The sequence below is a fragment of the Melanerpes formicivorus genome, unplaced genomic scaffold (assembly GCF_026170545.1).
Source record: "Melanerpes formicivorus ecotype bairdi unplaced genomic scaffold, bMelFor1.0.p_v2 SCAF_58, whole genome shotgun sequence".
NCBI classification, from domain to species: domain Eukaryota; kingdom Metazoa; phylum Chordata; class Aves; order Piciformes; family Picidae; genus Melanerpes; species Melanerpes formicivorus.
In genome coordinates this window covers 2,851,680-2,921,662 of record NW_027142410.1, presented here as the reverse complement: position 1 = coordinate 2,921,662, position 69,983 = coordinate 2,851,680, and the positions used below count along the sequence as shown (strand labels likewise).

General features: G+C 52.6%; 1 protein-coding gene across 2 annotated transcripts; it reads right to left on the bottom strand.

Moving 5' to 3' along the window:
* Positions 1-10,982: 10,982 nt before the first annotated feature.
* Positions 10,983-65,750, bottom strand: CREB3L1 (cAMP responsive element binding protein 3 like 1). 2 transcript variants are annotated; one of them, XM_068161489.1, is made up of 12 exons: positions 65,482-65,750; positions 36,274-36,502; positions 31,466-31,626; positions 29,756-29,834; positions 28,684-28,844; positions 27,916-28,065; positions 27,066-27,124; positions 23,204-23,272; positions 20,722-20,821; positions 14,691-14,811; positions 13,790-14,036; positions 10,983-13,442 (listed from the first exon to the last, which is right to left on the bottom strand). In XM_068161489.1, exons 1-12 carry the CDS (start codon positions 65,587-65,589, stop codon positions 13,406-13,408), a joined length of 1,521 nt encoding a protein of 506 aa, XP_068017590.1. In that variant the 5' UTR covers positions 65,590-65,750; the 3' UTR covers positions 10,983-13,405. The 2 variants fall into 2 exon arrangements, with proteins under 2 accessions (XP_068017590.1, XP_068017592.1); XM_068161491.1 differs by having other exon boundaries at positions 28,684-28,841.
* Between the last annotated feature and the right edge of the window lie 4,233 nt (positions 65,751-69,983).

Sequence of the window (69,983 nt, the reverse complement as noted above, 5' to 3'; positions counted from 1 at the left end):
CTAGCGGGCAGGACTTGCAGGAAGGAGGCCCCTTCCCTGCCCTTCTCTCCTTGCAGCTGCTGGAGGCTCTCTTTCCCTTCATCCCCAGCTTCTGCCCTGCCAGGATGGAGGGACTACCCACCCTCTGTCTTGGGGCTTCACAAAACCCCAGAGCCCAGCCAGATCTGAAGGATGAGAACATCAGAGAACCCCAGCCAGCTCCCCCAGGTCTCACAGGACTCCCACCTTCCTCTCCCCAGCAGGCCCTGACAGCTCTCCCCTCTGCCCTGCCTGTGCCTTCACCCAAGCTCCTTTGCTATTTACATTACAAAGCAGCCCACTCTGCTCTGCTCCACTCTCTGTGCAATATTTAGCTCCCTGGCACAGAACACCCTGAGAGATGCATTAGCTGTGTCCTATCTGCCAGCCGGGACCATGCTGTGCAGCTGAGGCACCCTGTATCGTGCTAGCAGGGGTAGGAGATGCCAAGCAGATGCCCTGCTTTGCTCTGGAGGGGCTAATGCCAGCTGGGGGGCACAGGGGGTCACAAGGACCCCTCTTCCTGCTGCTGCAATATGCCTGTGAGGAGCCCTGTAGTGTGTGGGCTGTACTGGGAGCTGCTTCCAGAGGTGGCAGGAGGGGACTGCTCCAACAGCTGTGTGTCCCTCACCCCAGGCTATGGGGAACCACTGCAGCGAGCTTTTGTGCTCTTGTGGTTTCCTTTCTGGGTAAACAACCCCTCAGGCTGTGTTGCTGGGAACAGTAAGAGTGACAAAGGCCACCACTACAAGTGTCATCCTGAAAGCGAGTGCAAAATTGTCAAAGACAAGAGCCTGGAACCGTACAGGTCCCCCAGTGGGGCTGCAGGGTGCTGCTGTGGCCAGCCAGCACCTGTCCCAGGCCTCTCCAGCTCCAGGTCTCAGGGTTTTTCCTAAACCAAAATTCCCCCAGACTCTAACTCCCCTTGTTGCTACGGGAGTTGCCCCACTTGGGGAGCTAGAGGTGCTCCTGCCCTGCCACAAAACCTTGGTGGAGACACCTGAAGCTGGTAGGAGCTGTCTTTGGACTCCCCTTGTCTGAAGCGACTCTCCAGGAGCAAGGCACAAAGCCCTGACACTTGCTCAGGGTTTGCTGTGGTGGCAGAGAGCACGGGGGCCTTCTGGCATTACAGATGCACCTCCCTACTGGGAAAATTGTCCCAGAATGTGCAAATCTGGTGCACAAGCCAGTGTCATTAATAAGCTTGGCACGAAACTGCTACTCAAAGCCCTAAATATAACCTGAGCACTGAGCTCTCTTCCACTCGCCCAAGGCGCCTCTGTACACTGTGGCAGCTATTTATGGAAGGAACTTTATTTTCATCAGCTTAATATCATTTCTGCTCATTTCAGAACCTTTATATGGCAGCTCATGCTGCCTGCCCTTGTGATGACTAATGGGTCCCAGCAGGAACAGGCAGGTTGGCAGCAGGGCAGCTGGGGCCTCCAACCTTCGCTTGACATTGAGGACACCTGCGATCATGACAGCCGATGGAGGAGGTCCTCCAAACTCCACCCCAGGGTTCAGTAAGTGCCTCTAGAGCCAGGCAAGGGGATTTCTGTCAGCCACCCCAGGGTTTCTCATGCTGCAGAAGTTAGGTTAGCCCAGCTCTGTGCAAAGACTCCATCACCACCTGCCCTGCCCAAGGGAGCCGCCAGACCCGACCCTACACGGGCGTCACAGGATGGCACAAGCAGATTTCCTCCCCCCAGGAACTTCCTCTCCCGTTTCCCCTTTCCCTTTGTTCTGCTGCCCGAAACGGCGGGTGGAGGAAGTAGCTCATCCCAAACACCAGCTCCTCCCTCGCTGCTGGCCTGCAGGTAGCTGTGGCACCCACTCTGGCCCTGCCAGACTGCTGTCTTCTGCAAAACCCATGCTGGATGGAGTGAAGCCTCTCGCAAGGAGACCTTTAGTCGGAGTGGAGGAGGACAGCAGCACTTTGCAGCAGGGCTGCACGGGCTGGAGCGTGTCGACAGAGCTGCCTGCGCGGGGTGGCCCGGCAGGACGAGCAGGATGTAAACAATCCCCAGCAACCTCGGACAATTTTGGAGCAAATTCAGCAGCCTGATTAAATTAGGTTACAATATGGTCCCTTCCTCCCCACGGGAGGCTGGATAATTGCAGCTGGCTGATCTGCTCGCAAAAGGCGCCGTGCACATCTGGAGGTAGACAGCTCAAAGGAGAAAATCCTGCTCTACCCCTCTGCAACCCCTCCTCCTTTCAGTTCTGCCCAGCATCTCACGCAGCAGCCCAGGGTACCCACCAAAGGCAGGCAGGCTGCACGCTGCCCTGGCGAGGCTCAGGGGAGGATTCTGCCACCCCAGCTCCTGCTCGCCACCCACTGCAGGAATATCAAGTGCCGGGGATGAGTCAGCCCCAGGGCCCCTCCTGCTCTGCAGGCACTAATAGACTTTCCCATTAGTTCCCATTACTGCAGTATTGGAGAGCAATTTGCTCACAGTTTGCCCTTGCAAGTGGGGAGAAGGGCTGCTGTGCATGTGGGAGCACAGCTTGGGGTGTGACTGATAGCTCCTGCCTGAAAACCACCCCCACAGCAGACCCCTCTGCATCCCATCTTCCAGGCTGGCAGCAGGAGAGCCCATCCAGTCTCTGCTGTGGCAGCAGGCATGGCACCAAGATCCTCCATACTGGTTTTCCACCTGTCTGTAAACTACCTGGTGCTTGCTGAGCATGGCATGACATGGTGACACTGAGCCCAGGAGGGTACAGATACATCTCTGGGCCAAGCCAGCTCAGGAGAAGGGTAAGGAGGAGCTCCTGCCTTCTCCTCTCTGGCTGCAGGCCATTGCCACAGCCCAGGCTCAGTCGTATGAGCACTCACTTCTACTCCTGGCAGGTGCAGGGCTGGAGGATTTGTCCTCACTTACACCTGAGAGCCATGCTCCAAAGTTTGGGGTTTATAAATGGTAGAAGGGCTGAAATGGTGAAAGAAAGGGGAGGGTGAGACATCAGCCCTTACTTGCTGTTAGAGAAAGAACAGAGCTGAGTTCCTGGAGGTGATGATCAAAGCAGGATTTCAGACAGCTTAGTCAGGAACAGAAGCTCACCTGAGCATCACCTGGCAGTGGCTCACTGGGAGCTATGAAAACCAGTTTTTGCCTCCACTGGCTTTTCTTGGCTGGCTCCACTCAGTTTTCTTACTCTCTGAGGTGAGTAAGCAGAGCAGCCCTGGCAGAAGAGTTGCAACAAAAGCCAGGACAGATACTCCTCTTTCTGCAAGGTGACTCAAAGGGCACTTTCCCAGCCTAAGTCCTAGTCTCAGCCCCTTCCTTTCTTCATCACTGCTCAGTCTCCCCAGGTGGGATAAAGGTTTCTGGACCTGGGAATCAAGCAAAGGGTCATTTGCCCTGGGACAGAGGGGGAAGAGGAGGATGTTACCAGAAGTCCCTTGTGTCCAGCAAACAGCAATGAGACAGCACTGCAGAGAAAGAGGGAAACAGCCACCTTATGGCCTGTGCCAGAGCTGGGGGGAGGCTCTGTGGCATAGACTCCCTGGAGAGGGGCCTGGGAAGCATGACAGTCCAGGACTGGAAAAGGGAGTTGGGTAGAAGGAAAAGCAATGGGGGCTACAAGGGTGACAATGGAACTGCCACTGCGGAGGGTATTGCTGCTTGGGTGGGAAGGGAAGGGGCTAACTGGTTGCCTTGTCCCCATGCTGAGATGGTTTCTGCTAGGAAGGCACTGGTGGGTGGTAGGAAGAGCCAGCCCTGACTCCATAGGAGGGATATGCCTTCAGGACAGGGCTCTCCTCTGCCCCAGCCCAGCCCCAGCACTTGGGGACCCAGGGGCTCCTACCTGTAGGAGACTTGCTTTCTGATGGCCAAATGCAGGAACTGTTCCTCCACTTCCACCACTGCTCCTCGCATCTCCTCCCAGGCTGGATCCGTGCTGCGGAGGCCAGAGCACTGGGCTCGCCTGGTGCTCTCTGCATCTGCTGCTCCCCAGAGGCTCGCCGTGGCCCCCCTGGCCGCTTCGCTGTCACCCCTGCCTCCTGAGAAGTCTTTCCAGCTCCTGAGACCTTCAGCCATGCTGGAATGAGGTGTCTCTCCAGGCCCTTTAAACCTGTTGGGCAGCTCAGTCCCACAGTGCTGCTCCACTTCACCTCCCCAGGGCTGCGGGACAGTCCCGGTGAGGCTCAGCTCCCCGGAGGAGCACAAGCACGGCTACAAAGCAGGGTCCAACTTTCTGCGGTGGTATTTATTGGCCTCTGGATAGTGGTTTGAGCAGCTGAGCTGCAGCTCAGCCTCTGTCTGTCTCTGTCTCTGCGAAGCGCTGGCAGAGATGACGGAAACCCGGAGACGCTGGTGCTGCTCCTCGGAGATTCCAGCGCTGCGAGGGCAGGGGGGAGGGAGCAGGAGACACAGCGCTTGCCAGTGAAGGGGTTTCAGGAGAGAGCACGTCCAGGGATGGTGAATGCTGCCAGCGAGCAAAGGAGAGCTCAGGTGCCTTCTGTGAAGTCCCCTGAGGGCTAAGCACGACCCTCAGTCCTTGACAGCAGCAGCTGAGCAGGAGAGGCAGGCAGAGGTAGACAGCGAGGAAAGTGCCTGTGTGCTGATCCTGCTGCAGCTCTCAAAAGACAAAGCAGAAAGAGAGTGAGTGAGTGAGTGAGTGAGTGAGTGAGTGAGTGAGTGAGTGAGTGAGTGAGTGAGTGAGTGAGTGGGGAGGGAATGCTGCATGGATCCAGACAGCCTGGTGTCACCTTAGAGATTCTCAGAAACTGGCACTTAACCCTTCATAGGCTGGGGAAGCAGAAGTGGGTGACAGCTCAGCCACTGCTCACAGCCCAGCTGGTGTCTGCCTGCCTGCAAGATCTGCCCAGGCAGCTGGGGCTCAGACTCTCACCTTAACCAGATGTGCAGCCTGGTGAAGTCAGGCAGCCTGGAGACTGTGTGACAGCAGCCCCAGCAGAGCCCAGTACCTGCTGTTCCTGCTGTGCACCCAACACAGATGAGGTCTGTGTAGGGACAGGGGCCCCAGCTTTGGGCAGTGGTACCCAAGGACAGGTATGGCTGTAGAGTGGCTTCCCTCCTTCCAGCAGGCTCACTCAGCTCCTTGCCATTTGGGAGGCCACATTATCCCTGCTTTTAACTAATTCATGGCATTTTTTTCCCCTCCAGATCTGGCATCCAGAGGGTAGAAAGGTTCTCCTGTCCTCTGCCCACATATGTCAGGAGTGTTGCATCACCTGTCTGTCCTGGGCTGGATCTGGACTTTGTGACCCCAGTGCTGCTTTGGCCTGCCTCAGCCTTGCCAGGTGCTGTGGATGCCAGCTGGGATGAGAGAGCCCCACAAAGCTTTCATATGAGGCTGGCTGCTTGTTTTGGATTTGTTCTGCCCCTATATTCATACACTGAGGCTTTCCATGCTGGGCATTAGCAAATTTGAGCTTCAGATCTCTAAGAGCCAGCCCCTGAAGCAGTTGCCCATGGTAAAGCCCTACAGTCACGAACACTGAGAAGGTGTTGCCACCACCCCTACTTCTAGTGTCTTCCCATGAAGGGCTGGTACAACAGAAGCTGGAACATGTCCTCCACCTGCTCTGGCTGTTGTGTCACCTCGGGTATCATCACTGCCCATCAGCTCCATGCAACCTTGTGGCACCCCTGCTGCAGGGTCCCAGAGCAGGGACCGTTCCCCTGCCACTCCTGACCCCAACCCGGGGAGCAGCAGGGGCTGGTGAATGGCTGTGCCTCTGCCTGGGAACCACAGCCCACCAGCGCTTCCAGCTCGTTACCGAGCCTTTGTCTGGCCCCAGGTGTCACAGTGACATCTCTGCCTGCGACTGCAGGAGGATTTGTGCCTCCCGGGGCAGGCAGCCCCTGAGCCTGCTCCTCCACACAGTCGTGACTTGCAGGGAGCCCCGCACCCTCCTCCCGTGTGACTCAGCCCCTCCAGCCCCCACAGGGGCTTTGTTCCCCTTGAAAGGCAGAGTCCTCCTGGATGTGCAGAGCTGGCTCTGGAGAGGCAACTTCACTCTCTCTTGCTGGGATGGAGACCTGTCCAGGAGCTTGCCAGCACTGCTTGCACCTATGCACAGCTCTGCTCTCTGTCCTCCTGATGCCCATGGGCACCAGGGACACTAGGTGTGGGCTGTGGGAAGGAGAAGCAGTAGGTCCCTGGCTGGTCCAGAGGGACCTGTGGCACCTTGCTGCTCCTCAAGACCCACTGGGTGATGCCTTTCTGCCTGCCCTGGGGCTGACCTGGGCCTGGGGGTGCCCCCATTGGCCATGTGCTATGAGAGCCACCTTCATCCACACTGTCAGGGATGCCAGGGCAGGGCAGAGCTGAGCTGTGCAGAGGAGCTATGGGGGATTCAGAATGCAAGTCCGCTCACACTCCTGGGATATTTTGGCAAACATCTGTCTTGTCTCTCACAGTTGAAGGAGTCGGTGGCTGCCACGCTGAGGAAGGCGATGGCTAGGCTGGGGCGGATGTGAGTTGGAGGCTGGAGAAGCAGCAAGGTCTGGGTGCAGGCAAGAGGGAAGAGCCTCCTGGGGGCTGTTTCTCACTGATGTCTGCATCCCTGCCCCGGGAACAGAGGATCATGGAAGAAAACAGAGACCCATATTGCAAGGAACCTCCCAAAACCCAGGCACAGCAGAGCTCTGGGGTCTCAGTAACTGTGGAGAGAGGGGCAGAACGCTGTCTGCTTCCCACCTTCCCAAAGGGGCTGATCTTGTGCTACAGAAAGCCTCTCTGAGGGTGCAACAGCTATCAGAAGACTGCCCCTTTCTACCTGTGTGCCCCACTGTACAGCTGTCACACAATGTGTCCAGTTTTTCTGTGTCTAGAGAAGAGGAGGCATCATGGGATGGGCCTGCATGAGGACAAGTAAAGGATGTCTTGTGCTTCTGCATCTCTGTGCCCACCTGTCTCTACAGGACACTCCATGTGTTCATCACTAATGGAGTCACCCTTCCCTTGGAGGATGCCAACAGAGCTCCCTGAGGACCTGGGAAGAGCAGGCAGGCATTGGCTGGGGACAGTGGGATTTGGGTCAGTCCTGTCCTCCTGGCACTTAAGGCACTCTTCAGCTGAGCCAGGTCACCCACTTACCTGGGGCTCATTTGCTTACTTGGGGCACAGGCAGGAGAGGGATTTCCCTCTGCATGGGCACAGGGAGCAGTGCAAGGTCAGCTCAGTGTTACCACACAGACTCTGTCCCTGCTTTTGCAGGCACAGGCAGGGCACAAGCTGCCTAGGAAGCAGCATTTCCAGTGTGTAAAGCTGTTGGAGGGTACAGTCTCCTGCCTGGGCACCCTGCTCCCCCCCATTTCAGACAGCACATTACAAAGCCAATGTGGTGTTTGTTGAGGCTGAGGTGGGCTGGGTCAACATCCAGCCAGGTGCCATCACTGTTAATGAGCCCTCAGGAGTGTCAGGAGGTGTCCCTAGAAGGTGTCCAAAAGCCAGGCAGAACCAAAGGGATCAGTGCTGGGTCCAGTCCTGTTCAACATCTTCATCAATGACATTGATGAGGGCACAGAGTGTCTGCTCAGCAAGTTTGCTGATGATACCAAGCTGGGAGGCTTGGCTGGGACACCTGAAGGCTGTGCAAGACCTGGACAGACTGAGAGCTGGGCAGAGAGGAACCTAATGAGGTTCAGCAAGGATAAGTGCAGAGTCCTGCAGCTGGGAAGGAAGAATAAACTGCACCAGTACAGGTTAGGAGGGCATCTGCTGGACAGCAGCCCTGTGGAGAAGGACCTGGGAGTCCTGGTGGATAAGAAGTTATCCATGGGTCTGCAATGTGCCCTTGTGGCCAAGAAGGCCAATGGGGTCCTGGGGTGCATTCAGAGGAGTGTGTCCAGCAGATTGAGGAAGGTTCTCTTGCCCCTCTACTCTGCTCTGGTGAGGCCACACCTGGCATAGTGCATCCACTTCTGGGCTCCCCAGTTCAGGAGGGACAGGGATCTGCTAGAGAGAGTCCAATGGAGAGCTACCAGGATGACTGAGGGACTGGAGCACTGCCATGTCAGGAGAGGCTGAGAGCCCTGGGGCTCTCTGGAGAAGACTGAGAGGGGATTTAATCAATGTTTGTAAATATTTGAGGGCTGGGTGTCAAGAGGGAGGGTCAGGCTCTGCTCACTTGCTCCCTGTGATAGGACAAGGGGTAATGGATATAAACTACAGCACAGGAGGTTCCACCTCAACATGAGGAGGAAATTCTTCACTGTGAGGGTCACAGAGCACTGGAACAGGCTGCCCAGAGAGGTTATGGAGTCTCCTTCTCTGGAGACTTTCAAGCCCCATCTGGATGTGCTCCTGTGTGATCTGTGCTAGATCCTATGGTCCTGCTCTGGCAGGGGGGTTGGACTCGATGCTCTTGGGAGGTCCCTTCCAACCCCTAACATCCTGTGATAGAAGCCTGCCAACCCCTTGCTAGGTCTGCGTGAGAACTGCTCGCACGGTTCCAAACAGCGACAGCAGGAGGGGCCAGGCTGTGCTCAGGGGGTGGGAATGCTCTCCTGAGAGCACCATGCCCTTCTGTAACAGACCCAGCCTACCTGGCAGGCTGCTGCCGCGCCCCACCAGCGGACCACTCGGCAGCGGCCAGCCGCGAAGGCCAATTCTGCTCTCCTTTTTGTTATCTCATTTATTTATTCCACCACCCCCCCCAGCCCCCCCCAAGTTGGCCTGGTAACAGAGAACAGTGAGGAATAATTTGTCTCTGACAAATGAAGCCCGTGTTCTGTTTGTGCTTTTTTTGTTCGGGGCTTGTAGCTCTTGACAGGGCAGTGGCTTGTTAGAAATGTGACCCTGCCTGGGCAAGAGCCCAGCTTGGCCTGGTGGAGCTTGGCTGGGGGCATTTGGAGCAGCCCCAGCGTAACCCAGTGAGGCTGAAGGTGACTTGTGGAGAAGGTGTCCTCTGGCTTTGCTAATTCTCTCGTTCTGCTCTAATTAATCACCGTAGCCGCACTGGCAGGTGTGATTGGCTGGCCGGGCTGCGGAAGGCATAGCGGGGAGCAGGAGATCCTGATGTGCCTGTTCTGAGCAGCTCAGAATTATCCAGCAGACTGCAGAATTAGAAGGGATTTGTCAAGATGAAGGGAAATTTGCTCCTCATGGACAAGCATTCTGCTTGCTCCAGCTGCATCGGTGTTAAAGGAGCCAAAGCCTGAGAGCTTGTTCTTTTAAGAGCTTCCCCCTTGCCTCCTCCCCATTTCCCTTGACATTATGGGGCTTACATCAAGGGTGTAGGCCTGACTGTCCCTGGAAGGTGGTGCCCAGAGAGCTGGGTGATGTTTCAAAGAGCTAAGCAAAGCAGGAGCCCCTCCCTTGGATGCAAACTGGTGGGTGTGGGGAGAAGCTTAGTCACATGGTGGGGGAAGGTACATCACACTGGTTCAGGGGTAGGAGGCTGCTTTTGGAGAAGGTGCCACAGGGAAAACATCAGACCCTCAACTTAAAACTAGTTCTGGCCCAGGACATAAACTATTGGGGAAGGCCAAGCATCTTCCTGCATCCGTGGGTGTGCACAGGGAAGGGAGCTCTGCAGGGGTCTGTAAAACCCACGTCAGACTGAGCCACACAGATCCCACGCCAAACCCCCTCTTAGCAGCACAGACCCAGACAAGAAAAGAGAGCTCCTCTCTCTCCCAGCCACTGTTCCATAGCCAGTCCTGTCACAACAAGGTGGCAACAACTCCTCTCCACAAAGAATTTGTAATCCCCAGAGAGATCTTTGCATGCCCCGAGCCTCATCTCCTCCTCCTGTAGCAAAGACAGAGCCCTGCTGTACCAGCCCACCCTGTAGCAGGGCTGGGAGACAGAGCCACCTGAGAGCTGCTCCTGCTCGGGCTGCCTTCCAGACATGGAGGAGGGCCTGACTGCAAGGAATGGCTTCAATGGCCAAATGCTAACGAAGGCATTTGGAGCTTTCTAGAAAATGCAGGTTTGTTGTGCAGCCCCCCTGTGGCCTCGTCTTTCACACAAACCCCATCAGTTTTCGCAGACGTAAATGGACTGCTGGAGGTGCAGGCTGCCTGACAGCCAGCTCCCAGGTCCTTACCCATCTGAGGGCAGCTGCTCTGCTTTTACAGTCAATGGAAGCATTTTTTCCAGGTGGGATGGTTCCAGAGTCATGGTGCTACTGGCAGTGCCTTTGTGGTGCAGACCTCTGCACAGCCCCCTCAGCAGAGGAGCCCACTGCACCTCAGAAGCTTTCTTCCACGACCTTCCTCCTTCTGAGGGGATGATGTTATTGGCATTTCATAGTATCAGTCAGGGTTGGAAGGGAGCACAAGGATCATCTAATTCCAACCTTCCTGCCATGGGCAGGGACACCCCTCACTAGAACAGGCTGGCCAGAGCCTCATCCAGCCTGGGCTTAAACACCTCCAGGGACAGGGCCCCAGCCACCTCCCTGGACAACCCATTCCAGGGCTTCACCACTCTCATGGGGAAGAACTTCCTCCTCACATCCTGCCTGAATCTCCCCACCTCCAGCTTCATTCCATTCCCCCTAGTCCTATCACTACCTGAGATTCTGAGAAGTCCCTCCCCAGCCTTCTTGTAGCCCCCTTCAGATACTGGAAGGCCACAATGAGGTCACCTCGGAGCCTTCTCTTCTCCAGACTGAACAGCCCCAACTCCTTCAGTCTGTCCTCATAGGAGAGGTGCTCCAGCCCTCTGAGCATCCTCGTGGCCCTTCTCTGGACACCTTCCAGCATGTCCATATCCCTCTTGTAATAGGGGCTCCAGAGGTGGGGAGAAGAAACTGAAGCAGTTTTGATTTGTTCAGAACTGCAGAACACCTTACTGTGCTGCTGGAAACGAAAGCAGGCAAGTCTGCTTCGAGCCCTGACACCAAGCACGAGGCCCCAGCACCGAGCCTGTTTTGCACTCAACCAGGGAACGGGGACAGCCCAGGAGAGGAGGAGCTGTGCACGGGGACTGGTGTGACAGCCCTGCCAGAATGAAAGGACCCATCAAGCCAAGGCTGATGCTGCATCTTTTTATTTCATTTTTTTGTTTTGCTTCACTAAGCAAATGCACAGCAAGTGATAGGAGGAAAGAAAAAGGCTGCTTGGGGCTGGGGTGGGGTGGGGGGGGAAACCACAACAAAACCCACCTAAACCAAAAAACCCAAACCAAACAACACCCCCCCCCCCCAAAAAACAAACAAACAACCCACCCCAAAACCAAAACACAACCAAAACAAACAAACAAAAAATAATCAAACAACAAAAAAAAAAATCAAATCAAACAAAAAACCAAAGAGGAGGAAAGAGGCAGCTGCTGGAGTATAAGGGGAAAGTGAGCTGCTAACAAGAAGGAGGTTCATAGAGGCCAAGCCCGCACTAACTCTTCATAAAATACAATACTGAAAATAGGATCTGAGAGTCTCCAAAATACAATATCTTAAGGGGTCAGCAATAATACAAAACAAGGTTCATTATGTACAAACGAGTTCTGCTCTCGGTCTCTGTACAGTGCTGGCAGTGGGAGGCACGGGGACATGCTCAGGGGAAGGGTTGGGGCGGTGGAGGGTGTGCTTGGACCCAACAGTGGTTCTTTGTGCCGGGGTGGAGGCGGAGGATGGGCAAGGCAGTGGTATCTGGTGACCAGCAGGTCCTGTCTGAACCTTGAGAAGAGTGGAGCTATGTGGAAGGCCTTCTTCTTCCTCACCCCACTGGCCACGCATGCATGGTTGCCGCTAGCCGTGTCCAAATCTGTCATGAATGGCTTTGGGGGGGCAAAGGCAGTTTTCAAGAGGGAGAAAAGAGGGATGTGAGGGCCCTTCCCTCACTTCTCCCAGTCCTTGAGCAAGAGCCATCCTTCCTCTCCAGGGAGCCCTCTCCACTCCCAGCTTAGGAGGAGAGGAGAGGAGAGGCTGGGGCAGTGCAGAGTGAGTCCAGGGTGCTTGAAGAGAAACAAGCCAAGGGGGAGCCTGCTGTGTGACCTGGGGGGAGTGCACAGGGACTCCCATGTACGAACACAGGGCAGCCTGCCACAGCCCAGATCTTCAGCACTCTTGTCCCACATTGTTCCATCAGATGGCAGCTGAGGGAATGGAGGGAGGAGACACTTTAGCCTTTCAGCAGGGCTTTTGCTGGAGAGGAAGAAGGGTTGGAAATGGGTGTCTGGGTGCTAAAGAGGATGGTAGAGGCTTGAGATGAGGTCATTTCTGCTTCAGACTTGGCAAGTCTGGCCTGAAGGGTGGTATGGCAAGAGTTTAGTACCTTTGGTGCCAGCAGCTGGAAGAAAGAGGTCTAAAGCTCTTTGGTGACCTTGGCCAATTCCAGCCTGCCTTCTCTTTCCTGACAGATGTGTCTGTCACAAGAGATGTCAGTGTGTCCTCAGTGGCTTTGACAACACTGCTGTGCACACAGAGGATCTGAGGGGAACAATGGCTGTCCAAGAGCCCTCCAGTGGGCTGCAGAACTCTCCTTGGCGATTCCTAGAAAGACCTCATTTGGCAAGAAGCAGCATTGGGGATGGAAAGCTAGGATGGGGATTGGGTTAGAAGAATGGGTTTCTCTCACCCACTCTCAGAGGGGGAGGCCTGCAGAATGGAAAGTGAGAAGGCCTCTGACCTGGTTAGCACTGCACTGTGGGGCCCAAGCTGGGAGCAGAAAGGGAAATACCACCCCTGCCAAAGCAAGGGGGCCAAGGGTGGAGAGAAGTGGGTTGTGGGTGAAAATTCTTTTCTGTTTCAGAGCTCTGGTTGCCCAGATGCTGCTGGCTAATTTTTATGGTGGCTTATCTGTCTGGGATCTGCCTCCCCCACTCCGTTTGTGTGCAGATCTTTGCAGATAGTTGGTGTGGAAGTTAGGTAGGCATGTCCCTCAAGAGAAAACTAGAGCAAGGAAGAACTAGGTTTTCTCTCAACGGAAGCAGAAGTGTGCTAACAGATGGAGGGGAAGGAATGAGCTCAAACTCTCCAGAGCCATCTCTCCAGCAGCACCAGCATCACCCACTCTTAAGCCAGTAAATCCAGCACTCTCTCTTCTCTCCTTCAGGTGCATCTGATGTAGCCAAGGGGTACATGGCTGGGGACAGCCCCCTTGGTCTGGAGGCTTTGGGGAGCGAGCTGAATAGTTTGGAGGCTTCTCCTGATCTCCCTCCGCTCCAAAGTGAGCCCACATCCATAGGGTAGTGCTCATTTAAGCAGGGAGGTGAGGCCAGGAGAAAAGGACAGCTCAGGGCTTTGCCAGACATTTATTGCTGGTTCTGGCAGTCCTGTGACTCCCTTCAGAGAGATCAGTACTAATGGGAGGAGGTGGGGAAGGGGAGGAACTGAACCCAAAGCCAGCTTAAGGAGTGTCTGAATGCAGCGTCCTCTCCTGACAAGTCCCCTCAGTTGCTTGGTGAGGAAGGAATCCTGCAATCAGACAGATGAGGCCTTGAGGTCCAGCAGCTGCTACAAGTATTCAGCTGTCTCACTGGAGCTTGTCTTGCTGAGGAAAAGAAAAGACAAGGCATCAGACAAGGTTCATTGCAGCCTCCTATGCAAATTCTCCTTTCTGTGTACCCAGCTGGTTTGCTCTGAGCAGGATGGAGCCCTTCCCCAGGGCTGGAACCACCTCAACCACTCAGTTCCACTCAGCTCTGTGCCAGCAGGTCACTGCTTTATAGGCTCCCAAACTTCTGCTCCAGAAAAACAAACCTTGGTCTTATGCTGCCTGCCAGCATTTGCCTCCTCCAGCCACTGATCTTTAGCTTGCAGCAGAAGGGATGTGTCTTTACTCCCTCCCAAACACCATGCTGTATTTCTGGGCTCTCCAGGTGGCCCCCACCTGCTTACCTCTCATGGAGTTGCTCTTTGAGGTGGGTGAGAGTTGGGTCAGTTCGGTTCCGGTCAGAACCCTCCAGCTGGGATTTGCTCAGATATTTTGCTGTCTCGTGTGTCCTGGGCAGATGAGGCCTTCCCTCCTCAGCCTGCCCTTTCTCAGCCTCCCAGCCCTCAGGATGGTCCATGGTTAAGAAGGAGCTATAGCTCTCTTCTAAGGAGCCAGCACCCTCATCATAGAAAAGGAGACTCCGTGACTGAACTGGAAAACAGGAGAGCACGATGGGTTAACAGTGAGGACAGGGAGTCTTCCAGGGGCCACAGGCTATGACCCTGCCCACTTGCAACTCTGCAGGAGGCCTGCGCTGCAGGACACCCGCCTCCCCCCAGCTTCAGGGGGCAGATGTGGACACACAGCCTCTTCAGAAGACAATCAATGTGCCCAGGGACTTTTCCCTCATGGTCCTTCCTTTGCAACTTATAGAATCATAGAATCAATAAGGTTGGAAAAGACCTCAGAGATCATCAAGTCCAACCTGCCACCCAACACCTCATGACTAACTAAACCATGGCACCAAGTGCCACGTCCAATCCCCTCTTGAACACCTCCAGGGATGGTGACTCCACCACCTCCCTGGGCAGCACATCCCAATGGCCAATTACTCATTCTGGGAAGAGCTTTCTCCTCACCTCGAGCCTAAACCTGTTGTGCTTTGGACAGTGGTTACCAGAGAAGGACAAAAGGCCCAGACAAGGTGCTGTTATCAGTGTTTGTGCCCCTGCCACGCCAGGAATCTCCCCTTGCCATAGCCCCAGCACACAGGGTAGGCACTGAGGGGAGGACACCACCCCTGAAGCAGAAGTGTTGAGAGAGGAGCTACAAGGGGCTTGAGAGGAGGAACCACGTGAGACTCACTCTTACTAGCTGTGTAAATGTCTGGCGCCGGTGATGCTTTCACTGTCTGTGATGCTGAAGAGAACTCGGGGAGGCAGGGCATCAGGGATCCCAGGATCAGCACGAAGCAGAGTGCCAGTACCTAGAGAGGAGAGCGGCAGAGAGTTAGTGAGGAAACACTCCCCCTGCTGCCGCGCACTACCACCAGGCTGTGTGAGAACCTATGGTCAGGCTGGCAACTGGGTCACTGTGGTCCCCGGGGAGGGAAAGGGCTCACTCTGCTAATCTCTGCTGCAAATCTAAGAAGGGAAGTCAGAAGCTTTCTTGTACTACTTTATTCGAAATATTTCAGCTTCAGTGGTGAGAACTTGCCTGTCTAGTTGATAAGAAATGGTGAAAGGATAGGTTGGGGAACAATTGGAGGGAGAGAGACCGAACAGAAGGGATCAACTCTGCCTTGACCAAAGGGAACCCAACCATTGGCTCAATAGGAGCCAGAGTGGGCTGCAAGAAAACAAGCTCACTGAGAGAAACCTGCCAGGTACCACAGCACATAGCACAGTGCAGCTACTGTCCAGGCAAGGGCAGAAATGACAGCAGATCTGTCCTGAGCTGCACCAAGAGGGGCATAGCCAGCAGGTCAAGGGAGGTGATTCTCCCCCTCTGCTCCACTCCGGTGAGACCTGACCTAGAGTACTGCATTCAGTTCTGGAGCCCCTATTACAAGGAAGATTTGGACATGATCAGAGGGCTGGAGCTCCTCTCTATGAAGACAGATTGAGAGAGTTGGGGCTGCTCAGTCTGGAGAAGAGAAAGCTCCCAGGAGACCTTATTGTGGCCTTCCAGTATCTGAAGGGACCTACAAGAAAGCTGGGAAGGGACTTTCTAGGGTGTCAGCTAATGATAGGACTAGGGGGAATGGAGCAAAACTAGAAGTGGGTAGATTCAGATTGGATGTGAGGAGGAAGCTCTTCCCCATGAGGGTGGTGAGACACAGGAACAGGTTGCCCAGGGAGGTGGTGGAAGCCTCATCCCTGGAGGTTTTGAAGGCCAGGCTGGATGTGGCTGTGAGCAACCTGATCTAGTGTGAGGTGTCCCTGCCCAAGGCAGGGAGGTTGGAACTGGATGATCCTTGAGGTCCCTTCCAACCCTCTGATGCGATTCTGTAAAGAACTGCAGCTGCCTCTGTTAGCAAGGAAGGAGAGTCCAAGGAAAGGGTTAAATTCATGCTTGACAGGCAAGTATGCAGGACCATGTGCTTGTGCTTTCTGCTGTCAGGCAGACTAGTCAGAGCTACTGGACAGGGACAAAAGGAGAGGGGCAGAGGAAATCTCCCTCTGGTAGTTTTGCACCTGCCTGCAAATCCTGCCGTAACAGTAACGCCTCAGGGCGAGGCGTCAGGGGCGCTCGTAAGGGACTCTGCAGAGCTTAGAGAGCGAGCAGTGCAGAGCAAGAGGGAACACCTGCGAAATGAGACGGAGGCAAATGTTTGTTACCTCAGTCCCCACGGATGCCGTGGGCGGTGCACAGCTAGCAGCCGCCAGCTCCGTGCTCAGAGTGAGCATGTCGAAGAGCGATGCCCCTGCTGGTGATTTCTGCAGCCGAAGTTATCAGCTGGCTAAGCTTGACCTATGGGGACACCTGTTGGGACAGCCAGCAATTGCTCGACTGCTTTTCAGAGGAACCCCTGGTTCGGAATAGCCATGGCCAAGTGCCACACAGAAGCTGGGACATCAAGGTAGTTTTGAGCACCAGTGGAATCTAGGAGATGTGGAAGACCAAAACAAACCAGCACAGGGATATCACACCATGGAAAGAGAGATTCTAAGTGTCCAGACTCTTTATGCCTGGTTTAATGGTAAGGAAATTGAATGTGGACAGGGTAGATGCTGTCAGAGCAGATCATATCAGGCCCATCACAGACTCACCAAGATTGGAAGAGACCTCAAAGATCACCGAGTCCAACCTGTCACCACAGACCTCATGACTAAACCATGGCACCAAGTGCCACATCCAATCCCCTCTTGAACACCTCCAGGGATGGTGACTCCACCACCTCCCTGGGCAGCACATTCCAATGGCCAACAACTCTCTCTGTGAAGAACTTCCTCCTGACCTCCAGCCTAAACTTCCCCTGGTGCAGCTTGAGACTGTGTCCTCTTGTTCTGGTGCTGGTTGCCTGGGAGAAGAGACCAACCCCCTCCTGGCTACAACCTCCCTTCAGGTAGTTGTAGACAGCAATGAGGTCTCCTCTGAGCCTCCCCTTCTCCAGGCCAAACAACCCCAGCTCCCTCAGCCTCTCCTCACAGGGCTGTGCTCAAGGCCTCTCCCCAGCCTTGTTGCCCTTCTCTGGACATGTTCAAGTGTCTCAATGTCCTTCTTAAACTGAGGGGCCCAGAACTGGACACAGAACTCAAGGTGTGGCCTAACCAGTGCTGAGTACAGGGGCACAATTTAGAACCCCTACTCCACAAAAACAGGGAGGGGGGGAATAAATTCTGGATAGCTGATGCTTGGAATTATCACAGCCAAACAGACAACTTCCAGAAAGGGGAGCAAGCCCTGTGAAGCCTGCTCTTCTCTTCTGAACCAAAACAAGCTTTCTGGGCTAGGGAAGAGCAGCATGGGTAACATCTTGCTTTAACATGGCTTTCAACCAGGCTCGTTGTTTTTACTCTCTTTTGTTTCAAGTTAAGTGCAACGTTCTGCATCTGGGTCAGGGCAATCCCAAGCACTGATGTAGGCTGGGCAGGGACTGGCTTGAGAGCAGCCCTGAAAAAAAGGTCTTGGGGGTGCTGGGGGATGAGAAGCTCAACATGAGCCAGCAGTGAGCACTTGCAGCCCAGAAAGCCAAGCACATCCTGGGCTGCATCAAGAGAAGCACGGCCAGGAGGTCAAGGGAGGTGATTCTCCCACTCTGCTCCGCTCTGGTGAGATCCCACCTGAAGTACTGCCTCCAGTTCTGGAGCCCCTATTACAGGAAGGATCTGGACATGCTGGAAGGTGTCCAGAGAAGGGCCACGAGGATGCTCAGAGGGCTGGAGCTCCTCTCCTATGAGGACAGACTGAGGGAGTTGGGGCTGTTCAGTCTGGAGAAGAGAAGGCTCTGAGGTGACCTCTTTGTGGCCTTCCAGTATCTGAAGGGGGCCTACAGGAAGGCTGGGGGACTTTTTAGGGTGTCAGGGAGTGACAGGAATAGGAGGAATGGAACAAAACTAGAAGTGGGTAGATTCAGATTAGGATGTCAGGAACAAGTTCTTCCCCAGGAGAGTGGTGAGAGCCTGGCACAGGTTGCCCAGGGAAGTGGTGGAAGCTTCATCCCTGGAGGTTTTGAAGGCCAGGCTGGATGTGGCTGTGAGCAACCTGCTGTAGTGTGAGGTGTCCCTGCCCATGGCAGAGGAGGTTGGAAGTGGATGATCCTTGAGGTCCCCTCCAACCCTGGCAATTCTATGACTCTATGAGTTTTTAACTCTGTCTGATGTTCTGGTTTGGTTCCAGATCAGACTGTGTAACACTTTATAACAATAACTTCTGGGCTGACTCTGAGTAACACTCACCTCATAGCTTTTGACCAACTCACTGTTTTGACTCCTTAATAAATGAGGGAAACAAAGCTAGAGGAAACTACTGCAAAACCAGTTGGAAAGGTGGAGGCAAAAATTAATCAGCAGAAGACATCCTGAGAGCATGGTTATCGAATAGTTCAACTGTCACACTGGGAGGAAGTAGCAGATGGAGTAGCAGAGAGATCTGTTATGGCTCTGGCATGATCCAGCATTTTAAAGCTTGGTTGGGATGATGGACTGCATCAAATCTGCAGATGGGAGAGACTACAAGCAGCATGGCTTTTGGTCAGGATTCCAACTCAGAACCATCTTGACCGCGGGGGGAAGTGGTCCAAGAGAACAGCGGACAGACAAATGCTGAGCCCTGCTGAGGCCTGCAAGGTGGCAGGACTGATTAGCAGAGGAAACACATCAGTGACCACAAGGGCAGGAAGCTGTTGTGCAGAGCAGGACCTTTGAGTTCGAATGGAGGGTGAGGTGGACACAAGCTGGTATCACTTTACAAAGGCCAAGCCTCGGCCCAGGCAGCGCCATAAGGCTTTCTGGCTGGCTCTGTGCCGGCCTTCAGGTGGAACACTGTGGCCAGCTTTGGGCCCAGTACTTCCAAAAAGCTTCAAGGCAATCAGAGAAGGTCTTAGAAGAGAGCTTTGGGAACAAGCAGTGACTCAGTAACTCAGCCTGCAAGGGAAGACTGAAGAAATCATGGTGATTTAGCAGAGTGGGCTGAAGGGAGCTGCTGGAAAACAATAGTTTTCAAATATGTAAAATGCAGCTGCACAAAGGGAGGGTAAACTGAGCTTGTTACAGTGGGTAGGAGAACATTTAATGGGTTTCAGCTATTTCAAGAATGATGGAAATGAGAGAGCAAGAAAGCTTCATCTGGGAAAGGTAACAAAGCACTGAAACAATCTTCCCGAGGAGGCTGAGGGCTCCTCACCATTGGAACTTCAGGAACTGGCTGGATAAATACCCAGCAGGAATGAGACAGAGCTAAAAGAGAAGGGCACCCTGCTCCACTCCCGTGCTGCAAGGCACGATGATGACTCCACCTATCTGTTGTGATAAGGGGTGCTGCACTTGAAAATGGAAAATGGGGACCTGTGAGGCCTGTGAGAGGAGCTGGCCCAAGATAGAAAGCAAACTCCAAATTCTTGAAATGCTTCAAAGCCAGGAAGCCTGAGAGAGTTGGTGTGTGGGCTGGGATGCCACAGAAAGAAAGCAGCAGCAGAGAGAGAGATAAGACATTGTTGGGAAGCTAAATCAGGTGTTTTATCAGCCTACAGCACAGGGAATGCCTGGAAGGCACCTCTTCTGGACTTCCACATTCCAGGTACTAGGCATACAGAATTGCTGGAGCCAGGGGTGCTCTGATGAGCTGCTACATTAAGGAGCAGTGAGTCACTGGGCCCAGCTGGGTCACACCCAAATATGTGGAAAGAATTTGGGAAAGAAGACAGAGAGCAGCCAACAGAAGAGACAGTCAGTCATTAAAGGCTGGTCTGAGATGGGGGCAGCAAAGAGCAGCAAAAATCGGAGCAGGTTTTGAAAGGAGAAAGTGCTGGAAATTACACAGCAGGGGCTCTGGAACCAAGGCCACTGATTGAACCAAGAGTGAAAAACAGCCCCTCAGGACACCGAGGGTGCTGAGAAAGTGGGGCAAGCACCTCCCCATCTGTTTGTGTTTCATGCCTGTTAACAGCACAGGAGTGATAAGGGGATAGAGATAACTAACTCTGACATGTCTGTCACAAGCAGCCAGAGTGCCAATCCCGCAAAGGCATCGCAGGGATGAAGGTTATGTTTTCATCATGGATCAGAAACTTCCCCCCTGGCAAAAAATGAGACAAAGAAATAAGCAACTGACTCTGTTGATGGCACTGGCACGGCCCAGAGCTCCACAGTGAAGCCAGCTTTGCTGAACCATCGTCCTCCGCTTTGAGAGAGGCAAGCGGGGACTATCAAGCCCAGCAGACACCCCCCAATCATTTTGTGCAGTCAAAAGGGAGGCTTGAAGAGGATTCCAGCTGGATTGCACAAAGCCTGATGTGCAGGCAGAGCAAGCACAGATGCCATTCCTTGCTGGTAAACACAAGGCAATGCCCACTGGGAGGAATGCTTGAAGCGTTCGCCTGCCCAGCTGAGTTACACATTAAGCAAGAGGAAAGTCGACCCATTTCGATGGAAGCTCATTGAGGGTTTTTGTTGAATGGCCAATAGCTAAATGCAAAGCAAACAAAGTGCTGCTCTGCCCAGAGAGCAAGACAGCAAAACTGCAAAGGATTCTTCTGCTGCTGTTGCACAAGCGACCGACGCTGCCGGGGTCTGTGTGACACAGGGCCCGCTCCTGCTGACTCTTAATGCAAAAGGGGAGAGCAGATGCAGCTGGCAACAGAGGCAGGTGGCAGAGAAGAGGGACAGAGACAGGCAGTTGGCAAAGCTGTCAGGGGAAGCATGGCCAAGAAGGAAGATGGAAATGAAGTTTATACCATTAGGCAGGTCCCGGTCTGCGTGGAAGCCATTTTGTAAGGTCTGGAGACTTTCCCAGCTACCAGAGCCTGCAGCTTCTGTAACTGCTGGAGCAGAGTCCTGGGATAGGAAACAACCCAAACCAAAACTTGATAAGGAGGTAGCAGCCAGTATGTGATGCAAGAATACTACTACCCCCTGCACATTTTACCTTGAATTTCCCTTCCTGTGAAAAGAAGCATCTCTCCCTTGCTGTATCTCGCCCAAGTTCTCTGGCCAGACAGGCTTGGGGAGCCAGAGACATAAAAGGGTGAGTTTGAGATATAAAGTGTAGAGGAACTGTGTGAGGAATGCCCCAAGGGTCTGTCACAGTGAGGTAACACCCTTGGCCTCTTCACCAGCAGATCCATTCACCCCAGCTTTCCCTGCAGCTAGCCACCATGATGAATGTGCCATTCATTTAAGACTCTGGGGTGCCATCTCCCAGCGTGATGGAGAGGCAGGCTACCAGGAAAAGCAGCCTCTGGGATGGAGACTGAACTTTGCAGTCAGTGCAGACCTTGAGCACAGGCCTGCCTGCTCCCACTTCACTCAGAGACACACATCCTGCAACTCGACTGGTGCCCTGGACCATATGGTGGAGAGGGAACTACAAACTAGTTGTAATCCCTGTCAGCATCTCCAGGCTTGGCAGCTTTGCAGAGGGAGGTGGGCAAAGCCAAATCTCCAGTTCAGCAATTGATGCATTCTCTGGCTGCCCTGCTGGAACACGTGCTGAGGTCTTTCTGCCCCATTTCACTGAACACAGGCACTGGGGCACGTGAAAATGAAACTGCTAGGTGTGTTACCACGAGCTACCAAGCGCTTCACCAGGCTGGTGAAGAAATCTGGGATGAAGGAGGCTGCAGAGCCCACAGTTCCCAAGGGCTGCAAGTTACTGTAGTGCAGACTACTGTGTCTCCCCCCCTGGGAGCACTGACTGCTACACACAAATATGTTGGAGCTTTTATAAAATGCCAAGTCCTAAGAGCCAGGAGATTGCAGGAGAATCTCAGCTTTATGTCCTTCCAAATCATCTTCCGCTCCTCGTACACGTGGAGAGAAGCACAGAGCATCCCCCTGGCACTGCTCAAAGACCAAACCCAGCTACAAAGAATGCAATGTGTATTTTGAAAATATAATAATAATTTCCTGGCTTTTTGGCCAATCTCCTGACTTTTCTGGGGAGGGCTCATGCTTTTTCAGCAGTGGGGCTGCCTGTGCTCCTGAAGAGGCTGGGCAGCAGGCTGTGCCCCACGGAGAAGAGCAGCTGGGCAGCTGTGTCTGTGGCAGAGGAGGCTCTGGCCACTCACACTCCTCAGCCAGACCATGCCTGACAACCCCTGATCCCAGCACCAGCAGCTGGCCTGGAAGATGAGGCCACAGCACTCATGTCAGAGATGGAAGGAAGGTGTGCAGCCTCAGGGAGTACTCCATGAGCTGTAGTGGCAGCAGAGATGGCAAGGGGAGACAATGGCTCTCTGGCTGCAGTTCTCTCCTTCAGATAGGGCTGGAGTTGATAGAACTGGGACTATAGAAATGAGTGTCCCCCTCACCAGCCCTGCAGCTGACCCTGCCCTTGCTCACACCTGCTATACCTAGTGAGACTGAGCAGAGCTGGGTTCTCCTCCAGCTCCTGCTCCCCATCCCCACTGCAGAGCTGGAGGGCTTCATTATTTGCTTCCAAGGAAGCAAATTCCCCTGGTGATCAGCTGGCCAGCTCTGCCTGTTAGGAGTGCAAATGCTCACCAGATTCTTGAGCAAGAGAGCCAGGGGCCTGCTTTGGGGCTGTGGGAGCAGATTGCTCCTTTCAGGTCAGCAGCAGCAGCAGATGGGAGGGAGATTGTCTGGGCTTGCTTTACAAGGAGTAGAGGCAGGGCAAGGGCCAGGGTACCACATGCACAGGGAGGTGCCCTGGGTATAGTGGAAGCTGGGATCTCTGCCTTTATCAGAGGAATGGGCTGTTCCTGTATCCACCAAGTCTGCTCAGCTCTTTCTCAAGAGAAACCTGCAACAGCCACATTACACCTGGAGCCTTGTGCTCCTCCAAAGAGCCCAAGACCAGAAACAGTGGGGCTGAGAGGCTGGTGTGAGAAGGCTTGCCCCATGGAACTGCCCTGGAGACAGCCAGAGGCCTGGAGGGCAATGGGGAAGGCAGCACCAGCCCAATGGGCTGCAGGGAGGAGGAAGACATGGGAGAAACACGCCTTCCCTCCCTCCCTCCCCTCACTGCTGCAGCGTGGCCTGTCTGTCCCAACACAAACATTCCAGGCTCACTAACCAAACCCAGCTGCCTCGCTGCTGCCATGGGCTGCAAACCAGGGCCTGGCCAAGCAGCGCCGGTCCCACCAGCAGCGGAGGCAGCCTGCCTTGCTCCTTTTGCTCCCCTGCTCCCCACTCCCCTGGCTTCCCTTCACACCCACCCTGCCCTGCCCACTGAGGGCCAGGTCTAGCCCCTCTTACCTGTTTGCATTTTCTAAGGTCTCCACCTTTTTCCAGAGCTCATTGTTTTCTGTTGTGTATGTCTCAACCCTGCAGGAACAAACCCCATAGCCAGTTAGGTACAAACACTGGAGCGAGACAGACAATGTGTTCCTTGCACAGAATCACAGAATCACCAAGGTTGGAAGAGACCTCAAAGATCATCAAGTCCAACCTGTCACCACAGACCTCATGACCAAACCATGGCACCAAGTGCCACGTCCAATCCCCTCTTGAGCACCTCCAGGGATGGTGACTCCACCACCTCCCTGGGCAGCCCGTTCCAATGATGAATGACTCGCTCAGTGAAGAACTTTCTCCTCACCTCGATCCTAAACTTCCCCTGCACTGTGGAGGCTCAGCACCCTCCTTCATTACCTGCAGATATGGTCTTGGAGCCAGATGTTCCTGGCCCATATGGCTGCAGCCAGCCCTGATGGACCAGGGTTGAGACTGCAGGGGGAGAGTTAACAATATGACAGCTCCCAGGTCAGGCTGGGAGAACCAGCAGCACCTGGCAACAGGCTGATCAAGTCAGGACAGACCCAAAGTTATGCAGACACTTCCATCTATTCCAAACCTCCCTAAGGAGCATGGAAAGGGAGCAGGGGACACCAATCGAAACCTCTGCCACTCAGACCGAAGCAGTGCTGGCCGTGTGCCTCGGGTTTCAAGCACAGGCAGCCCTGTGCAAGCGCCGGGCCAGCTCCGGCTGCAGGCACTTGAGGGCAGCAGAGAACCTGCAGGCTCCTTCCCACCGCTTCGGAACGGGAAAGCGGTTAGGCTACAGCTGGGACGAGGGAAGGGGCAAGTCTCCAGGCCCGCAGGAAGGCAGGCCAGGGACACAGCCTGATCCTGATGGAGGTTTCCAGCGCACTCTCTGGGTCAGGCGTTCCGTGTTAAAACTGGGCTAGCAGCAAAGGTGCCGAACCGAATGGCGAAGGGCCTGAGTGCAGGCTTTGACAAACCAGCCCTAGCAGAAAGCCAAGCTGACCAGAGACTTGTTCCACTTTAAAAATTCACTGAATGCTGCTTTTGGTTGACATAAACCTGGCATTGTTTGAAAGCCATCTGTCACAGCACTGTGGCAGTGTCACAGGATGACAGGACGTTAGGGGTTGGAGGGGACCTCCAGAGATCAAGGGTAAGAAGGAGGAACCAGGGAACTACAGGCCAGTCAGTCTCACCTCTGTGCCTGGAAAGATCATGGAGCAGATCCTCCTGGAGTCACTACTGGCTCAGAAGAATAGTGAAGAGGTGATTGGGAACAGTCAGCATGGCTTTGCCAAGGGCAAATCCTGCCTGACCAACCTGGTGGCCTTCTATGAGCAGGTGACAACATTAATAGCTGAGGGGCGAGCAACTGCTGTCGTTTGCCTGGACCTGAGCAAAGCCTTCGACACTGTCCTGCACCACATCCTGGGCTCCAGGCTGGTGACACATGGGTTTGATGGGTGACCACTAGATGGATAAGGAACTGGCTTGATGGCTGCACCCAAAGAGTGGCTGTCCATGGCTCCATGTCCCAGTGGAGGCCAGGGACAAGCGGAGTCCCTCAGGGATCAGTCCTGGGACCAGGCTTGTTCAACATCTTTGTGGGTGCCATGGACAGTGGCATTGAGTGCACCCTCAGCAAGTTTGCTGATGACACCAAGCTGTGTGGTGCAGCAGACACGCTGGAGGGAAGGGAGGCCATCCAGAGGGACCTGGACAGGCTGGAGAGGTGGGCACAAGCCAACCTCATGAAGTTCAATAAGAGCAAGTGCAGGGTCCTGCATCTGGGTCAAGGCAACCCCAGGCACAAATCCAGGCTGGGCAGTGACTGGCTGGAAAGCAGCCCTGAGGAGAGAGACTTGGGGGTGCTGGTGGACAAGAAGCTCAACAGGAGCTCTCAGTGTGCACTTGCAGCCTGCAAAGCCAATCAGATCCTGGGCTGCATCAGGAGAAGTGTGGCCAGCAGGTCGAGGGAGGTGATCCTCCCCCTCTACTCAGCCCTGGTGAGACCCCACCTGGAGTACTGTGTCCAGTTCTGGAGCCCCTATTACAAGAGGGATGTGGAGGTGCTGGAAGGTGTCCAGAGAAGGGCCAGGAGGATGCTCAGAGGGCTGGAGCACCTCTCCTATGAGGACAGACTGAAGGAGTTGGGGCTGTTCAGTCTGCAGAAGAGAAGGCTCCCAGGTGACCTCATTGTGGCCTTCCAGTATCTGAAGGGGGCCTACAGGAAGGCTGGGGAAGGACTTCTCAGGATCTCAGGTAGTGATAGGACTAGGGGGAATGGAATGAAGCTGGAGGTGGGGAGATTCAGGCTGGATGTGAGAAGGAAGTTCTTCCCCATGAGAGTGGTGAAGCCCTGGAATGGGTTGTCCAGGGAGGTGGTTGAGGCCCTGTCCCTGGAGGTGTTTAAGCCCAGGCTGGATGAGGCTCTGGCCAGGCTGATCTAGTGTGGGGTGTCCCTGCCCATGGCAGGGGGGTTGGAACTAGCTGATCCTTGTGGTCCCTTCCAACCCTGAAGGATACTATGATACTTTAAGTCCAACCCTCCTGCCAGAGCAGGACCACATAACCATACAACCATTTGCTTCACTGGGCAGAGATCCACACTGTACATGTGAATACTTCACACCAGTGCAGGTGTTATTTCTTTTGTGAGGATTTCACAGTATTATTTATTTTAACAGGTCTTCATCAGGATGGTTGAAGTGTGACAGTGACCCAAGATCTCTTTCCACCCTGAATATTCCCACCAGTAGGTTTGTGTTTCCTCCTGCCTTCCCCTTGTGTGTGGGCTATGTGAGGTACACCATGGCCATGCCTGGGCAAGAGGCCCCAGCATGGAGGGCCCTGGACCTACCACCTAAGCAAGGCCAGCCAGCTCCCCAGGCCTAGCCTAAAGGCTCTGGCTGTCAGCATGGGACACGAGCTGGAGGTGAAGTGCTCTGATGCCTGGACACACACACACAGATGCTAAGGTGCTGCCTGTGAAGGGGCATGAGAACCTGCAGGTGCTTTGAGTCACCTGTTTTTATTCAGCATTTCTGTGCACTTAGAGAAGACAAACAAATAGCACCAGGGAGAAGAGGTAATTAAAACTGGGTTGGGACACTGAGGTTTTTCTGCTAACAGGTGGTGTTAATAACAGGGAATAAGCTGGTGTTTAAACAGAAATGTGAATTTGCTCCTGGATCCTGTCATCCTTTGTCTGGAAATGCCCATCAGAGGCTGCTAGTACAGGGAGAACCCTAGGATCAGAGCCCCAGGAGTCATTTTCTACCCTGTAAATGCCCTGTGATGTCACCTTAGGTTTACACCTGCCATGCATGCAGGACCTCAGGGTTGCAAGGAGAAAGAAAAACAAAACTCATGCAGAGAACTGTGGAAAGGCAGTGAGCATGAGGAATAAGTCATAGTTATTAATAACTGTATATAACAGTAAATAATAACTGTAGTGCAAGGGTTTTCTTGCTATCAGTTGCTTATCTGTTCACTCTTCAGAGAAAAGCTGGGGGTGAAAAGCTGTGGTCAACACAAAAGCCCTCTCTTGTAGTAGGGAAAACATGACTCTTACCCCAAATCCCACCTTGCTGGTAGCCAAAATGTCCTGTGTTCTGCAGGGGACCAGCCAAACTAAACAGTTGGAAACTCAAGGTTTCTAGAGGGATCTTTATCCTGTAAGATGATTTCTAGGAGGGAGGGGAGTAGGGGCAGGATCCCAAAGCAAACTTCTGTGCAGCCAGCCTTGCAAGGAATTGTACTGTTTGAGCACTTCAGAGACAAAACCACTAGAAAGCAGGGCTGTGCATGGATAGGGCTCCATTTCCAAAGGCAAGAGGGAGAAGAAACTTACTTTTTCTCTAGACATTCCACATATTCTTTCTTCTTCCTGCGACTCTCCTGAGCAGAGATCTGTGAGGGGGCAGCCATCAGAGGGGAGTCAGTATCATGAGCCTCTAGATATTTCTTTGTATCTCTTATCTTGTCTGTTCCCTGCACACAAAGCACTCTAAAGGTAAATGGGAAAGTTGTCCTCTAGTCTGCCATTCCTACTGGTCTCCAGGCCAAGTCTGGGAGGGATGGATGCTGCAGGTATGCAGCCTTCTTTAGCCTGTAGGCCACAACCATTTGTTGCAGTATGCTTGACCCCCTTGCTGCTGAGAGCATCTTTAGGGTTGCTTTGAACTCCTCTGACTCACGTGGGTATGTGCTGGGCCATCTGGGCAGATAGTGCTCCAGACCATTTCTGAGTCACTAGGTGACTAATTCAGGGCCTTATCATTCCTCCCATGGGATGCTTGCTAATCACAACCTACAGCTGCACAGCCTCTGCCTGGCTAATGAGTCCTGTGCATCAGCCATCCTGCACCACACGATAGCTTTGGTTTCCCTGCCCCACAGCGAGGCCTGGCCAGGTCCCTATGTCTGATCCAGTGTGCCTTAGCTTGTTGGCCCCATCCCAGGGGACACACACCCAGGAGCTGGGCTGGCAGCCACACTCCTCAGATACAGCTCCATGCCCAGCATGTGTGCAGATGCCCCATGGCACCATTTCTGAGTGCTGGGAGGCTCATGCCAGTTAATCAAAAGCAGGATCCCAACTTTTCTGAGCAGCTGAGGAGCTGAGGGTAACTATAGTGCTGGCCAGCTGAGGATGCTCTGGAGTCATGGAAACTGCATAGTTACATTTTGTTTGCAGTCACCTTGTTCTTGATTTTCCTCCTGACCCTCTTCAGTGCTTTCTCCTCTGCTTTGGTGAGAGGCAGCTTGGTAGGAATGGGGTAGCCCTCAGCAATCAAGGTGCGTTTCTCCTCTTCAGTCAAGAGCAGTGGGCCAGAGGTCCCTTGTAACTTCTGAAAGCACAGAGAGCAGCCATCAGCAAGCAGTTCTATGCCAGTGACCCTCCTTAAAGCAGCTAAGAGCTCAGTACAATCAGATGCAGCACAATGCTGCTCTCAACCAGCTCCTGGGGTCACAGCTCAGCAGCTGCCTTCCCCTTTTACTTTGGAAGGCATCTGCTGCTTCATGACAAGGCTTGCTGCACACCTGTACTGGAGGATGCTGCCAAAGAACATTTGGGCACTGGTTAAAACACAGTCATGTGTTTTAACAATTATGTGAGTTCTCAGTTATTTCTTTCTCTTCCACTAATCTCCTCAGAAAGTTCTCTAGTGCATAGGCCACTTCCAAAAGTACAGGGTGAAAGACAGCACTTCCTGAAACAAGATAGCTACTGGTAGGCATTGTGCAAGACAAAGCAGCTGCTAGCAGCCATCCCACCTCTCCTCACTCCTGTGAACACCATTCTGTCCCCACATCCCTGTGCTAAGACATCACATTGCCTTGCCAGAGCACTTCAGCTTGGAGACCTTAACGAGGGCAGGATCCCTCATGTGAGCCTCAAAGAGCCTCCAGTCCCCTCTGAGCACCGAGGAGCTCTGTGTCCCAGTGATGTCCTGCTGCCTCCTTACGTGTGGTGCTGTGAGGAGAGGCGAGGAGGAGATGGCTGTAGAAGAGCGAGCAGCAGGTCGAGCTGGGCTGGAGGGAGGCAGGGACCGGGGGCTCTGAGAGCCATCACTGTCACTGCCATGGCTGCTAGGTGGAGTTGGAGGCATCTGCACCAGGTCATCTGCTGAGAAATAAGGAGATCAAGTCAATGGTTCTCAGGTCAGCTTGTTGGTACAGGCAGGGGGCCCTGAGCAGCAACAGAAGGCACTGATGTAACAGAGGACTGAAAGGAGAGGGTGAGGAGTTTCACAAGATGGGGTGGGTCTGAGAAAGAGGCTGGGCTGAGCACTACCCAAGAGAGAAGTGAGGCTGACTTCAAATGTGCTAAACTAGGAACTGGCAGTGTCTGTGCCAAGACACTGAAGGTATTTGCAGAGCAATAAGGTGCTCTGGTGTCCACCAAAAAGGGGTACAAGGCCTGTGATGTTTTTCTCCACAGCCTGGTCATAAGAGGAAGCTCGGTAAGAGAAGAGCTCTTTCAAAAGCACCGCAGGGCTCACACACTTGCCAGCACACTTGATCCAAAGGGGCTCTGGTCACTCAGCTGGCTTCCAAGCACTTGAAAACTGTCCCCACTTTGTACTGGAGAGCCCTAGGGGCCTTAATGGAGGTGGGAATATGCCTAAGGAATGTCTCTCTGCGGCAGTGGGAGTTCCTCTAGTGCTTGCATTTGTGCATCGGCAGATTTTCAGATGCTTGGGTTGCTTTCAAATTAAACTGGATCCTGAATTTCCTGACTTTCAGCTGGTTGTTTTTGGATAAGGCTGCAGTCTCTCTGAGGATTTTATAGGCACTCTTGCATATTTCCAACTCTGAAGTAGCCTGTTTTGCCTGGGAGTCCCTGTCTGGACAATTCTGTGTGTGGCTGCTGGTTCAGACACAGAACTGGAACTCCTCTATTGATCTGTGCCCCGAGTGCTACCTTGTAGGCATGGCTTTGCTCTCAGGTATTGCCTCTCCTCCCTGTATAATGATGATCTAGAATCTGAGTAATATAGAGGGATAGAAGTTGACCAGCAAATTCTATCTTCTTACCTGCAGGTACATTTAGAAATTGGTTCACCTCTTTGGGTTCAGCTTTGATCACAGGTGCTGGAGTCATTTCTATGGGAGTCTGTGGAAGAGAAACAGAAAGAGCTCTTGGGCACTGCGCCCTCCACTGTCCTGAGGGCTCCCAGTAGTTGCTGCTACCCTGCTCTCCCACCTCCTCTGCCCATTTCACAGCTCTGCCCCAAAGCAATCTCTCACCACACATAACAGAAACCAAGAGCCCAAACATAAGCCCCTGAAGTCTGTTCACTGGGCACAGAGAGCAAAGAGGTTTGCAGAAGAAGAGGCAGTGGCAGATGGAGATGCTGCCAAGCAGCACACTGAGTACCTCCAAAAGGGAGGTGACTTTTATCCTTGCCATTTCTTCTCTTGCTAGACCCAGACAGTGCCATTTAAACCAACCTATGCATTGACATGGGAAATCCCTCTTTGATCTGCCTTCACTAGAAATGGGAGTAGAGAGGCTGTACAGAAACAGAAACAGAACAAAGCCCCTATCCTGCTCACATGATTTTCACCAGGGCTGCTGGGCAGCTGTTTCCAATCAGAGGCGACTGAGAGTTAAATAAAGAGTAGATTTATTTCCATCTGGGCTATGCTGCCCCTCAGCTCCCTGGCTCACCAGCCCCCCAGCCCACCACAGGCTGGGAGGGATTTTACACTAAACAGACACATTGCAAACTCCTCCAGACTGTAAACACAGCTGAGAGAGCACCATGGTATGGTTGCTGAGCACACACAGCAGAGCTTCGAGGGCGCACCAAGTTCAAGCTGCGTAAATAACAGAGGAAGTTTGTGCACAGTTTTGGCTGGAAGTGCTCATTTGTTTTGGATGGATGTTTAAATGGGAAGATGCTCAGCATGAGTGAAAAAAGGAAGTGAACCCCAGAGATGCTCTACTATTATCTACTGAGCTGCTACAAGACAGCCAAGGTCTGTGTGAGACTGGTCAGACCTTCCCATCCAACATGTCTGGACTCACGGCCAGCTGAATTGAGCCCCTGGCTTACATTCAGGTACCAGTGACATAAGTGAGCCTCCTTCAGACAATCAGACCTCTTAAGGTCTTAGATATGACCAAAAGACTTGGCCACTTGTTTCTTAGAAAGAATTCCTGCTGCTTCATGGGGAAAATCAAGCAGGATCTGGAGTGGGACCTCCATTTCCAGTGAGCAGCTGAGAAAAGCGAGAGGCTGTATGATAAGCCCAAGGCCAGTGGCAGAGCTGGGGTCTACACTCAGGAATAGTGAGGTCACTGGCATCACAATAATTGAAATGAAAATAAACCAAGAGTGGCTACAGAAATACTGGCAGATGGGAGGGGACAGATCTCCAGCAAGTGCAGGCTTAAAAGCCTTTAGCCCTTATGCCAAGGGAAAGGTTGTGTTTAAGAAAGCCTGTAAAGCTTCCTGTGCAGGGAAAAAATCCTCCTTCCACCTTTTCCTCTGCAAGGACAAGCTGTCTTGTAGCTTCACTGCAGGAATCAAGGACACAGTTCACACTAGCATCAGGAGTGCTGCTCCTCTGACTGCCATTTCGAGGAGAGAATGTCACATAATGCAGTATCTGGGCTTTGTATCACCTTCTCCTGTCTCTTCAGCAGCTAAATCACCTCTCAGGCCCGTGCAGTCAGGTGGCTGCAGGGGTGCTGCTGTGTGAGAGCCCAGGCTCCCGATGGCTCTCGGATGGGCTCACCTCCTCGGGGACTGGCAGTCTCTGCAGAGGGTTGAGGTTCAGCACTGGTATAGAGCTGGCACCTAGCTGGGACTCAGGCAGATCTAGAGCCAGGTTCTGTTCCTGTTTCACCATGATGGAGCAGAGCTTGGGGCCCAGCGACCACACTCCATTCTCCAGCTCTGAAACATGCACAATGTGAGAGTCAAACTCCAGCAACAACAGGACAAGAAGGCAAAAAAAAAAGAAGCCATGCAGACAGCTTCCCCCCATCTGGGGAGGCTGCCTTTCCAAGTTTAGCACTGTCACCACACAAACATGTGCAGGCCCACAACACAAAGTACAAAAGAGAATGAACCCCCAGTGTGCAGGGAGCAGACAGGACAGAGCTAGAGGGATTGTGTCTCTGCTCATCTCTGTGCAGCCCAGGCACTGGAGGACAGCTGTGGGGTTTCTACCCACAGTGATGTCTCGGTCTCATCCTCCAGAGCTTATTTATATCTAGAGCTCAGTGAGAGGAGGATGCTGAGCTGTTGCTCCTTTGGCAGTGTGGCCAGCATCACAGAGCTGCCAGGTGTGTTCCCAAGAATAGCACCATCTCTGTGCTAGAGGGCTAGTGAGAGGGCAAGCACAGTGCTAGTGAAAGGCTGGCAGTGCTGCTTTGGCCTCCTGCCGACGTTGTGCCAAGTCTTAGAGCTTTGTTGTACGACAGAAGAGGAGGAAGATCCATTCTGTGGAAGGAAGTCCAATATGACACCTGCTTTTGAGGCCGCTCCCATGGCTGCTCCTCTCAGTCTCACCTCTGAGGCTCCCTCCTTCACCCTGTGCTGCTCAGGAGGGCTGCTGCCCACAGAAGTGCCCCACTGCCATTGCTGGCAGGGACAAGGCTGGCTGGAGGGACAGGAAGTATCAGAAGAGGACTGAATGGAGCTGTGTGGGCACATTCCCTTCACCCCCTGCCTGCTCTGTCCCCGTCACGTCGGCAGTGTGCGCCTGGCTTGCCACTGGAAGCAGAGATTCCAGGAGCTGGGATTCAGGCAGTAGTGGATAAGCTGCAGCTCAGATGGAAAATCCTGCTGGGCAGGATTGCTGCCTGGGCTCTGCTCTGAAGTTTTGGTCCCCTCATTGATCTTCAAACACTTTGGCCTGCCAAAAAAGCTACTCCTAGCTGGCCTGGAGCCTGCATCCTCCTCCCTAACCCTCATCCCTTCCCTTCCCCTTTTCATCTGACAACCAGAAATGCATTTGGCTTGACACAGGACAGACAATTGCTAAGTGTGTCACCAGATAATGGCCCAGTTGGCTCACCATGAAGCCACAGTCAGGCTCACTCCCTGACCCTTCTGCACTTCTCTCTGCATAGAGCACTCACAGCCCCAGGAATGTTGCCCAGCTCTCTGCTGCCCAAAGCAGCCCTGCAGTGCAGGTCTCAGTCTAGAGGATGTCCTGACAAAAGGAGAAGGGAAGAAAGGTCCTTCTTAGCTCCAGCAAAGCCTGCACAAAGAAGAGTACAAGCAAGAAGTTGCTTATGTGGGAGCTGCCATCTGAGCTTACCATCACTTCTGCCTAACTCAGGCTTTGTTACTCTCAGGAGAAGACAGGGCAGAACCCTGCCTCTGGCTTTTGCTTGGACACTGGTGTTAAAGCCTGGGCATGAATTTTATCAGCTAACACAGTGCTGCCCTTGCCAGCAGCATAGGCTCCTTCCTTCCCACTCCCTGTGTGACTGAAATCCTGTGGCTGCTCCATGTGTGTATCAACTGTGCCCTGCTGATCGCTTTGAGAGCTTCCCACACTGCAGCTGCTGTCAGGCAGCCTCTCTGGCAGGGGTGCACTGGCACAGCCCTCACACACAGCACAGAGACTGACCTGACTTTCCTCTGTCCTGCTAAGGACACCAAACCCAGGTGGCAGTAAGGTCCCAGTTAGCCCTGGGAGATGCTCTTTCTGATGGAAGGAGGCAAGGTGTTACCCAGCTGCCAGTGTCTGAAGGCAGACAATCTGAACTGCCTTCTGCCTCATCACAGCCTGCCACAGAGATGAGAAACCTTTAGAGGACTTCCAGTCTATCCCACTGCTTTAGACAAGTTCAGCTAAACCTGTACCAGTCCTGACAGTTGCCTGACTTGACCTTAGGCCTCTGAAAAGTGATGAAGAGTCCACAGCTTGCCCCACTAAATCTCTTCTCTGGTTTCACTATGCCCACTATGGGAAGGTTTTGCCTGCTGGCTAATCTGGAGTTCCCATAGTGTGATTTTAAAGCCTCATCTTCCTCATCCTCTCTTTCTGTTGCAAAGCTCTGCATTTCTCTTTTTCTCAAAGGTTGGGGCATCCTCTGTCTGGGAGGGCTGCTGCTGAAGCAACTTACCAGAGAGGGAAGAGCAGACCACCAAGGGCTCTCCCTGTTCAGACTTAGTGAGGGCTGCCCCCACTGCTGTCAGTCCAGACAGCCTAGGAGCAGACACCCAAATGATTATGTGCTGTCCTCCCATTTCCTGTCCACATTCTGACCCTGCTCTCTTTCCCACCCTTGCAGATTTATCTGGGGAGCGATTGGGTTGCAGAATTAGAAACACATAAGCCATGAGAGGGTCAATGAGGGACTGAGGAGGGGGCATTTTGTGTGGTTCTGTTCTGCTGCCTGAGAGGATGTTTCAGAGGCATAGCCAGTCTGTAGACACTGCAGAATTCCCTGTGTGGGGGTGAGGCATGCCAGGAAGCTTTTCTGCTCTGGACACTCTACACATAATGGGAAGAATTATGACTGAGAGCTATCCATAGGTGCTCTGTATTGAGGAGGTGAGGCAAAGAGCAGTGAGGAAGCAGGACTAGTACAGGAGTGTGGACACTAGCTTGAGGCTGGCCCAGTACCCACTGTTCTGCACAACTCTGGCTTCCCCTGCTCTGGCATCAAATCATGCCCTACAGAACTGAGGGCTGGTCCTGAGAACTGAAGCAGCCAGTCTGCATGTGCAAACCATCTGGAAAACAGACTCCACTGATAAGCAGGGTCACAATGCACCCAGTGGCTTGCCCCAGCTGACCCATGTTAGTGGGAACCATGGGGGAAGGGGCAGGATTTGGAAGTGTTTTGGAGAACTGCAGAAAAGCTGAGAGAAAGCTGATAACACAGCAAGCCTCAGCCAGCTCCAAGCCTAGACAGAGCTTGGGCATTCCTGAGGAGCTCTGCAGACCAAGCAGAGCTTGCTTAATGTTAAAGAAAAGCCATTCCTGGGTAATTAATTTGAAATGAATGTCTAAAAGGACTGAGACTGGATGGAGCTGTGCCAAAAGGACTGCACAGTGTTACAAATACTGGACTTGACTCAGGGCTACACTAGAATATGACTCACATCCAATTATGAGCCAAGATAGCCTAGAAAGATGGGTTGAGTTACCCTGCTGCAGGACTGAGTGCACAGATATACCTCTATATCTGCCACATAAATACAGGGCCCTACTCCCTGTACAGAGCTGATCTGCACTCTCAGAGAGCAAGTGCCAGGCCCACCTCAAGCTCTCCTGGGTTATGTGCTGCACATTCTGTGCTGGCCTCTGCCCAAGGATCAGTGTCACACTCCATTCAGGAAAGTCACAGTCTTGCCTTGGAGGCACTGCAGCTGAGGCAGAGACATAGGCAGACACAGAGGAGAGGACCCAAAGTGGTGACAAGTGTCTCAGAGAGGAGTCCCTGAGGTGGCTTCGTGCAGGCAGACTTCGATTCACTGCTTTCTACAAACCCATGCTTTGTGCTTCTCTCATTCCCAAGCCTCATCTCCTCCCATCCACTTGCAGTGGCAAGACAAAGACGTGTTTATGCACTCGTCCTGGGCTGGTTTTTGTTAGCCACCCAGTTGCCGGTTTGGGCCACTGCCCTCCCAGACTGTCCTGGGATTAAAGCTAGGAAAACAGAAATGGAAAGGGGAGGCTTTTTTGGATAATAAGGTAGAGCTTGCTTGGCTGCTGTGAGCCTCTCTCCCAGCATCTCCCTGAGTGGTCCTTAAGGAAGGTGGCACTAATGAAGGGACCAGGGGGGCAGCAGAGCCAGCTCCTCTCCTCCTGCCTCGATGTTTGTACCAGAGAGCTGGGATCGCTCCCAGCCATGAGAGGGAAGCCTCTGTCCCTGGTCTCACTCTGACTCAAGGGAATGGCTTTCCTCTGTGTATACTGAGCCTATGCCACTGCTTTTTCAGGCAGCCTGGTGTCCATCAGCTGTTGGGACACCCACACAGTCCACAAATTACAGGACTCTCTGCAAGGACAGCTCTAAAAATATCCAGCCATCATAAATTATCCTGAAATGAATTGTTTTAAAAATAGGGTTTGAAATGACTGTTCCTTCTCTGTCTCCTGCTAAAAGATCTGCTGGTAAAGAAGCCACTTAGCTTTCCACATGCACCAGCGCTGGTTGCAGCCAGAGACTCATGCTTCCTATATGCAAGCCAAAACCCTGCTGCCTGATGCCAAAACAGACCTGGATCTGGGGCATTCACACCCACGTTTTGCAGGGTCCTAAAGAGACATAGCCTCTCGCCTGCCAGGAGCTGGCAGCACACTGAACCACAACCAATTATCATCCTCGCAAATAGCAGCGAGCCCAGCAAGGGAGCAGTGCGGCTGTCAGAGCACAAACTGACGGCGGGGCGGGGGGTGGGGGAGGGAAATAAATAAATGTGTGCTGCATCTGACAGCGGCCGATCAGCCCCTGGCCTGGCTCAGCCCCGCGCAAGCCCAGGCAATCGCCCGTTTGTCCTCACGCACGGAAGGCAGCCGGAGCCGCTGCTCGCAGCTGTGCCCAGCGCCGCGCAGGGCGCACGCCGAGCGCTCACCGTTTGCCTGATCTTCAGTCTTGACAGGCACAAGGGGGCTCTGGGGAGCGGAGTCGCCGCTCAGGGAGTAGCTGTGCTCTGCCTGAATGCCTGGGGTGGGTGGATCCAGGTCCATGTCCAACAGCGGGTTCTTCTCAGCCAGTACTGGGTCGTCAAAGAAACTGCTGAAGAGGTCGTTGGAGAAATCCTCCATGTTGTCGGAGAAGTGATCCAGGTTTTCTGAGAAATGCTAAGGAAAGACAAAGGGAGAGAGAGCGCTGGTGTCAACTCCCAATGGGATCTGGGAGCCTTTCTCTGCACGGAGGGTCAAACCTCAGCACCGGCCCTTTTGGGATGGGAAAAAGCAGTTCCCATCCCTTGGCTGCACGAGTTCGACACAAACGCCTTGAATTAAGACAGAAAGGGGGGTGGGGGGGTGGTGCCGGTGCCTTACATCTTCTCCACCTGATTATCTGTGTCCCAAACACTCATGAAACTCTCCTGTGTTCTCTCTCCTCCCCCTTCCTCTGTGAGTACCTGTCTTCAGCTTTCCAGAGTCATCTCAGTGTGACCAGAAGCTGAGCAGAGTACAAGGCAAGCAATGCCCGCGATGACAAAACGCCGGTGCGGCGGAAAGCAGCCGCCTCCAGCACCTGTCCTTGGCGACAGACACTTTCTCATGTTCTCTGCCAGCAGCAATAGGCACTCTGATGCCCCAGAGAACATCAACCCAGCTGTTGATTTCTACCAGAGAAGAAAAGATCAGTCGGATCAACATAACAGGAAGGCCCCCTGTTGTATTTAATTTCCTCTGGGATTTCACAGACCCTCTGTGGACCATATGAGGCTGTCCCCCAGCCAGATAATGCCTGTGAAATTCAGCTCCCCGATGAAGTTTAAACACTACAGATGGGCTGTTAACAACAAACAATCATGCCACTAATCATTCCAGTAACAGTCAGTAAATCTGGCCAGTGCTGCTGCAGAGCTGGGCTCCTGGTGCTACAGGGAACCTGTTTCCTTTGAGGCATACCCTCCTATTCAGAAGTCAAATCACTAACTTTTCCATTTGCTACAACAAAGCACTGGCTGGCCAGGGAGAAAAATGATGGTTGCCAAACACCAGCTGAAAAATTATCCCATTTGTTGGCAGATTGAGGCTTCTGGCTCAGGGAGAGGAAAGAAAAGACAGATACATTCGAGTGACTATATTACACAGACGGAACTGTGTAACTTAAATGGACTGGAGAGAGCTCAGCAGTCAGACTGGGTCCCCTCCCCTGCCTGGAAAAGCATCTGGGTGGGCAGAAAGGCATTGAAAGAAGCAAACTGAAATACCAGGAGCAACAGGGTATGGATGAGAGTCAGTGAGATTGAGCACGCAGGTCCTAGAGTGGAGACATGAATGCCAATGAACTCCTCAGTGAGAGCCGAGCTCAGGAAAGAGCCTGGCTCCCGGAGCAGCCTGGGGTTCATGCAGCCCTTTCTTTCCCCAGCACTAGGAGGGAGGGAGGAGCTGCCAGGGGACCCCGGATGCTGGAGCTTGCAGGTTCCTGCTCCCACAGGAAGGTATATTTGTTTTGCCTGAGCACAGTATCACTCTGTCAACATTATGCTGGCTGACAGAGCATTGGGGTGAGGCTGAGGAGTGAAGGAGGCTCCAGCTGCACAGACTCAGGCTTCCCACCGAGTGGGGGAGGGAGACGGTGAGCTGCAGCAATCTCCAACACACTAGTGCCCTTCCTCCTCCAACATCAGCCCTCAGCCACTCATTGAAAACGCTTAAGAGCTCTGCAGAGCACGCTAGAAGTGGTGGGAAGCCCCTGCCACCTGCATTCTGCCTGACCTGAGATTTCTCCTCCTTCCCACTTGTCCTGTCCTCCCACTGCCTGGAGTGACAGCCTGACACAGCTTGCCTGGGAGGGCAGACACTCACTGCATGTGCAGGTAAGGTGGAGAAGGCACACTCATGCTAAATCCCAGTGTTGAGGCCCTCCCTGGGATGTCTGGGCTGAATTTTTCTCCACTTGTTCCCATACCGGAAGCGGAGCTGGCAGGGGAGCTTGGTAAAATCTACACGGCCATTTCCAAGCTGCCTAGAAGCACTTCTGCACTTGAATCGAGCAAGAGAAAACACCTCCCATCTGTGCTGAGCATAGCCATTCTTCAGAGGGAGCTGAGTCAGCAGATGGAAGTAGGTTAGGTATTTATCTGAACAGCACTGGAAAACCAGGTTTTGTCCTGACCTGCAGCACGGAGGGCTAAAGAGCTCGGAGTCCTGAGCCTTAGCCCCAGAGTGGCTGTTCCTGTAACAGCTGCTCTTTGTCTTGCTTTCTCTAAACAACACAAGCAAACACAGGATATGAACACGATAGCCTTTGGTAAGGGTGAGAATGCAACCACAGAAAAGTGAAGGGATTCAGAGTTTTGGCTGCCCACGCACCACTACAGCACAGCAGAGCCAGGACCTGAGAAGGAGCACTCGAATCATAGATACTGTTGTAACTGTCAAAACTAGAACCAGAGAGGAGCCCTGGAAGAGAAGCAGAGCTGGATGGACAGCTGCAGGGAGAGCTGCCTCTGCTCTGTCACGTGCCTCACATTGCTTTCACAACTCTGCATTAACAAAGGCAGAGGTGGGAGCGAAGAGAGCCCAGAAGATGCATTTATGCAGTAGTTCCACACACTATCTTTTAGCAGCATCACACCCACACTTAGAACAAGGATCTCTTGGTCAGCCAAGAGTCTTCCCATTGTAGGACACACCTAACAGAGGGAAAAGGCAGAGATGTGTCTGTGGTTTTATTCAGAAACAAACAAACAAAAAGCCTCTCCAGCAGTGGTAAAAGTGAGAGACAAGTAATGAGCGCAAGGGGTGAGTGTCAGAGCCTTAACATGGGCACCAACACTGGCAGGGGTAATTGCAGATCTCTGGCTCTTTTAGACACCACACAGCAGGCTTGCTGGGGGACCTCACTGCTTGGAACTGAGGATGAAGGCAACACTGTTCTCCCAGAGCTGCAGGAGTTCAGTTCCCCAAGAGACCATTCTCTCCCGAGGGACAGAGACCTACTACATGAGTGATAAGCAGAGGGTGAAACTCACCCTCCCTGGGAATCCAGAGGTGTTGGGGAAAGTACCTGGGGTTTATACTCCAGCACAACTAAACTCTAGCAAACCTTCTCATTACAGCAGCCCCCTTTCAGCTCTCACCCATCATACACAGAGCCAGTCCAACATCTCCAAACACAGATGCTGGAGAAAAGAGAGCTAGCCTGTGACATCGGGAATAACTGTGGCTATTATCAAAGGGGGCACCAAGGAGCAGACACCCTCAAAGACCCTAGAGAGACCCTAGAGCCGTCACTGAGCTGGGGATTTGCTGGTTTATTCAAAGAAGGTGGCAAGAGGCAGAGGAAAGCAGAAGGAAAGGTAAAACAAAGAAAGATCATGACATGGCTTTGCAGCTGGTCATAGCCACAACGGAAACTACGGGACAAGCACGAAGTTAAACCACCATGTCCCAGCAAGACTGTTGTGTGTCTTGAGTTGGCTGTTCTCTCCACATGCCAACAGAGATTGTCAACTTTAGATTTTGGATTAGTAAAGACATTTGCAACCACACTGTAACAGGAAATGTGTCCTCTTGTCCAGAGCCAACAGCGATGGGCACACTGAGGAACACCCCAGGGCTTGTTTTGGATACACATCATCAAAACCATTGCTAATTAGCTTAGATCAAGCCAGCTAACTCTGTCCTACCCAGCCTTGCTGGGGGAGCTGCACCTACCTGGCAAAACTCAGAGCAGGCTTCAGATATACTTTATCTTAATGTGTGTGAGAGAGAAGGCTCCAGGGAACTGCAGGTCTTGGGGCATGGTGGTCCAGGGCTGTGTGGATCATGGCAGAGCACAAGAAGATCATTGCTCTGAGTGTCTGAGCAATAAACAGAAGCAGGATTATCATCAGACCAAATGGATTATAGCTTTCTCCTGGCTGGAAGGTCACACACCAAAGAAGGTGCTGGGCAGCCACTAGCCCCTGCTTCTCACCCAGACTGGGGCCAGCACAGCTAAAGGCCTTCATGTACTGCCACTAGAAGCAATGATGGTGCTGAGCTTTGGGGAGACTTTTGCCAATGCCGTGGCGATAAAGATCTCAGCATGTGATCTTTACATGCTGAGACATGTGATGGTAGAAGGGCTGAGGATAAGTCCATAGGACTTGGTGAATGAAGGTGGGGTGGACAGAGATGCACTAGCAGAGCAGGCTCATCCTCTCACAGCCTCTTCAGGGCCTAGGCTCTCTCCTTGAGAGCACCTTCCAGCCAGGCTGAGATCAGCCAGCTCCTGCTCCTCAGGAAATTGGCCAAGAACTTATTTTTGTGACAATGAAGGACTTTGCAACTCTGCTGAGGTTATTCTTCTGAGATAACTCTCATGCAGATGGGCCTGGCCTGAGCAAGGCCAACCATTCAATTAATCCTTACCATCCTGGCCCAGAGGGAGCGGGTGTGAAGCGCACTGGGGGAAAACAGCTTCCAGATGGGATACAAAGCTCAAGGCAGTCTCATTTTGCTCTTGCTATCTTCCCCTCCCTTTCACACCCTCCTTCCTTCTCTTTCTAACTATGCTCCAAAGCCAAGAAATAGCACGAGATGTGTTTCCAAAGCTGTATTACTAGTGAGCAGTCAGGGAGGGGGCAGCCAAGGGACAGAAACGCAATGGTGAGGATGTACTGGATTTCCTGATCCAAGCCCAAGTTCTGGCTGCCCATTTCTCCACCACCATTCTGGGAAGATGGGAAGGCAGTGCCTGAAGGAGAAGGGGTTGAGTCAGTGTGCACAAGTATAGGAGAGGCAATGACTACCACATCTTCAGGCCCAACAGAGAGCCTTAAGCTGCTCTGGTGCCACCAGAGAATGTGCTCAGGCTGAGGGCTCCTCAGCCACGAGGAGAGAGTGCAAATCTGTCAGCTGCTAGCTCCTGCTCCCTCCCACTCCTGGTGACTGACACAGGCACTGACTCTTCCAAACATATTTCCACCACATGTTTTCATCCTGACCTCATGCTTAGGGTTGTCTAAATAGCACACTGTATGTGCGTGCGTGCAATTCTCATTTGAACACCCTTTCCTGCTGTACAACGGTTATCTTGGGAGCTAATGCAAGGCATCCACACCTTCAAATGCAAGCTCTCTGATTCCCTCCACCTAGAGCTGGTGTTAAACCTCTGGAGTCCCCAACAGAGACTGAGGCATTAAGCCTTTTTGCCTGTCCAGTTGTGCATGGCATGCCCTAGGGTGCCACTCCTATCACCCAGTGGCTGAGGAGGGGATGGTTTCCTCTCTCTGGATCCACTTCTCTGTGGTCACCCTGGCTGCATCTGTCCCTTCTTTTCCCTTTCACGCCTCCATCCGTTGGCTGTGACTTTCCCGTTCCCACCTCCAGCTGAGTTGTCTGGAGGCAGTCTTCCTTCAAGATCAGCCTGGTTCTCACAGCCTCCCTGCTCCCACCACAGTGGTCTTGCTCCAAAGAGAAAGTGGTGAGGGGCTAGTCCAGCTGGGCGGCAGCCCAGGCCCAAGAGACGAAGGGCTTTTGCAGGTTGGAGGTTCTGCTCGCACTGGCAGGCAGTGCAGATGGGGAGGGGATTCTTCTAAGTTTTCTCTTTTCTTTTTGAAAGTATTTTTCCTCTTTGCTTGCCAAGATAAATCTCCTGTCCCAGCTGTGACATCTGCATTTCACTTCTCTGCTTTCACTAAGGAATGAAGCCCCCTGCACTCCAGCTGCACAGTCGAGGTTTCCTTTACATTCCAGGAAAGAAGAGCCCATACACTCCAGACAGTCCTTCTGCTCTCTTTAAAATGCAGTGAGTTTTAGACCTTGTGAAGGCCTTGACAGCGTTAACAAGATCCAGGCAGGATGGACAGATGCTGTGCACGCTTCTCACAGTCTAGCTGGTGCATGTGCACCCCAAGGAGCACCAGCAACCATCCAACCTCCTCTTGGCTCTCTTGAATCTCTCTAGTCCCCCTCTGCCCCGACCCATGTCGCTCCTCTCGCCCCTCACGTACCACGGCTCCCCACTGCTCTGTGCCTGGTCAGCCTTGATAGCTTGTTGCTGACCTGCTACCTCCTTACTGTTCCTGCTTCTCTGCATGGCATGGCTGAAGCACAAACCATCTGCAAGCCCCACAGCTATTTCCCTCCAGCAGCAGGACAGTATGTTGACCAGCAGCACCCTTCAGTCTTTCTCACCGACTGCTGGCAATGCCCAAGTCACTGTGATTGAAGCCATGGTTTAGTAGTCATGAGGTCTTAGGTGACAGGTTGGACTTGATGATCTTTGAGCTTTGAGTAAGGTTGGAACCTTACTGATTCTGTGATTCTATGATTATTTTCAGCATCACCACCCTGGACCCTATGGTGAACCCAAAAGCTCCCCTGGCAACCCAGCCTCCAAATGGTGGAGGGTTTGACTGAACTTGATCTGGAACCAGGCCTGGAATTTATTGCTGTCTGTAGAATAATTCAGAATGACCAGAAGGGGTGGGGGTGGTTGTGGTCACTAACAGCAAGGCAGCTGAGCGGCTTGCCCACAGGCCAGCCATGCCGCCAGCTGGGTCCCACGGGCACGGCAGCTCCCCATGGCAAAGGCGCTACACGCCGTCACGCCTGGGGGGCAGCGGCTGCTGCCCTGTCCTCGGTGCCCTGCGAAGTCTCAGCAAGACTCAGGCACGGCTCGCCGTGGAAACCTCCTTCCACCGCGCATCCGTGCCAAGGACCTGGATTTATAATTTCCAGCACTAGGCGCCACAAGGCCTTGGAGGGACGGCAGAGGCTCAAGACACAATCGGGGAAGGCGACTGAGGGAGCGCGGCCAAAGCGAGGCGCTGCCCTGAAGCGAGGGAGCAGCCGCCTGCCAAGGTGTCCCCGCCTGGGCCCGGGGTGCCGGCAGCCGCTTCCCCCCGTACCTCGCCAGGCGGCGCGGCCGCAGGCTCCGGGGCGAGCACTTCGCCCAGCGCGTCCCCACCGCCGCAGCTCCGAGGGGCGGCCGGCGGGCGCGCGGAGACACCGACCCGACCCGGCCCAGCTCCGCCCGCCCGTCCCGCGCCGCTTAACGGCCGCCGCGGCACGCTGCCAACGCCCGCCGGCGGCGGCCACCCATTGGCCGAAGGCGCCGAGCGGCGGCCAATGACAGAGAGGCGGCTGCCAGCGGAGCGGAGCGGCGCGAGGCGGGCGGGAGGAGTGCAGGGTTAGGACGGAGCGGCCCGCGGCCCGCTGCGCCTCGCGGCTTTGCCCGTGCTGCCGCCCTGTCCCGGCTTGCCCCTGTGCCCGGCTGCCGGGCGGCTGGGCTGGACGCTGTGCCACCCCACTCTCGTCTTCCCCGCGGCTCTGCCCTGCAAGGAGGCCTCGCCTCTGCCTTTTCATGCCCTTCAGGGGTACCATAGAATCATTAATACTGGAAAAGACCTCTAAGATCATTGTCCAGTTGTCACCTCTGCACCGCCATGCCCACTAAACTATATACCACGTCTACGTGGTTTTTGAACACCTCCAGGGATGGTGACTGCGCTGCCTCTCATGGGCAGCCTGTTCCAAAGCTTAACCATTCTCAGTAAAGACATTTTTCCTAATGCCCAATCTAAGTGTGAGACCATTTCCACTCGTTCTAACACTACTTTGGAATAGAGACCAATACCCACCGTGCTCCAACCACCTTTCAGGTAGCTGTAGAGAGCAACAAGGTCTTCCCCTGTCTGCTGCAGACTAAATCCCAGTTCCCTCAGCCGTTCCTCATAGGACCTGTTCTCTAGACTGCTCATCAGCTTTGCTGCCCTTCTATGGACATGCTCCAGAAACTCAATGTCCTTGCAGTGAGGGCCCCAAAACTGAACACAGTATTAGAGGGGTGGCCTCATCAGTGCCAAGTACAAGGGAAAATCACTTTCCTGCTCCTGCTGGCTGTGCCTCAGGAGACATTGCACCAAGCCTGCTGCTCTGGCAGCCTACCACTTCTGGTGCATATTGCTCCCATACTTTGCAGTAACCTCTATGGGAGGCATAAAGGTTTTGTGGTTGGTTTTTTTTTCATCCTGTTCTCTCCTTCACCCTCAGCAGGGGAGGAAATATCAGCTGTTAAAATGCTGTCGAACCAGACACACAATACAGACCACAACAGAATTCTGGAGCTGTGAGTCTAACACCCAGCTTAGAGTTTGCGAGCCTGCTGTTCACTGGGGAGGAATCTCGGGAGTCACCCAGGCGTGGGAGGAGTAGGTGAGTTGCCTAACTTAAATATTTTTGCCCCTGAAAAAAAAAAAAAAAAAGGGAGAAAAGAAAGGGGAGAGAAAGCTGGAATCTGCCAGCCTGTGACTGGGCTTCCCAGCAGCCCTGAAGGAGACACTTGCTGCAGTGGCAGAAGAGTCATGGACACCCGTTAGCCACACCTAGGTTTAGTGCGCTCAGCACAAACACGATGAGCAGCTGGCATGGGCAGTGGTTATGTGGAGAGACTGGAGGCACTGCATGAGGGGAACAAGTGAAGCAGGGTAGAGCTCACAGTGAGGAGAATCAGAAGACAAGTGGCACTACACTGGGGCCACAGTCCTATTCTGCGTGCCCTCAAACCTCCTGCAGATGCCAAGGTGTGGAGCAGCTATGTGTGATGTTAGGAAGTAGGGGAAACATGTCACCCCCCCTTAGGGCACAGCAGGCTCCACTGGCCTGGGGTGGAAAGCAGCCACGGTAGGTCCCTACCCACTGCTATGATTCTATGATACACAGTTTGCCCATGGCAGGAGACACCCTGAATCTGCACGGATGGCAGCACCTCTCCTCCCAGCAGCAACTGGCCCTGGAGGATAACCAGGAACACCTCTGCTTTCCAGCAAGCTTTCACAGCCTGTATGCTGCATGTGTAACAAGCAGCCCAAATTTCCTTTGGCTTGCAACTCCCTTGCAGCCGACTCTAATGAAAAACCCAACAACGTTAGAGCAGGACTTAAACCATACACAGAAGTGGACACAGCCCTCTCAGGATGAAACATTTAGATCAGCTGCTCTTAAGTCTCCTTTGGCAGAAGATTTGGAGGCTGTTTCTAGGAATCTGTGAAAGGTAAATAAAAAGTTTGTCATTCAAGGCCTTTCTTGAGGTTGGAGAACTCCAGACACCTGCTTGCTACAAAACAAAGCTGCCTTTATTTCTGAGCCCTCCCGGTGGCAGCTGGGCTGTGTTGGAATAGAGATGCATGGGAGGTGTTCTCAGTGGGAGTGCAGGTACCCCTGGGCAAGCTGGCAGGGGGTCTCTTCCTCTTCTTTCTTCTTCCCAGGCCGAGGTCAGTACAGTCTCCGGGACAGAGACGTCATGGAACCACCGTCTCTGAGAGAAAGAAGTTGCATCACCATTGCTGTCCCCGGGTCTCTGCCTTCTTGTCCAAACCTGTTAACCTCTTAGCATTAACCTGGCTGCCTCAGCTGAGTTTGTAACAGGCTCCCAGTGACACCCTAACTCTACTCCATGATGGAGGACCAACTGCTGTAGCATCAGGGGGAGGGGGTTTGTGTGAACTTTATCTCCTCACCTTTGGGAAAGCCCTACCTGCCATGCTATGCTATGAAAACAGACTGAGAGAGTTGGGATTGTTCAGCCTGGAGAAAAAAAGGCTCCTGGGAGACATTATAGCAGCCTTCTAGTACCTGAAGGGGACCTATAAGGGATCTGGAGAGGGACATTTTACAAAGGTGTGTAGTGACAGGAGGAGGGTAATGGCTTCAAACTGGAAGAAGCCAGATTTAGATTACGAAGAAACTCTTCCCCATGAGGGTGGTGAGGCACTGGAACAGGCTGTCCAGAGTCGTGGAGACTCCAAACTTAGAAGCGTTCAAAGCCAGGCTGGATGGGGTCTAGAGCAACCTTATCTAGTAGGAGATGTTCTGGTCCATGTCAGAAGGGTTGAAACTAGATGATCTTCAAGGTCCCTTCCAACCCAAACCAGCACTGGAACAGGCTGTCCAGAGAAGTTGTGTAGGTTCCAAATCAAGAAGTGTTCAAAGGCAGGTTGGATGGGCTCTAGAGCAACCTTATCTAGTAGGAGGTGTTCTTGTCCATGTCAGAAGGGTTGAAACTAGATGATCTTCAAGGTCTCTTCCAACCCAAACCAGTCTATGATGTTGTGTTATCGCAATCCACCTCCACTCAAGCATGCCCTCTGCAGAGCCCAAACATATCCATCCCTTCTCAGTCCCCACTGAGGCACAGCAGCCAGAACACAACTGGGTTTCCATGGCTGTGCCTGGTGGCACGCAGCACCTCTGCACAACCCAGGGATGCAGCTCTGGCCCAGCCCTGCAAATCTGGAGGCAAGTCTACTCTGAAAAAGCCTCCATGGATTTCATTGTGTGTGGAAAGTCTGCCTGGACAGTTTAGGGCAAAATTCTGCTTGATGAGATGGGAGGCATGGTGTGATGGTAGGCAGCAGGCAGAGCAAAGTGGCTTACTCTGCATGGCTTTCTGTGAGCTCTACTGCCATGCTGCAGCGAAGCTGGGTCACGGTATTGCCAAAAGACATGAAATACACCCTTGAATGTTCAGTACAATTAAAAATGAATTAGAGAGGTGCAACTGCTCGAGCCAGTCAGCAGTGAGTGGGAAGGGTAAGTTTATTAAACAGCCAACATAAACTGGAATAAACACCACTTCACCATTTCTTCCATCTTTCTCGGAATCCTCTAGCCCTGCCCAATATGGAGTTGGAGGCACTAGAGTTGGCAGCTCTCTGCTTTGACACAGCTTGTCACCCCTATGCCATTATGAGCCTTCCCCTCTCCCCCCACCCCCCTGCATCTTGCAAGAAATACAAAGTAAGCAAAGAGAAAGGTGCCCTGGGAGACAGAGGAAATCTGCTGTGGCAGATAAGCGAAGAAGGAGAAAAGGTCTATATTATCTTTACCATCAGTTTCGTTTGTCTCACTGAAACTGTTTCTCTTTAGTGCTTAGAACACAAATTGTAGATAATTCGCATTCTGTCCCTTGGCAGGTCCCTGGAGACCCATAAAGAAAAGCATGCCTTGAAAGAGGAAGATAGCTGTACTCTGTTCAAGTCCAAAAGCTGAGGCATGCAGCTAATACCAAACATTACTGGTGGCTTTCATTCCTTGGGACTTTGGAAAGGGCAATTACAGAGCAACTGAGTCTGGATCAGCCAATCTGTGACTCAAGGATGTCAGAGATTTTCACCCCAAGTCTTGAGACCAAAAGCTGGGACACTCTTCAGCGGCCAGGCTGGGCAAGAGCTGGGTTTTGCAACGGGCAGACTGAGTGGGGTCCTGCTCTAGGACTGTTTTCAAAGCAATTCAGCTTGGAATGCAGATTTCTGACCCGCTGCCAATATCCCAGTGGAAAATCTGTGCCCTGAGCAGCAGATAGGAAATTAAACTTCAGCTCCAACACTGAAGGTATCGTTTTCACCTTAGCAGTGGAGCTGCAGAAACCAGAGTCTCAGGAGAATGGGGAAATCCTTCCTATCCTGTGAAGGGCAGTAACACCTCTCAGATTAACATCACCCTGGGGGAGAATGAAGGTGTGATGTTGGTGAGCAAGAGATCAAAGGCCAGGATGGAGGTCTAACTGGTCAGAAATAGTGCAGTCACTTCAACCATGGGATGAAAATCAAGGCTGAAGAACGGAATGGAACGGAACAGAACGGAACAGAACAGAACAGAACAGAACAGAATAGAATAGAATAGAATAGAATAGAATAGAATAGAATAGAATAGAATAGAATAGAATAGAATTGAATTGAATTGAATTGAATTGAATTGAATTGAATTGAATTGAATTGAATTAACCAGGTTGGAAGAGACCTTTGAGATCATCAAGTCCAACCTATCATGAAACGCTATCTAATCAACTAAACCATGGCACCAAGTGCCCCATCCAGTCTCTTCCTAAACACCTCCAGTGATGGTGACTCCACCACCTCCCTGGGCAGCACATTCCAATGGACAATCTCTCTTTCTATGCAGAACTTCTTCCTAACATCCAGCCTAAACCTCCCCTGGTGCAGCTTGAGACTGTGTCCTCTTGTTCTGGTGCTGGTTGCCTGGGAGAAGAGACCAACCCCCATCTGGCTACAACCTCCCTTCAGGTAGTTGTAGACAGCAATAAGGTCTACCCTGAGCCTCTTCTTCTCCAGGCTAAGCAACCCCAGCTCCCTCAGCTTCTTCTCATAGGGCTTGTGCTCCAAACCCCTCACCAGGCAGACAGCAAAACCCCTTTCTGAAGAACTGGCTCTCCAGTTATTCCCTCTCCAAGCTGGACTTCTTCATGATGATGCCCAGCAGCCAAGTCCCCTGTAGCTAGTGAAAAGAAGAAACACGAAGATGCCTGGGATGCTCAAGTCTGGGAAGAAAAGATCCCATGCTCCTTGGAAGACAGGAAATCCATTATGTCCTGAAAACCTGCCCTGAGAGCTCCTGTGCCTGAGCTCAAGCAGGCATCTGCACCTCAGCATTGGAGAGGTGTCTGCAGAAACCAGTGGATTTCAGAATCCATCCTCTGGACATCCTTGGAGAGGCACCAGGAGACAATGCTTGGTTGGCTTCATGGGTTTTATAGGGCCTGGAGGAACCAATAGATCAATCAATTATGTTTCCTCACATAGCTGAGTGCAGGAGCTATATTCATGCCTCTTGCTTCAAACTCATCCTCTGCCACTGATCTTCACAGGAAGAAACATCTCCACCTCATCTTAAAGGCTTCATATACATCCACAGCTTTCTAAGAATTAACTACATGAGTGACTGCAAAGAGGGATTCTCTAGCTTAAGCCTCCAGAGTGTTCTCTCAGGCTTTTTGCTCTTAGATGAGCAAGTCCTTGCTACCACAGATCTTCCTGAGAACAAAGCCAAGTCACCTTTTAATCTGTGGAGCGTGGTATGGTGTGTGGCCACCCTCCCAGATTATTCTGCAGACAGCAGCAACAGCCCCACTCTCACTGCAGGCAGGGAGAAGTTGCAGGCTCATTTAATGATGGCAAGTTCTACTCCTCGTTAGCAGCAGATTCAAAGATTAAATTACCTTCCTGTATAATTAATTGCTGGATTTGTAACATAACCAAATCCCAGGTGTGAGTGATTCCTGCGGCACAAGAAGTTACAACCCTGCCATTGGGGCCAGTGCCACAAAGCAGCAACAAAGGCTGCGTGAGCCCTAGAAAATCAAGATAAAATCTCCAGTGGTTTGGCTTCTGGGCATCCTTTCAGAGATAGCCTTATTATGCAGATGTGTAATCCAGGGCTAGAAGCAACAAGAAGCTCTTTAGGTTTGTGTGCATCGTGGTTTTGTGTGCAACAAAAAAGTGTCGGTGAGATCTTTCCGTCCCTTAATCCTGATGCCAAGTGAATGTTCCTAAGTATGGAGTCCTCCATACCAGTCACCAGTGGCGTCCCCCAGGGATCAGTGCTGGGCCCCATCCTCTTTAACATCTTCATTGATGATCTGGATGAGGGGATTGAGTCAGTCATCAGCAAGTTTGCAGATGACACCAAGTTAGGAGCAGATGTTGGTCAGTTAGAGGATAGAAAGGCTCTGCAGAGGGACCTCGACAGGCTGGGAAGATGGGCAGAATCCAATGGGATGGCATTCAACAAGTCCAAGTGCTGGGTGCTGCACTTTGGCTACAGCAATCCCATGCAGAGCTACAGGCTGGGGTCGGAGTGGCTGAGAGCTGCCAAACAGAGAGGGACCTGGGGGTGCTGATTGACAGCCACCTAAACATGAGCCAGCAGTGTGCCCAGGTGGCCAAGAGGGCCAATGGCATCCTGGCCTGCATTAGGAATAGTGTGGCCAGCAGGAGCAGGGAGGTCATTGTGCCCCTGGACTCAGCACTGCTTAGGCCACACCTTGAGTCCTGTGTCCAGTTCTGGGCCCCTCAGTTTAAGAAGGACATTGAGACACTTGAAGGTGTCCAGAGAAGGGCAACAAGGCTGGGGAGAGGCCTTGAGCACAGCCCTATGCGGAGAGGCTGAGGGAGCTGGGGTTGTTTAGCCTGGAGAAGAGGAGGCTCAGGGGAGACCTCATTGCCCTCTACAACTACCTGAAAGGTGGTTGTAGCCAGGAAGGGGTTGGTCTCTTCTCCCAGGCAACAGCACCAGAACAAGAGGACACAGTCTCAAGCTGTGCCAGGGGAGGTTTAGACTCGAGGTGAGGAGAAAGTTCTTCACCGAGCGAGTCATTCGTCATTGGAATGTGCTGCCCAGGGAGGTGATGGAGTCACCATCCCTGGAGGTGTTCAAGAGGAGCTTGGACGTGGCACTTGGTGCCATGGTCTAATCATGGGGTCTGTGTTTATAGGTTATAGGTTGGACTCGATGATCCTCGAGGTCTCTTCCAACCTTAGTGATACTGTGATACTGTGATACATGATACCCTTCACAAGTGCCCAGGGTGTGTCCCAGCACAGATGCACCCAGTCCCTGTTCCTGCCTGGATGCTCACAGCACCAGACCTTCTCATGCCACCCTCATGCCTCTGCAGTCTGATCCTCCCTTGCTTTGCTCTTCCTCTCCAAAGGGTGCACACATCTGGCTTGCCTTTATTGTGTGATAAATCTCACCCTGCATCTTGGGTTCATTTTCTGAAAGTTTTGAATGGTGTCTTGGAAATGCTGTTGGACAATAGGAGCTCTTTGAACCCAGGCCAGCTGGACAGGACTGCTTGCATTGCAGCTGACATGCAGGCTTTGGCGGTCTTTCTCAACTCTTTTCTCTCTTCTTTTATTCCTTTTTCTTTCTTTCTTTCTTTTTTTTTTTATAGCATTTGAATTGTCCTCAAACTTTATTTTTGGAGTGGGCAAAGCATTTCTGAACCTCTTCATCTTTACATTGTTATTATTAATTGTGGTCATGACTAGTTCTTCTTTCTGCTGGCACTCCTGGGTGGATCTCTCCCCCTTAATGTCTTTGGGTAAGACTACCTTGGCTGCAACTCACTTAAGCGGTGACTCAGAATCCCTGGCCTGCTCCCAGGAGAGATGCAAGAGTTTTGCCAGTTGGTTTATAAAGAGGCCATCGTTTTCCTCAGCTACTCTCTCACTCAGCAGAGCTGAGTTGAGTGGAAAAGCTCAAGCTGTGTGGTTCCAGTGAGTCCACCCCTGGTGCACAGGCTGCGCCTGCTCTCTCAAGGGTGCAACCAGAACAGCTTCTGAACCAGGCAGTAGGATGCTCTGCTGAACAACATTTTGCTCCTTGGGAGTCACTGCACTCAACTTCCTCATTTCCAAGCTCTTGGAGGAAATAAATCTAAGGAAGCCATGGGGGCAGGATAAGGCATTGGGAGGAAGGGATGACTGTGTGCTCACATCAGACTGTTGCCTAATGGCTCATCACACAACTGCCCACATCTCTTGTGTCAGCGCGGAGAACAGCGTACTCTGAAACAGACCCCTTGTGTTGCTGGCTTTGAGGTTTGCTTGCAGCAGTGTTATGCTGTAGAGAAATCCCATCTTCATCCTCTGGCATCTCAGACCTTTCCAGCCATGCAGGAGGCTGGGAGTTGCTCTGTTTCTGAAGGCAGGAGGGGACCTGTGGCTCTACTGTTTGCCCCTCCACACCATGAATTTATGTAGTGAAGATAATTTTGCTCCTGTGTGGGTCCTGTAATTTAAAGATATTCAAACAGTGCACTTTTATAGAGACAGAGGTGCAAACCCTCTTCATTTCATGTGCTGGGAAGGACTCAAGAAGAAAAGAGGTGGCTGGTCTAGGTGAGGCATGGCTGTCTCCCACAGACCACTAAGGGAATGCAAGTCTGGATCCTTCCCATGAGACCATACTGACTCCTGGAAATGGCACAGAGTGATGGAGGGAAGAAGATGACAGGCCTTCCCTTAGCAAGGGTGGGCACTTAGCAGCATTGGATCATGTCCTCCCCAGCTCCCCTTCCTATGTGCTGGGAAGCCTACCTGCTTCACAGGGCAGTCTCTGAGCCCTGGCGTTCCTCTGTGCTGGCATTAGTGAGGGAAAGGAACTGAGGTCATCGTTTGCTTTTTACTCACATCTACCAAAGGGAGGAATAGATCTTGGGCCAAACAAAATCCTCCTTTCTCTTGTGCTGCAAGACCCAGCAGGGCAGTCCTGCCAGCCCTGTCTGTGCTGGTGTTGAAGGCTGAGCTGACTCCTGAGTTCAGCTGCAGCGGCCCAAGCACCAGGCAGAGGAGTAACCTTCTCTCCAGCTGTGGCATGGTGTGAACCACAGCTGGTTCCCCATGCGGGGCTGCTGCTCCCAGGCCAGCAGGCTGGCAGTGCCTGGCCTGTGCTCCATGCCAGTGGGGTGGCATTGCTTCTTCGGCTGGAGGAATGCAAACCATCCGAGCTGCTCTTGAGGACTAGCCAGGAAAAGTCCACAAATAGCAACAGGAAATCAAAATGCCCGCTCCAGACAGGCACCAGATACGAGGCCATCCAGTGCAAGGAGAAGAATCAAACGCTGGATGATAGAGATTACATCATGCTGTGGATAGACCTGTGAGCCCATCCAGCTGGGGCCGTGCCAACAGGTCCAGATGGCTCAGGAATGCTAACTGCATAGCTACCTCTCTCTTGTCTTTGCTGCTTCTTCCCTCTTTCTTTCCCTACTCTCCATCCTCCCTGGCCTCCTTCCCTTTTCCCTTTCCCAGAATAAATAAATAAATCCTCTGGCAACTCTACATAATCCATTTCACTGAACATCAGGAAGGCATCTGAGACCAGTGGACAGGACACTGCTCTGGATTTACTAGTAGATATCAAGGTTGCTGGGTGACCTCACCACACTATGGAGCTGCTGGGGTTGACATAGTAATGCGGACCTTCATCTCACCTGGGACTTCAACCCCTGGCTACAAAGAAGGAAATTGCCAGGGCTGCTCCCCTGGAGCCTGAAGCACACAGGAAAATTGAGGAATGAGCATTGCTTCTGCTCTGCTGCAGCTCATCCCAGCTGCTTGCAGCTGCCACTGACTGCTCACCATGGCTGCAGTTACACAGGAAGGGAGAAGAGGTTTGCTCTCACAGCTAGCAGGCTCTAGTTACCACCTTGGTACCAATAAATGACAAAAAAAAGAGTGGAGCACCCTCTGTTCTGTTCCCTTCCCAGCACTGACCAGAGCAGCATCTGGTACTCAGTTCTCTCCCAGTGCAATGAAAACAGGGCTCAAAGATGTGTAAGAAAAGAGTGGAAGGTGTGTGCTTTGACGTGCCTGAAAAAGAGCTGCAGGCCATTTGCTCATGATTTAATGCTAATCCAGCTGCTGGACTGCTGCCAGCAATATTTGACAAATCCTGAAGAGCAGGAGAAGCACCAAAGCAACCTTTGAATCACTCTTCTCAGTGGGCAGTGGTGATCCTAACTTGACAACAGGTCAGGCAGACTTACCATGGGCAAAAGGCAGCTCCAAAGAGAAAGGGAAAATGCACAGCCATGCCCTGAGCAGCAGGAGGGACTGGCATGGCTCTGGAATGGCCTACTAGGAGGGAACTGAGAAAGCCATGGCACACTGGTACTTTCAGCTTCTTGCCTCCTTCTGAGACACTAACCAGATGAGATGTAATTTGGGAGCCTGGGACGCCGGCACAGCCTTGGCTACGCAGCAGTTCTGGGCAGAAAGGTAATGGGGTGCTCTCTGCAAGTTGCACCAAACCCAGGGAGAACTTAGGTTTTGCAGCAGAGCCAGGATTTGGTTGTGCAGTGGAGGGTGAGGTATGAGTGCAGTCCATTCACTGGATCCATAAAGCACAAATTGTTTGCTTTTCAGTAAGGTCCAAAGAGGTCAGGTCAGCAACAGCACGGGCCAAGTGCTTCAGTATAAACCCTGATGCTAACCAACACAGTCATTCAGACTCACACTGAAAGGTTACTCTGGACTGGCTTGAAGTATCTGAGGTCAGAATCAGACACATGCAGTCCCCAGGGGGATGGAAGAAGAGAAGGGTGAAGGATGGCTGGCACACTGGTGGAGGATGGACCTGCCAGACTGAAAACGCTGGAAATATCCTGCATAGCTGCAAAGTCCTTCAGAGAAACTCTAACTGGCTGAACAAACTAACAGTTCCTATGGACCTTTCCTGGCAGATACTACTAGCAGAACCCCACCCCAGTCTAACTTTTCACTGATCTGCTTCACCCATGGATGGCACTGCCCCACGCCAGTAAGAATAAGGGCATGCATTTCACAGCTGCATGGCTGCAGGTGACATCCTGAGGACCACAGGCTAAGTAACTGGCAGAGCTGGCAGTAAACCACAGTCCTCCCATTCCTGACAGCCTCACTGCACCACTGTCTGTAAGGACAGAGAAAAAAAGAAGCACACAACAAAAACAAACCCAGCATCATTCAATTGGCTGTTCAACATTTGTGGCTCAACAGCACCTCATTAACTCTCAGATTCTGCCACATTTGCTTGGAAGGAAGACCCAGATTTCCAGCACTCCCTGAGCAAAGAGCTTTCAGATGATGAAACTGCAAAGGCTTTGAAAGAAACCTTCCATCAACAGTCTTCACAAAAGTCAGAGCTGGTTTCCTTCTCCCTGAGCCTCCTGGCTTGCAGTCCCTCCCCTGAAGCAGCAGTGAGCTCAGCCAAAAGCACCTGCACAGATCATTCCTTCAACTGCCATGAATTTATGGGACTCATTTCACATCAGGCTGCTCTGACATGCTACAATTAATTATCAGAGCTCTGGACCCGGGTGCTCTTCTTCATCCTTGTCCCCCTCTGCCTCAGCTACGCCTTCTGGAGCAAAAAGCTAGCCTTTCAGGAGAAGGAGGGTTGCAAATACTGCTGAGCCAGGAGCAAGTTCAGAAGGTAGACCCCCTGGGCCTCCCCCAGCACAGTTATTCTTGAGCTGCACAGCTGGATGTGCCATGGTGTTTGGAGGAGCAAAGCGAGTGTCCCCAAGACACTGTGGTGGGGAGCTCAGGATGGGAGAAGTTCTTTGAACATCAGCCTCAGGAAGTTCACCTGCAGGAGGGATGGTGACAAATCCAATATGAATGCCCCAAACTACAGCTGTATCCAGCTCCCTCCTTCGTAACATGCTTGGTGTCAGGCCCAAGCTGTATTCCTCCTCCAGGCTCAGCTGCCAGGTTCTTCCCAGGGGAGCCCTGACATTCCTGATGTAGGGGAGCTCCTGAGAGAGCACTGAGCTGAACATGTTATGTTGCATCTATTCTAGGAAAAACATTCCCTGCCTTTTGAGGAGGCTTTGCTGATCAGGTCAGCCAGCCTGACCTAAATGAGCATTTTTCCTAATCAAGACAAAGTCACAGTGTAAAGAAGCCAAAAGCAACTTTGCTGAGGTAGTCAAGGGCGAGTTTCCTCTGGAACAAGCTGGACAGTGATTGCAATGAATGACCTCACATGAGGCATCACCTTTGAGCTCTAAAGATGGTACTAATTACCCCAGTGCTGGTTTAAATTACATGCTAGTTTCAGGGAGAATAGCCATGCACGTTGCTTCCATCCTGTACAAAGAACCTCTGCAATCTTAGAAAGTGAGAAGATCAAATAGGAAGAGGAAAAAGGAATGAAAGAGTTTGTGGGTTACTGTGGTTCCAACCCTCATGAGACCTTGTCCTGTCTGAATGTCAAGTTCAGTGTCAAGCATCTATCACTTGGACACTGACCAGAGCAGAGGAGCTCTCCATGATATCAAAGGCAGACAGCCCCAGAGAGATTCAAGAAAATAGGAGTAAAAGGTAAGATGCAAAGAGAAGAGAAGGTGGCAAAGAAATCAGATGGGGTGGGTGAGAGGGGAAAGCTGAGGCAAGCCTCAGGTCAGCTCAGGAGACTACAGGAAAGGAAAACCTTAAACAACGTGACCTGATAGGAAAACAGATGCCAACAATTATTTCCTTATGCACCTGGGAGAAACTTAGATGTAAATGCTGCATGACAGACCTGGGAAGCAACTAGGTTGAAAGACACAGCCTGTCTTTCAGCATGCTACCTGCTGTCCTCTGACACTCTGGCTGTGCTCTTGGCTCTTCACAACCTTTCAGCTCTTTCTGTTCTGAGGCACAATGCAAGACTTGCAGGCATCAACTCAAGAAAACACCTAACACCTCACAATGCAAGTTGCTGGAAGGTGTCCAGAGAAGGGCCAGGAGGATGAGCAGAGGGCTGGAGCACCTCTCCTATGAGGACAGACTGAAGGAGTTGGGGCTGTTCAGTCTGCAGAAGAGAAGGCTGTGAGGTGACCTCATTGTGGCCTTCCAGTATCTGAAGGGGGCCTACAGGAAGGCTGGGGAAGGACTTCTCAGGATGTCAGGTAGTGATAGGACTAGGGGGAATGGAATGAAGCTGGAGGTGGGGAGATTCAGGCTGGATGTGAGGAGGAAGTTCTTCACCATGAGAGTAGTGAAGCCCTGGAATGGGTTGTCCAGGGAGGTGGTTGAGGCCCCATCCCTGGAGGTATTTAAGCCCAGGCTGGATGAGGCTCTGGCCAGCCTGATGTAGTGTGGGGTGTCCCTGCCCATGGCAGGGGGGTTGGAACTAGATGATCCTTGTGGTCCCTTCCAATCCTGACTGATACTATGATACTATGATAGGAAACAACAAGAAAAGGGCTCCATGCCAGTACCTATCCTGCCTCGCTGCCAGCCTGAGAACAGAGTGGGTGATTTCAGCCAGAGGATGCCAAACTACATTAAAGCTGCACACACAGAAGCCACCTGCTGCAAAGGGGCAGCCATGGTGCCAGCATGGTAGTTGATCAGTAAGCACAGCATTGGGTCCACCCTAGTTCTCACTTCTCATCTGCCATGTGGAGATGTGAGGTACCAGCAGTGCAGAGGTGTAAAGGAGGATAAATACAGTCCACAGCAGAAAGCTGGGATCAGTGGGATTTAATAGTCCCAGGTCTGAGATTAGCCTGTAAGTGAGGACTAAGACATTTGGCCCCTCCAACAGACACCTCTCCTGAAGAGTAATGCTGGCCACAACATTGCCTGTGAAGCACCTGACCTTGCAGCACAGACCTGGAATTTCCCTGGGAAATCTCCTAGCCACATCAGGCCAAGAGGCAGCTCTTGGCCATTTCTTACTTAAGCTGCAATGGTTTGCCTCATCCCTGGTGCCCTACCTGCTCTCCTCCAACTCTGCAGCAAGGACATTCACCAACAGGCTTTTGTGAACCATCTGGTTTCCTGCAGTGGACTGTTTACAATGGGATAAGGACATGGAGGCTTCAGTGGGTTGACTCATCCCTTCTTGGAATGCCCTGGTACGAGTCAGCCTTGAGAATCACATCTTCACATCAAACACAATCCTACCTGTGGCTATGAGAAGAGAACCTGCCCTGTGGCCATCACAAAGACAGCTCCAGAGAGTTAAGTGTCTGCATTTATCTCCTCTAACCCTGAGAATTCTTTGAACAGCAAATAAGTTATACACTAAATACTTAAAACCTACAGAGAAGTGCTGAGGGGAAAAAAAGGGGGGGAAAGTGCAGGAGAAGACCTCTCTCAGAGGAAACACAAGAGCACACCAGAGGTCTGTGGTGACAGGTTGGACTTGATGATCTTTGAGGTCTCTTCCAACCTTGGTGATTCTGTGGGGCTGCAGCTGTGGCTGTGAAATCCCTACTTCTAAATTTGCCTTTAAGTGGCCAAATTTCCCTCTCTGACTGAGACAGCTCCATTCCAGGCTTCAGCAAGACCAGCACAGGACTAGATGGGGCCAGAACAGTGATGGACAAGACTGGTGCAGCATGAGATGGGACCAGCACAGCGCAAGATGCAATCCTAGGCAGCAGAAGACATTTTGCATCGATGAACCCAACACTTGTCATGGGATCAAGAAGCCACCAGACATCATGCTTGGGCACTCATACTGGTACCAGGGGGAGGTCCAGTGGGCCAGCCTCAGAGGCTCTTTACAGTGCCATCTGTACAAATGAGACCTCAGGTTTCCTCCTCTCTGAAAGTGGTGGCAGCATTGAACAACTGCCTTATGCCAGAGGGGATGGGCAGCACCTGGCAGACAGGGCTGGAGCTGTTCATGACTCCAGCATCTCCCAGATGGTGCTGCTGACGCCCCCTTCAGCAGGAGTGGATTGTATGCACAGATGTGCTTCCACCTCCTGCCAAACCCTCCCTGTGTTTACTCTGTAAGCACTTCACCAAAGTCCTTCCTGCTTCTCCCCACCAAGATGATGGCCTTGTCTCCGCTGTTTAACCCCGTTTTGGATCCATGCCTTCCCATGCTCCTGCTCTGAGCTGCAACCTCTCTCCTAGCTCTGGCCTGCCAGCATCGTGAAAGGGTTCTCCCACTTCAGCTGAGGTGAGTGTTTAGGCCAGAGGATCCTCAGCCCATGCAGGAAGTTGTCCAAGAGATGAACATTTCTAGTTAGGAAGAACATTGCAATCATTCACCAGCTTCTTGGCAGATAGAAGGGACACACGAATGATCTTTGGTCTGTCTGGAGGAAGTATTGATCTACAATCTTCCAAAGGAAGCTCAAGTCTCTTCCCCTCTTCATTCCCAAAATGCAAATATGTTGCCTGGTGATGCTGTAGGGCCAGAGACTCCTGAACTTTTGTGTTCAGCTCTGGTTTCATCCCGCTGCCAGCACTTCCACAGGTCCTGCTATGAGACAATAAGGAGCAGCATGCACACAAAGTGGAGGAACCACGAAAGGGGCCAAGAGAAACCAATGAAATAGGAAAATCTGGGAACAATTATATTAGGATTCATTTGCACCAGGCCAGGTCTCTCTGTATCTGTGCTCCAGATCCCACAGGAATTTCTGACTGGCAAGTTTCAAGCAAAATGTAAAGAAAAAAGTCTTGCCTTACCCAACACTTGGCTAACTAACCAGGGGTGTGTCACTGACCAAATTTTGCCAGGCATGGGAACAGAGGAGCAAAATTCTCCTGCATTTGTCCCCATGAGGGACTGCCTTCAGTCCCAGAGAGCCAGCCTCCCATTACAGCAGAGGTCCCCTTGTGTAGCCATGGGATGGGATGAGAAATGGGTAACCAAATCTGCCTGAACTCTTTATCCTGTCTGCAGAGATGGTGAGAGAGAACTTCCACAGCATGAAACTCACTCAGACCAGAGGTCAGTCCAGGACCTAAGCACCATGTAAGTGCTATTTATATCTCTGTAGTAGGCATAAGAGGAAGAGAAGTGTGTACAGGCTTCTTCCAAGAGCAGTGGTCAGCCACAGTGGATAGCCTCTCTCTGTCTTCAGGGGAAGCTCCCACTATGAGTTTCACCAGCACTGCTCTCTATGTGCAGTCCTGCTACTCTCCTCCTTCCTGCAGGGTGGGACAACAGTAAAGGAAAGAGCACATGGAAGGTACAAAACCCAGTTTGCACTCAAGAAGCAACTCACAGAGACAAGCAGATCTTCTCCCATTGTGCTGTCCCCCCAAGAAGCTCCAGAAGATGCCAGGACACACAGGATGACACAGTGAGTGAGCACACTACTGTGTGTTCCCCAGAGGAGCTGGGATGGCACTTATGGAGTGGCCACTTTGCAACTTCTAACTTAGCATGTAGGCTGTTTGGTTTCTTCCTTGATGTCTTTTAGGAGGCATAGAGCATGGTTTGGAAAGCATAGAGTCAGAAGAGAGCTGTGCTTACATGGACATCCAAAGTCATCTTTGAAGGTATTCTACAGGAAGAAATGGAGGAGCTGAACAAACCCACTGGGGTAAAAAAAACCACCCAAACCCTGAGTCTTGTTTACCTGGTTAATTCTGACTTCACTCTGGCACCAGAGTGTCACAAACCTAGAGAAGCATGGTGGTGACTCTGACTCAAAAGATAAGGCTTTTCTTGAAGAGTTTCACAGCACTGACAAGAGCTGAGAGAAAAAGAGCTCTCTGGGTGCAGCTGTAACAGACTGCAAGTGACTAGATGGGTGCTGGCAGGAATGACCAGAGATGCTGGACCGGCCAGGAGACGGGTGAAATTGATAAGCAGGCGCTGCATGATGGATTAGCTTCAGTTACAGTAGGTCCTTCTGGCAGGAAAAGATGAGCAAAGCTGCCTAAATTCAAGAGCAGTAGATGACCTCCTGAGCAAAGGAAGACTGATAATGCTGTCAGCAGTCATTTTATATAGGTCTGGTCAGTGGGAGCTAAGGGAAGTAAAAGAAGCACTTTGTATCCGTTGGAGATTTCCAGTGCAAGTACCAAGCAGCTACCAATCTCCTGAAGATTTACAAAAAGACAACCAAACCAAACACCATCACCACCTCAAATCCCCAAAAAGACAAACAAAGCCCTACCAAACTCCATCATGTAATCATAGTCTCATGCAGGTTGGCTGAGAGGTTGGGTGGTCTTCAATCTGACCTCCTGCTCAAAGCACGACCAACACTAAATACAGGTTGCAGAGGGTTTTGTCCAGATACAGCTTGGAAACCTCCAAGGAAGGAGCTCCCATTGTGTCTCTGGGAAGCCTCATTCTCTCCCAGTTCTCCTCACATTGGAAAATGTTTCCCTATACCCAATCTAAAATCTTCCCCGTTCCACTTTATGGCTATGCACTTATGGCAAGAGCCTGGCTCCGCCTGCTCACTAACTTCCTCACCATTGCAGGCAGGCTGCTGCTAGGTCCTCCTGGAGCCACCTCTCCTCCAGTTGAGCAGTTCTAGTTCCCTCAGCCTCTCCTCATGGGAGAAAATCTTGGGCCCCCAGCTGTCTTGGTGACCATTCCCTCCATGCACTGAGGTTCATAGTCTTTGTGGTACCAGGCCGTTCAAAACTGAACACTCTATTTCAGACATGGTTTTATGATTGTCAAGATCGTGAGTGAGGAGCAGGTTTGTGACCGTGTGAAGAACCTCAAAGTGTTCAAATCCAAGGGACCTGATGGGATACACCCACAGATACTGAGGGAACTGGCAGATGAGGTTGCTAAACCACTCTCCATTATATTCCCAAAGTCATGGCAGTCTGGGGAAGGCCCCACTGACTGGGAAAGGGGAAACATAACCCCTATTTTCATGAAGGGAAAGAAGGATGACCCAGGACTGGAGCACCTCTCCTATGAGGACAGACTGAGGGAGTTGAGGCTATTCAGTCTGGAGAAGAGAAAGCTCCAAGGAGACCTTATTGTGGCCTTCCAGTATCTGAAGAGGGGCTACAAGAAAGCTGGGGAGGAACTTTTTAGGGTGTCAGGTAATGATGAGACTAGGAGGAATGGAGCAAAACTAGAAGTGGGTAGATTCAGATTGATGTTGGGGAGAAATTCTTCCTCATGAGGGTGGTGAGATACTGGAACAGGTTGCCCAGGGAGGTGATAGAAGCCCCATCCCTGAAGGTTTTGAAGGCCAGGCTGGATGTGGCTCTGGGCAACCTGATCTAATGAGAGGTGTCCCTGCCCATGGCAGGGGTGTTGGAACTGGCTGATCCTTGAGGTCCCTTCCAACCCTGACAATTCTATGATTCTAAAAGGGGGATAATCTCTTCCCTCTGCCTGTCTGCTGCTGCCCTCCTGATGCTAGCTGTCTTTGCTACCACAACACAGCACTGCCCCGTGATCCCTGGGTCAGTCCACCCATCCCAGGGGTGGGAGTCAGCATTTGTCCCTGCTGAACTTCATGAGGTTTCTGAAGACTCACACCTCCAAGCTGGGTCAGCCCCTGTGAATGGCAGCCCCCACACTTCCTTGAATTAATATTTTTATTGTCCTGCATCAAGTACTCAGATCTTAGTATCATAGTATCATAGTATCATTCAGGGTTGGAAGGGACCACAAGGATCAGCTAGTTCCAACCCCCCTGCCATGGGCAGGGACACCCCACACTAGATCAGCCTGGCCAGAGCCTCAGCCAGCCTGGGCTTAAACACCTCCAGGGACAGGGCCTCAACCACCTCCCTGGACAACCCATTCCAGGGTTTCACCACTCTCATGGGGAAGAACTTCCTCCTCACATCCAGCCTGAATCTCCCCACCTCCAGCTTCATTCCATTCCCCCTAGTCCTATCACTACCTGACATCCTGAGCAGTCCCTCCCCAGCCTTCCTGTAGGCCCCCTGCAGATCCTGGAAGGCCACAATGAGGTCACCTGGGAGCCTTCTCTTCTCCAGACTGAACAGCCCCAACTCCTTCAGTCTGTCCTCATAGGAGAGGTGCTCCAGCCCTCTGCTCATCCTTGTGGCCCTTCTCTGGACACCTTCCAGCACCTCCACATCCCTCTTGTAATAGGGGCTCCAGAACTGGACACAGTACTCTTCACGAGGCTACATCTACAGACATGCCTTCATTGCTTCTCTGTTGCAACTTTAGCTAAGCAATACAGAGAACTGCTAAAGACCAAGATAACTCCTTAGTAAGGAGTGCCAAGGTTCAGTGAAGGAGAGGAGTTTAGAGCCACGCAGTTCTTGCCCCAAGGGAGCCGGTTTCTGCAGCAAGGTTCATCCATCTTTCTGCTTGCTTTCCAAAGAGAAGCAACCCCCCTCTGAAAAAGTTTTTATACTGGCATTTTATGGCCAAGATTCCTGGTCCATTCTAAGAAAAATGCAGGCAGAACAATGCCTGGAAAAGTCTGCCCATCTTTGAAGAAAAGGCACTGGCAACTCTGTCAGCTATTGTGCACGGTGATGCATTGCACAGTTCCCTGTCAAAAAGAACTTCTCAACACATCTTAAGGTCCCAGGGGATTTGCTGGATTTAGTAAGAAAATGTGAGTGTGTTCCTTCCCCCCATGTTGCCATGCAGAGTGAGAACAAAGAGGGCGGTGGACTACATTCTGGCTCTTGTCCCATCACCAGTTTTGGTAGGTGAGAAGAGGCTACAGAATCTCTTATCATCTGCAGGAAGGGAAGGTATTGGCTTGACTCATACTTCAGCAGAAGTTTGTGGAGCTGGTGGTCGGGAAAAATGTCCACAAAAAAATAAACCCTTCCTACTTGTAAGCTGAGCACAGTGATGCCTGAGTCACTGCACCCTGATGAACGTGAAGCCAAGGGTAGGGTGCTTCGAGAAGCAATCTCCAAGCAGAAAGGCCATTTAAATGTGGCAGGACAGAGCCAGCCTGCTGATGGCCACCGCACACTTTAAACACACTGTCCTGGCAGCTGGCACCAGATGGCACTCTTACACAAAAGCTTCTTTTCCACGGGGTCTACTTGCAAGCAGAAGTTTTATTTAAGCTAAAAAGAGGTATCACTGGTATTGGACAGGGGTTACCTGACTTCTGAAAGCACCTAGGGAAAAGGGCTGGTGCCAATATCTGCTACTTTAACTGTGGTAAGGGAATAAAAGGTCCTGGCATAAAGCACTTCCTATCAGTTCTGCAGCACCTATTACAGGAAGGATCTGGACATGCTGGAGCATATCCAGAGAAGGGCCACGAGGATGAGCAGAGGGCTGGAGCACCTCTCCTATGAGGACAGACTGAAGGAGTTGGGGCTGTTCAGTCTGGAGAAGAGAAGGCTGCGAGGAGACCTTATTGTGGCCTTCCAGTATCTGAAGGGGGCTACAAGAAAGCTGGGGAGGGACTTTTTAGGGTGTCAGGCAATGATAGGACTAGGGGGAATGGAGCAAAACTAGAAGTGGGTAGATTCAGATTGGATGTTAGGAATAAGTTCTTCCCCATGAGGGTGGTGAGACACTGGAGCAGGTTGCCCAGGGCGGTGGTGGAAGCCTCATCCCTGGAGGTTTTGAAGGCCAGGCTGGATGTGGCTCTGAGCAACCTGATGTAGTGTGAGGGGTCCCTGCCTGTGGCAGGGGGGTTGGAACTGGCTGATCTTTGAAGTCCTTTCCAACCCTGACAATTCTGTGATTCTATCAGCATAGCCTCATCCACACTGGATGTACATGGAATTGGGGAAAGCACAACAGTCTTTCAGAGAGGAGCAGGTGAGGCCTCGCAGCGCCAGCAAGCGCTCAGTCTTGGGGTGATGTGCCGTTGGAGGGGCTGCCCAGCACAGCAGGGCTCTGCTGCCTCCCGTAGAGCCTGACCACAGTCAGTCCTTGAGACAGGACCATGTGGTGGTATCCTGGAAATCAGGAGCTGGAGACATTTCTGGGAGATGGGGCTGCCTGCATAATCTCTTTCCCAGAGCTGGTGTGTCTCCGTACACCAAATGTGGGGCACTTCACACTGATGAAAGTTCTGCCTCTCTACCGTCTCCTCCACAAGGGAGGCAGCATAAAAGGCTTTAGACCTTTAAGGTACCAAAGCAGAAGAGGATCCATCAGGTGTTTGGGTCCAGACCTACTCTCCCTGTCCCTTGCTTTCTGTGTGTGGTAGTGCTGGCGTCTCCCCTGCTCCAGTTGCAACGGCAGCCCTCAAAGGCACTCACAATGCTACAGTTCGAACGTGGGATGTCCCGATACTGTGACCGGGGAGGAACAAGCCATGGCTCAAATCTGTCTGTCCCGGGCAGGCACTGTCCCACAGCTGCAGCTGCTGAGAATCTGGTGGAGCCTCAAGTGCAGGCAGTGCCCTGCTGCCTAGCCTCGGATAATGCTCTGACCCTCAAAGCATCTCTGAGCTGGGACTCTGCCCCTTCTGCCCCAGGGCTGGGTGCTCCCTGGCTGAGGGGCTGCAGGATTTGTAGCAGAGCTCCCACAGAACGCTCGGGCAAGGAGCCTGTGCTCAGGGAGAGCTGCTGGCCTTGGGACTCGTGTGGCTCCTGAGAGAGGCTGGGCAGTTTCCCGAGAGGTGAACAATACGCCTTTGGTTTCTTGGGACTGGCAACGCATTTCCTCCCAAGTCACTCTTCCCCTTCACCCTCCACTCCAAAGTAAATCAGCCCAGCCTTAACGCCAAGGGGGAGATGCTCCATCTCCCCAGTGCCACTCGGAGAAAAAGTTGCAAGCAGAGGAGAGCGGAGGCGCTGAGCCCCAAGGGCTCCTGATGGCACACGGCCGTGCCTGCGGTGCTGCCAGGGCTGAGCCACGACCAGTTAGCTGTGCGCTCCACGGCCGCTGATGCGCTCCCCGCCGGGCACCGCACGCTTGTTCCCCGCCAGCAGCCCCGGGCAGGCGCGGTGTGAGAACCTCCGGCGGGCTCTCACGGAGTCTGCGGGTGGCGGGGCCACTACCGGGGGGCACTTGGCTGTGTACGGCGAGGAGCACCCGGGTACCTGCAGCCCCGGGATACCCCTCGCTCGGGGGCAGGACACGGGCACACGCAGCCCCGGGGCAGGCGGCGCGTCCCGTCCCCACCCGCCGGGGAGCGAGGGGCTTTGGGGGTAGGGAGGGTGTCGCTGCCGGCGGTCCCTTACCACATTGCTGAGGAAATCCGCCTCGCTGAAGTCGCCGAGGTCGAGGAAACCGTTGCCGGCGGCGGGGAAGAGCCGCTCGGCGGGGAAGGGCTCCAGGATACTGTCCATGGTGCCCGCGGCGCGGGGGCTCGGCCGCCCCCCGCTCTCCGCTACCCGCTCTCACAGCGGCGGCACGCTCCCGCCCGCCCCCCGGCGGCGGCGGCCCATGGGGCGGCGGGGGCGGCGGCGGGGAGCCGGGAGCGCCGCGCCGAGTGCCCGCTCGGGGCAGCTGTCAGTGCCCCGCTGCCGAGGGGCCGGGCGGGCGGAGGCGGCGGCACGGCCCCGCCCGCGCACCGGGAGCCGGCGGGGCGGGGCGGGGCAGGGCGGCACTTCCCTCGCCGACACCCCCTTAAGGCAGCGCGACGGTGGCGTGCAGCCCCCCGGCACTGCTGGGGAGGACCAGCCCGGCGGCTGCCCGCGACTCCCGTGCTCCTCCAGGGGCTGCGGACCCCCGGCACAGCGAACTGAACCCTTAGGCAGCTGCCCCTGGCGGCAGAAAGCCGGTGCCAGGCTCCGCTGCGCCCCTCGGAGAGTGGAGCCGGATGGGGTCTTCCAAGGGGTCAGTGTCCGAGGTGAAGCCGCAAGCCGGCCGGGAGATGTCACTGCCCTTCTCTGCGGCCGGCTCGCAGGTTAGGCCTGGCTGCAGCAGCCTATGTGGCTGCTCTATAATTAGACAGCTGGGCACTATTAAAGAGCTTCGGGAAGATTAAATGGCTTCAGATAAATGGGATTACAGATCCCTCTACTCTCTGATCCTTACTCCCACCAACACTCAGGAAAACCATTTATAACAATCCTGCTGAAGAAGCCCCGATGTTTTACCAATCTGTCCCTGCTTTCATGGCTTTGCAGAGAATGGACTGGAGTCCCTGCTCCTGGCAGGGCCTTTCTTGGTCACAGACATGTGACCCAAAGACAGCAGTCTCTGGGAAGAAACCTGCCTGAATATGCTTGGGGATATGGCTCAGGGGGTGAACTTTGGAGAGTAGGGTTATTGGTTGGACCTGGTGATCCTGAAGGTCTTTTCCAACCTGAATGTTTCTGTGATTTCTGTGCAAGTCGCTCACCAGTGAAGGTCTTGGTGGGGAAGTGCTGATATGAGGCTGGCCAGAGCCTGCACTTGAACCAGACCATTGGGTTCCCATCCAGGCACTTACTGCATGCTTCCCATCAGCCTCAGGACTATCAGCACAATCCAAGGTGCTCCTTGGCTACTCCTTGGACATGCCACTTCCTGCACACAAAACCCTTTGTACTTGCACACATAATAGGCTCTATGAATTACATTTACCTCCACCTTATGTTTCAGTCAAGTGTAAAAAGCCTTTGGGTAGAAGGTCAGAGACATAAATTCAGCCAGGATGGAGCTGTGCTGAGGAAATAATTATGTTCCTCCTTTCTTAATGGTAAAGAAATCTTTCTGTCAATGTGGGTGCCAGTGGGTTTAAAGGGGGCAACACAGAAACCTTTGCCACTGGAAAATGGGGAGAAGAAATACGTCCAGAGACTTCAGCAAGAAGTAAACCTCTACCTCCAAGCAAGAGGAAGGCTCTCTTTAACATCCTGGTCAACAGGATTCTCAGTTGCAAGAGGTAGAAGGACAGAGCCCCGTGAAAGACATGGGGTGACAGCCCAGGCACCCAGGCAGAGCCACAATAGGAGCAGCTTCAGCTCCAGTCGCTAACCAAACACGGATATTGCTTCCCTAACTGCAAAGAAAGTGGTAAACACTGGCAAAAGCAAGAGTTGCTGGTTCAGTGCCTCACCCAAGTTAACACAAGGAAGCCTCTTCTCAGGACACATGCTGTATTTAGCCCCCGTGCCAGGCTGAGGAAGCCGAGGTGGTGTCAGCTCCTGTGACTGTTTGCACAGCATGGGTGGCAGTGTCATCAGAAAAGGTCAAGCAAAGTAAACCTCACTTGTTTGTCTGCACACTGAAGGAAAAATGCTTTGGCACATTTGGATAGGGATTGTGAAGTCCATTCTCAAGATCAAAATATCTCAGAGAAAGTGAAGCTGCCTGCTTTGTGACCCTGCTTCTATTTAATAGTTTTAGTACTGCCTGGATGCAGCTCCCCTGTTCATCAGTGCTGCACCTCTGCAAGCAGGGAAGGATTAGACCAACCCTCCCTTTCTGACATTGCACTGCACAGCTGCTGTTTCCCATCTCTTGGAGAGCTCTGTTAGGGATCTCCACTGCTATCACTTTTGTAGATCTTTGAAGCAGACATTTTTTCCCCATGTCAGACATGTGCAGTCCATGAAAGGCAGTGCAAAGGCTACCTTTGCCTTGCTGCTGACTCTTTGGAGCCAAAAAGGAGAGAGATTTCTGCAGGTGAGCAGTTCTGTGCTCCAGAAAAGACCTGTGGACAGACAAAGAGCTGATGAGGTGAGGTGAGGGGAGGGGATAGCAATCTGAAAGAATCCTGGGTGCTGCTGCAGCTGGCAGGAGGCACCCAGAGCAAGAGGGGAAAGGGCAGGCTGGGTGGCACTGCTGCAGCAGAGGCCTGGCAGCCACAGCATTTGCAACACTTGAAGAGTGTTAACAGCATCACAAGGCTGTGAAAAAGGCAAATGCCACACTGGGGTATGTATGTATGTAGGAATGAATCCTCCCTTCTACTCTGCAGAACCAGTGTGTTAGTCAAAGCACCACGGCCCTCTGAGGTGCCAAGATGGGCTGGGTCCCGAGGAGAGCGGTGGGAGGGAAAAATGGACAAAGAGTGAAACCTAAAACAGGACTGAGGGAATTAAACTTCTGGTTTTTTTTTGGTCTAAAGAGTTGACTCTCATGCCAACAGTCTTCAGGCACTCAAACAGTTGGAGGACTTGCACATGCAGCCCAGAAAGCCAATCACATCCAGGGCTGCATCAAGAGAACCATAGCCAGCAGGTCAAGGGAGGCGATTCTCCCACTCTACTCTGCTCTGGTGAGACCCCACCTGGAGTACTGCATCCAGGTCTGGAGCCCCTATTACAGGAAGGATCTGGACATGCTGGAGCATATCCAGAGAAGGGCCACGAGGATGAGCAGAGGGCTGGAGCACCTCTCCTATGAGGACAGACTGAGGGAGTTGAGGCTATTCAGTCTGGAGAAGAGAAGGCTCCCAAGAGACCTTATTGTGGTCTCCCAGTATCTTAAGGGGGCTACAAGAAGGCTGGGGAGGGACTTTTTAGGGTGTCAGGGAGTGATAGGACTAGGGGGAATGGAACAAAAATAGAAGTGGAGAGATTCAGGTTGGATGTTAGGAAGAAGTTCTTCCTCAGGAGGGTGGTGAGACACTGGAACAGGTTGCCCAGGGAGGTGTTTGAAGCCCTATCCCTGCGAGTTTTTATGGCCAGGCTGGATGTGGCTCTGAGCAACCTGATATAGTGTGAGGGGTCCCTGCCTGTGGCAGGGTGGTTGGAAGTGGATGATCCTTGAGGTCCCTTCCAACCCTGACAATTCTATGATTCTGTGAAATAGGAAGGCAAGAGTTGCTCACCATTGCTACACTGGAGGGGACAAGCAGTAACAGAAGGTGAGTGCCTGGGAAGTGGCCATGTGTGGTGGGTTGAAATTACCCCCCCCAGAATAAAAGTGCCAGACTAGCTCAGGTGGAAGCAAACGAGCTATATTTATAAGCAGACTACAATCTAGAAATAGGAGATGCAAATAATATGTACAAAAGATGCAATAATTACATACATTTACAATTTATAAACAACACAAGATCCCCCCCCCCTTGGACAAAACCAGGGGGCTACTAATAGCTTCCCCCTCCCTGCCTCCTTCCCCCACCCTATATAAGGTAAAAGAGAGAGAGAGAAGAGCAGAGAGTAGCTTTTTAGTGCTTAGCTTCAACAGCATCACAGCAAAGGTCAGCAACAGCCAAGCAGAAGCACCAGGTAGTATCAGCTAGAGCGAAGAAGCCAAAGAGAGAGTCAGATCATACAGGTAACTTTATGTTAGTTATCAGCCCAATGGGAGTATTTAGACCTTATCATTGTTTCCCCTTTTCCATCCAATGGTCATTTGTTTACATCCTACCAATTTCCTCCTCAATCTGTGGGGAATTTTCCTAGGCATCAACCTAAATCCAAATAGTAGAGAGGCTCTGCAGAGGGACCTCGACAGGCTGGACAGATGGGCAGAGTCCAAGGGCAGGAGATTGAACACATCCAAGTGCCAGGTTCTGCACATTGGCCACAGCAACCCCAGGCAGTGCTACAGGCTGGGGTCAGAGTGGTTGGAGAGCAGCCAGGCAGAGAGGGACCTGGGGGTGCTGGTTGATGGTAGGCTGAACATGAGCCTGCAGTGTGCCCAGGCAGCCAAGAGGGCCAATGGCATCCTGGCCTGCATCAGGAACAGTGTGGCCAGCAGGAGCAGGGAGGTCATTCTGCCCCTGTACTCTGCATTGGTTAGGCCACACCTTGAGTCCTGTGTCCAGTTCTGGGCCCCTCAGTTTAGGAAGGAGGTTGAC

What these genes read in the sequence shown, in the direction of transcription:
- CREB3L1 (XM_068161489.1), bottom strand. Translation starts at nt 65,589, where the DNA reads ATGGACAGTATCCTGGAGCCCTTCCCCGCCGAGCGGCTCTTCCCCGCC. An exon ending in CGGATTTCCTCAGCAATGTG is followed by an intron (nt 36,503 to 65,481) that starts GTAAGGGACCGC and finishes GTCTTTCCTTAG; the next exon opens with CATTTCTCAGAAAACCTGGA. An exon ending in ACCTTAGAAAATGCAAACAG is followed by an intron (nt 20,822 to 23,203) that starts GTAAGAGGGGCT and finishes TTCCTATCCCAG; the next exon opens with GACTCTGCTCCAGCAGTTAC.